Raw genomic sequence first — 72,089 nt, 5'->3', positions numbered from 1 at the left:
AGCTAGCTTATAATCTAGAGATTCGCTTCTAACTTAGGTATTTCCTACTACCTAGTAGTGTTTCCATGTTACTCGAAGTTGATTGAGTTAGAGTCCAGTCATAGGCACAAATTTTAGAGATATCTATTTATTTTATTGGTTGATGTCCCATGCATGAAAGTATATTAGATAATATAATAAAGTGGGATTAATAAGAAGAAGTTTTAGTGGTTCCTGATTCACCCCTGCCCCTTATCAATCACTCTTTCATCATTACATTTCCAACAATTGATATCAAAGAAATGTTCTCTTGTCAGAAGTTTAGAAGCTTGAGAGTAAGGATTAGAGGCAATGGAAGTGTACAAAATAGAGAAATCCATTGAGAATGAAAAGTTTGATCTACATGTGGCCATGAAACAAATCAAGAAATTAAAGATTCAACTTTCTCAATCCTTGAAAAGATGAAAAGAGTTAGCAGTACAAATGAATGAAAATATATACATAGAAGAAAGAATTGAAGACATGTGTAGAAAAATAAGTTTAGAAGAAGTAGATGCAACTATAGGAGATCCACTTTGAAGGAACCTCATTTTGCAAGAAGAAGTCATAAAATTGAAAAGAGATCATGAGATTCATTTAGTTAGGATATGTGAAGTTATGAAACAAAAGAAAAAAGTTGAAAATGATAAAAAGATAGAAGATTAAGAACAAATATTACTTAGTACAAGACTAGAAGAGAAGGTCAATGAAATCCACCAACTATCACTACATCAGGAAGATATGACAAATCAACTTAATATTGCAAATCAAGAAATCATCAATTTGAGGACATAAAATGATAGACTCAAGAATGATCTTAGAAAAAAAAAGGAAACCAATGAAAGAATGATGAGGTCACAAGAAAGCATAAATTAGTTGACTGAACTATCTTAGAAAAGACACAAAAGAAAAACATGATTAGGTTACACTGAACTAGGAGAATCACCACAACAAGGAGCTCAAAAGAACAAAAGGCCTACATGTAATTGTTGTGGAAAGATATGACACTCATCAAATAAATGTTGGAGTAATAGAAAGTCAAAATTCAATGGAAATTGCTATAGTAACAATAACCCTGGTCATAGAGCAAGTGAATGTAAACACAAACCAAAGTTTGAAGGAAAGTGCTTTACATGCAACAAGAAAGGTCTTAAATCCTTAGAATGAAAAAAAAAGAAATGGAACATTGGACCAAGACCAAGAGCATTTATTAGCAAGGATTACAATACATGGTATAGATGTTATCTATGTGGAGAATATGGACACGTTGGAGCAAACTATGTGAGGACCCACTTCAAGAAAGGGAATCCTACCAAAAGATGTTATGTATGCAAAGAACTCGATCATTTGGCAAGGAACTACATGAACCAATCTACTATAAATACTAATGAAGAAAATAAAGGTAAGATTAAGATTGATGAGATCAAGACTCAAAGGAATCAACAATGGGTAAGAAAATCTCCAGAAAGCTCAAGTCAAAACTCTGAAGTTGTTGACACCAAAGTCAATGAGTTGGGTGATTCAGCCACCTCCAAGTAAGCATACAAGGAGACCACTAGAGATGTGAACAAAATAACATCCTACATCAATTTTGATCAAGTAAAGAAAGAAAGTCTAGATCAGCATATCAGATGCACAAGAGAAAAATGGAAGAATTATATTCTAATTGAATCAAATCTTAGTTATAAGTGAGCAAGGTTGAGTTCTATGACTCAACATAGTCATATGAGTTAACTGAGAGAAGTCAAGTTGGCAGCTAGTTATAACTGAGCTTCATGATGTATTCAATTTTGAAGACTTAACTAGGTTTATTTCACCTACCATAGTACAAAGCATTTATAAGGCCCTAAAATTTGAAATTATGATAAAAGGAGAAATCAAAGGTTTATTCATTCACCACAAATTTAGAGACCAAACTATTGAGAGAATTCTTTGAACCCTGAGCAATCTAGAGAGAATTCTTTGATGAGCTAAGTTTGTAGACAAGTTTACTATCAAGAGTTCTTAATCAAACCATGCATTATGGAAACTTCATCAAGTACAAAGGTCAAGAAGGGTTCTAAAATCTTAGCCAGGAACACAATCTATGAAGCACCCAAATTCAAATTATACCTTGTAATTACTAAAGAGAAAGATCCCAAAGGAGAACACTTGATGGTTCCTCTAAAGATACTTCTAATTCATGATGTAAGCATTTTTTTACCATTTTTCAATCCAAGAGTTGGGTAATTTTGAGCTATATTAGGCATACAATGTGTTGTTTGAGAATGGAGTGTTGAAACTCAGACACAAGCATTTGGAAGTTAAGGGTTTGGCCCAAATCCTTCATATGCAAAGGAAATTTCAAATAAAATGGATTAGGTTTATATTGAGCTAAGTCCATGACATGACCCTATAGCTTGAGTAACTAGTCACAATCACTAAGAAGATGGTTCATCGAGTTACTAGTTACTCAATGCTAGAAAATTCCCAAAAAACCAAAACCCTAGCTGAATGGGATGATAGAGGCATGAAGATAAATAATGTAACTAATATGGAAATAAAGTTTGGAATACATGTAATAGCCCACAAGATCTACAGTTCAAGATGACCCAATAATGTTCCTTGTGAAGTAGTTGACCTAGCATAAAAAGTGGTGAAGAAAAACTTTCCATTTTATCTTGCCAAGTTGTAGCATAGTTAGCTGAATAAGAACATGAATGAAAGTTTGGCTCTCTTCTAATGTGTTTATTTTTCTATCTTATTTCCATTTAAATGAAATGTTGTGTGGAGCAAGGATAGACCTATGCTATATCAAATCAATGGTTTCATTAGTGAAATGGGTGAGAATTTTGATGGCATCATAGATGCATGCTTTGAAAACTTCAAGGAGAATATGTAAAATAGGTTTAGAATCCCTAAGAAATTGGTTGATGATTATGAGCAAGACATATGTTTCCTAGTTAACTATATGAAAAAGTTTACGTTCAAGCAGTTAGACCTAGGATTGCATGGGTGATGTCATTGGGTTATGAAGTTAACATTGATAAAATAAGAGACATCATTGAGACCCTTATCAATGAACTAGTAGATCCCAAGGATACTTATTTTGGAACCTATGAAGAAGCCAAAACCAAAATCTCACTTGAGATTCAAATTCCTCAAATTTTGAAAAGAGGAAAGAAAAGGATGGAAAACTTTGAGAAGAAATTTGGTAAATCTGACATCCCTCTCATGCTTACCGAGGGTAAGGGTGATGATGTAGAAGAGGAAGGAAAAGAGGAAGGTGATCATGAAGAAGAAGAGGTAGAGGAACCTCCAATGAAGAAAGAAAAGAAACCATCAAGAAAATCAACAAGGTCCTCTACTCCTATGAGTATTACCATAAAGCTTGGGAAGCCAAGAAGGAAACTGAGGCTTGATGATGATGATGATGATGAAGATAACACTCTAATCATCTCACTAAAGAAGCCCCCACAAAATTTTGAAAAAAGGTTGAAATTAGTAAAGGAAGGAAGTGGCATGGCTGATTTCAAATACTTAAAATATGAATGTAGAAGCAAAGTAGAGCAAAAATAGATTGAAGATGCATTGGAAATATGACCCCACTGAACTAAAATGACAAGCTCCTGAAGCCCTACTAAAGGTTTTTTCTCACCACTAGACTAATGTAGTCAAAATAGAGAAATACATTATAAAAAAAAAATCTTAAGAAACTAATGCCAAATCTCTCTAAGAAGGAAATAAAGGAGGCAATGTCAAAGCATCAAAATAGACAGAATCCTAGATTCAAAACATTTCATATTTTGTCCAATAAAATTGAGGATTAGTTCACATCCAATATGTGGAAATACATTTTTGATCTAAAAGAAGAGGAAAATCTACTAGAGGTTCAAACTATTGAAGAGTCTAATCCTAAGAAAATTGTAGGAGAGATCATGGCATCTCTCCCAACCACTCCATCAACTTTTGACCTAATCAAGGGAACACCCGAGTTGCAATCTAAAGAGTTGAACATAGTTCAACCAAGTAGTGAAGATAAGGAAGAAAAAGGGAAAGAAATCATAGCTTCATTAGCTATCAAGGTCAAAGGAAAAGAAAAGAAAATTGATGATATTGACCTAGATGAAGAAATTATGATTCTACATTGGGACCTATCCAATCTCTCTAATGAACAAATGGATATAATGGGTGAAATTTGGAAGAAAAGAGCCAAGTAGTAGAAACTAAGAGTAGAAAGAGACAAAAGAAAATCCTTAAGGACATTAAAGACATATTCTTAGATATCATTGAATAATTATTTTAAATTGTACATAAGTTCAATGAAGATTTAGATGGTCAAGACAAACTTCTTGAAAAGGCAAAAATGAAGTTTGAAAATAAAGTTCTAGAAAATGTAGTGAAGAAAATTGCCATTGACCAAGTAGATTTATCCACTCTTATTGCTACATTGGAGAATGTTGTAAATAATGTTGTATCCCTATTTTTAAAATTGATTGATATAACAAATTTTAACAAGGAAATCAAGGATAAACTGGCTAAGATTGATATGGAATTGAAGGCTAGTGTTAGTCAGCTAGCACTTAACCCGAGTTTCAGCTCAACTCATTTTGAAAACTCGGATTATTTATAGATCTTCAAGTAGAACTATTAAAAGAAGAGGCCAAAATAAGGGCAACCTTGATAGACATTTAGACTATGATTCTTCCCCATATGGATATTATGTAGAAGACAATTGAACATGCAAAAAAACTAGTCAAAGACAAAAACCTTTTAGTGGCAGAGCATATGATGGAGTTATCAGTCAAGCTTCAAATAGATCTACACATCTTAAAGACATTGTAAGATAATTGGGAAAAGACTATGTCTTTAATTCTGAAGGTGCATAATGACTTTCTCCCTCATTTTGGCATAACCTTATAAAATTTGGCATTTGTAAAAAAAAAGGGGGGGAAATATGTATATACACAAATAAAGGGAAAATATGTATATAAAAGAACAAATATGTATAGCATAAGAATTGTATAGAAGATATGTAAAAAGAAAACAAATAAAACAAAAACCATTTTTGAAAAATCAAAACTTGAGTTTTCAGTTCAACCCAAGTAGCAACATGACAAGTGTTTTTGTCACTAATGCCAAAGGGGGAGATGTTTGATCCTATGGTAAGACATATTGTCAATTAGTGTGAGAATACTTATTCATCATGGGAAATTAGTATAGCCTAAGCTACCAAACAAAAGAATGTTAACCGAGCTCATGTATGAATCGAGCTAATAGTGGCAACTAAGCTCTAGTGTAAACCAAGTTAGTTGAGCATTCTAGTTTCAGAATAAGAACTGAGAAAGTAGAGCAGTGTGAACTAAGCCAACTGAGTTTGTAGAGTAAATAATGTGAACCAAGCATCCAAAGCCAACTGAGTTCTAAAGTAAATCGAGTTGATAGTGTTACCCAAGTATCTGCATATCACCTGAGTAAGCCATTGAACCTAAGTATTAGCATTAAGCTGACTTGGAAATTTTTTTTGAAACTATTGAATTGCTATTATAGTCTCCCTAATGTAGAGTTACTATTTGGATTAATATGTATGGAAGATATCTTGTTTCATCTAAATAATCATGGAAATATATTATTCGTTATCATAAGAGAATATGGACAATGGAAGAGCAGATTGATTAGGAGGATACCGAGAATTACAAAGGAAAGGTAGAGACTCATGTATCATAGTCAGGTCATCAATATATTATTGTAAGGATATCCATCAACAAATAAAGTTGCACAGTAGAGATCAACTTGTTGATTCATCCTAACAAGTGTATTAGTTTCAAATCCTCTAACCAGTTGGGCCTAACAATCCTTACAGAATCTCCTAACTGAGTGTATACTTCATTGTAATGTATCTATCCTTTCACAAGGTGGACCTAGCATTCCTACTTACTCTTAACTGAGTAGATCACCAGAAGTGATCAATTGTTTTACCTTCTCCTTGGAGGGTTTTTGGGTCACCAAATATTGTGTCAAAGTGTTATTATGTTATTTCTTTTATTATTTTATATTCTATACATTGCAAGTAGATTAGATAATCTAATAAAGTGGGATTAAGAAGAAGAAGTTTTTGTGGTTCCTGATTCACCCCCCACCCCCCTCAATCACTTGGTCATGATTACATTTCCAAAAATAATGTGTTAAAAAAAATACATTCATTTTCAAGAATATTATAATGCCAACAATAGTAGTATTAAGGAAGATTTCTAAATTTTATCAAAAAATAGAGAATATTATCGAGAGAATATATCCTTGGAAAAGTAGGATATGTTATATAAAAAACATTGGAAAGAAGAGTAAATACTCTAGTCAACAATAATTAATAATATGGAGTAGGCCAAATTGTTAGGGAAAATATCAAATTAGTGATTAAGAAGTACATTCATCAAATAAGATATATAATAATCAATCACTAAGTCTACACTGTTATAGGTAATTAGTTTGCATTTTCTTGGTACTTCACAAGTAGCCACTAGAAGCTCTCTTTTTTTAATGCAAAAAAACATAGAATATACACATCAACAATCAACATTCCCATTATATCCATGTCATGCGCTATTAAATAAAGGAAGAAACATGACTGAATGAATTAGGTTATGAGTGATTTTATTGATCTAACCCTTATTGTTAGAAAGGAAAATGAGACCCATGCACTCCTATGTGTCATCCATTGGAGCCTCTTACTAATGAAGCCATATATGGTGACACAAAAGGTGGCATGTTCAATGGTGAAAATGACATAAAGAGATGTGTTCTCATGGATGGCCATTCAATGTGCACCCATCTGGTGTGGGCCCAGGATGATGACTTCAAACCTTTTGTCAAACTGAGTTTAATGGACACAAACGACACTCATTAATGGAGAAAAATATGGTTACTAGAAAAGAAAAGGTTAAATTGTATGGTTTCGAAGAAAGGATTGGAACATTACTAATGCAAATGCATCTTGGGTGTAAGAGCAATCTTGCATCACTCAAAAATATTTTTATTTTTAGTCTTTTTCTATTTTAATAAGGACTAGTAGATAGGGGGGTTATAATTTTTGGAAACTTGCTATTTTTAGTAAGTTTTTCATGTGAGCTTGGAATGTGCTCATTTTCTACATGAAGGTTCATTTTAGAATTATAAGCCTACGATAAATATTTCATTGCTCCAGCTAAGTATCAAAAAAGTTATTATAGATTTTTGGTGGAAAATTCTAGAGAAAAATCTTTGAACTTAGTTTTGAAGACCTTAGAAGCCCCAAATGAGGTCCAAAAACTTGATGAAGGGGTGCTTGTGTAGCTTTGAGCATGTAGATCAGGAGTTGGCATTTATGAAAAGTGGCTATAATAGCTAATCAAAGAAATGGTTCAAGATTTATGGCCTTCCAAAGTTGGGCTACCTAAAATTACTAAAATAAATTTCAAAGATGTATTTGGTCGACTCTATATGTATTATTAGGGTCTATCAGCCTGAGGCATTAAGTTTGAATGTCTAGAACCTTCCCAAGTAGCATAAAATTGCCCATTTAAGAAAGGCCAGAACATTGTCTAAAATGCATCTAGGTGGTAGTTCGTAGTTTAATCTTGTAGATTTTTATAGTGATGACACTCGTGTGGGTTAGCATATTGTATTTGTGAATTCTGTAATTCTGCATTTTTGGTGATAATAAGAAGTCTATTTTTTTCTCGCATTTTCTATTGTTTCTTTGTTTCTATTATGTGTTTATGGTATTAAGGGAAGCACCCTTCATCAAGTGGTATCGAAGCCAAGTTCTTGAGTGTGTAGACAGATCACTGATTATGAAGCAGTTCACACTAGGACCATGGTTTGGGCTAAGCATGTAGACAAATCATCAATTGTGAGGTAGATTGCACTAGGGTTTCAGTGAAAGTGCAAAAATGCCTCCATGAGGAGAGCATGGAAGAAGAGCTATAAGTGTTACAACTGAGGGTTTTAGAGCCCTCTAAAGAAAAATGCAAGCATTGGAAGAACAAATACGTAAAGGAATAAATCTTGTTGTAAGAGATGAAAGCAAGGATGAGGATGAAGAAGAAGAAAATGTCGAACTTGAGGCAGTTCTAAACCCAGAGGAAGAGAGGTTTTTTAAGGCCATTTCCAAGATTAGAAAAAGACCTAAGTTTGAGGTTCCCATATTTTCAGGAAATCTTAACCTAGAGGAGTTGATCTATTGGATCAATGAACTGGAGGATTACTTTGAGTATGAAGATATTGAGGATCCTAATAGGGTCAAGTTTGTGAAGACAAAATTGAAGTGACATGTAAAGATATGGTGGTAGGAGGTTTAGTTGGAGTGAAATAGAAAGGGAAAGGAAAAAATCACTAGATGAGATCAAATGATTACTAAACTAAACTAACAATTCATTCTCATGGATTATGAGCTTGATATGTTGAAGAAAATGCAAGGGTTGAAATAAGTGGGAAAATCTATTCAAGAATATACCAAAGAGTTCAACTAAGTTCTCATTAGAACCAGTCATGCAGAAGCTGATAAGGAGAAAGTAGCCTGTTATCTTAATTTTTTAAGGCCAAGTATTTAGGATGACCTTTTTTGAGCCAAGAAGGTAGACCTGTTGCTTATTTTAGTGAGAAGTTAACTGATGCAAAAATAAAATATTTTGTTTTTGACCAGGAATTTTATGCTATAGTTTAAGCATTGAAAAAGTGGAGACACTATCTTCTTCCTAAGGAGTTTGTTTTGTATATTGATCATCAAGCTTTTCAATATTTGAATAGTCAAGAAAAATTAAACCAAAGGCATTTCAAGTGGGTTGAGCTTTTGCATAGTTATACATTTGTTTTGAAACACAGGAGTGGGAAGTCTAATAGAGTAGCAAATGCTCTTAGTAGAAGACAACTTTTTCTAATAGAAATGCAGATAGAGGTGGTTGGGTTTAAGGAACTTAGTACTTTTTATCTAGATGATCCTAATTTTGGTGAAGCGTGGTAGGCTTGTATAGAAGTTGTTACACTTGATAGGAAAAAGTGGTTGGATTTCATGATCCAAGATAGTATGTTGTTCAAGGGAAGCTAGTTGTGCATTCCTAAAAGTTCACTGAGAGAGAATAACATCAAGGAGAAGCATAGTAGAGGATTAGGTAGACATTTTGGCAGAGATAAAACCATAGCTTTGGTTACTAAAAATTATTATTAGCCACAGTTGCAACAAGATGTCAAGAAGTTTGTATAGAGCTGTAGACTATGTCAGATGGTGAAAGGAGTGAAGTAGAATATAGGATTGTATCAGCCATTAACTATCCCAAAGAAGTCATGGGAGGATGTCAACATTGATTTTGTTCTTGGATTACCTAGGACTCAGTGAGGGCATGATTCTATTTTTGTGGTGGATGACAAGTTTTCAAAAATGGCACATTTTATTCCTTGCAAGAAGACTAGTGATGTTGTTCATGTGGTAGAGTTGTTTTTCAGAGAAGTGGTGAGACTACATGGACTGCCAAAGAGTATAGTTTCTTATCAAAATACCAAATTTATTGGGTATTTTTGGTGTATATTGTGGAAGAAATTGAAGATGGAGTTGAAGTTTAGTCCATCACATCATCCATAGACTGATGGAAAGACAAAACTTGTGAATTGTAGTTTGGGCAATTCACTGAGATGTTTAGTTGGAGAAAGCCAAAGGGTGGGGATTTGATTTTATGAAAGGAGGAATTTGTATATAATAATTCTATCAATAGGAGTACTAGTAAATCACCATTCCAAATTGTATATGGGAGTAGTCCCAAAAATGCTTCTAAATTGTGGCAGTTGGATAAAGTAGAGATATGTAGTATTGAAGCAGAAGAATTTGCTAAACATTTGAAGAACATCCATAAGGAGGTGAGGAAGCACATCATAAAAATGAATACATAGTAAAAGGCTAAGGAAGATGTGAAAAATAAGGTATAAGGAATTTCATATTGGAGATGAAGTAATGGATCATTTGAGAAAGGAGCATTTTCCAGTGGGTATGTATAATATGCTAAAGATAAAGAAGTTTAGACCATGCAAGATAGTGAAAAGGCATGATTCTAAAAATTCTTATGAAGTGGAGTTGCCTACTGATTTGAATATTTCATTAGTATTTAATATTTCAGATTTGATAGAGTATTATGGAGGTGATGGAGATGAAGTTGTAGAAGCATAGTGGAGTATTCTAGCAGCTAGTTTGGCTACAAAAGAGATTGAGAAGATACTGGACAATCATGTTGAAAAAAGTATAGGGAATAGAACTTATTAGGAATACATAGTAAAATAGAAAGGGAGGCTAGTAGAGGATTCATCATGGCTAAGAAGGGAGGAGGTTAATCATCTTGGTTTTCCTCTAAACACTTGAGACGTGACAGAGTCACTTCTCAAATTACCTTGGATGTCTAATGTAGGAGCATTCTATGTGTAAGAACAATCTTGCATCACTCAAAAAAAAAAAATTTATTCTTTTATATTTTAATAAGGACTGGTAAACAAGGGGTTACTATTTCTGGGAACTTGCAATTTTAAGTAAGTTTGTCATACGAGATCAGAATGTTCTCATTTTCTACATGAAGGTTCATTTTAGAATTATAAGCCTACCATAAAAATCTCATAGCTTTAGCTTAAGTATCAAAGAAGTTAGTGTGGATTTTTAGTGGAAAATTTTGGAGAAAAATCTTTGAACTCGGTTTTGAAGGCCTTAGAGGCCTTGGATGAGGTCTGAAAACTTGATAGAAGGGCACTTGTAGTTCTAAAAAGTGGTTATAATAGCCAAGGATAACCAGCCAAGAATGACTTGTGATCATGTGCTCTTCCTTGTTTTTCTCATTCACATCCCCAACCTTGATGTTATTGTTAGCCATTGTGAAGTGGCACTAAGCTCAAGATAGACTGTTTCGTGCTTTTGCTACCTTGGAAATGGTTAGTAAGTATAGAAAAGAAATGTTGTGATTATAGAGACTTCACAACATCATGACTTAAGAGACAAGATATCATAAAAAAAAAGATCTAACATTAGCTTCAATAGGAATGGGGACCCCCTACTTTTTTTGACTCTTGAACTCATAGTGCAGGAGTCAGGAGAAGAAAATTTAGTTAGGAACCTTAGAGTCAAAAAACAAAACAAAACAAAAAATAATTGAAAAACACAAAAAATTAGAAAAGTAAAACAAAACAAAATCTCGTGCATGCACATCAAGGTGCAGTGCGCTTTGCAAAAAGAGAGAGGGTTATAAAACCCTCCCTCTCCTTCTTTCCTTGCTCATTTTTCTCAAGAGAAAGGAGGTAGAGGTAAATTCACTTCCCCCCCTCTTTTTTTTATGCTACACGCCCATGAGGCGTGCGCGCTGTCGCGCACCCTGCTTGAGAGCAGTGTGCCACTATGGTGCTACAAGCAATGCCCTTTTGGGTGTGCCTGTGAAGCTCCCACAAGGGGTGTTGTGCATCCATTTTAGGTGTGCAAGCAATGCCTTTGTGGTGCCAGTGCCACACCCCCTTTGGGCATGTGCGTTGCGCTCATGCTCGAGTGGCACAGTGTGTCACACGCCCCTTTTGGGTGCACTCGCACTAGCAGTGTGTGCATGTATGTTGCATTCCCTTTTGGGGCACACACATAGATGCCCACACCACCATGTGAGTGGTACATGCATGCGTGTCACACGCCCTTTCAGGGTGCATGCACGGTGCCCTTGCTAAATAAAAAATAAAAAATATTTATAAATATTTATAAAAATAAAAATAAAAAAACAAATAAATAAGTTCCCAAGGGGGACTTTTTTTTCTTCGATATCCAATAATTAATCATGTTTTCTTTCTCGTGACATGTAGGTAAAATAATCAGATGGCATCCACATCCGGATTAGCAGCAAGACCAGTTGTTTACAAGTTCCAAGGTGTAACCCCAAAATTGCGGTTACATGATGAGTACTCTAAGATCAAAGACACAGACCTCAAACACATGAACTTGGGAGAGTTCTTGAGAGTTTGTAACAATCCAACCAAAAGATCATCCTTGAGATCCACCCTAATCCGTTCTAGATTAGTAAATGTAGCATCACATCCCAGGACCGTGTAGTCAACTAAATTGATTATGACCCTATCTCAGCATTTTGTTCCTAATGAAAGGGTGGTAAAGAGTGTCACTGAGGAAGTGGTCTTGGATCTATGACTGGAAAATATTGAGAGGGTTTTTCATCTACCCAAAGCTGATCAGTTCATTAGGCTTTCATATGAAGCAGCTGAGAGGTGGCATAAGGATCATTATCAGGAGGCCATAGACATCATATATTCCTCATACTTCATTGAGAAACCAGCTCAGGGGAAGACAATCAACAAAGTGGATATGACTTAAGGATTCATGAAGGATGACATTGGATATTCAATCATTCTCTTGAGTAGAGTTATGGGATTTCTTGCAGTGGGTCATCTCGCTCCATTCATGGTCAACTTTACTGAAACCATCAGACACGCAAAGATGCCACTGGATTGGGCCACCAGACTTAGTGAGAACTTGTGTGACCAATTGCAAATAGTAAAGGACAAGAAGAAGTTCTATATGAGTTCTTATGTGGTGTATCTACTTGCAGCAAGGGCAACTGACTATCACAGGTTGTACAAGAAGGGCAGTATGCAAGACCCTAATGAATGGTCATATATAATCTATCCTCAGCTGGTGAAGAAGAAGCTTTCATTGCAGAGAAAGGATTATAGAATTGTGAATGATGCCTTCATCTTTTCCATAATTCGATTCATTGAAGGAGATTATGGGAAGAGGTTGTTCGATGAAGCCAAGATGTAGATCACAGCTCTCAATGCATATTTCATCCAGTTTTAGACATTCACATACATTCAGGTTGGTGGTGCATCCATCGATCCAAAGAAACTCCCAAGGTACCCAAGTGAAAAGTTGGTTCTGATGGAAATTTCCTAGCAAATTGAGTCAGCTTATGAGATGATCAAAAGACAATGAAGGCCTTGTTGGGATTGGCCTCTTGTAATAGGAGCATACCAGGTAAAGAGAAAGTAAGATATCCCAACTTTCAAGTGGGAATAGGAGAATTATCCTCTTGAAGAATATAACTCTCCTCGGGCATTCTTCAACAATGTTGGTAAAGTGGAAAACCTAGAAGGAAAAGAGTTCTACCATGAGGATGCCATTGAAGATCATTGGATGAATGCCACAAATGACTATGATGTTCGTATCAGAGACTATTGTAGAATGACTTTGTATTTAGTAGAAAAGGCTCTCCATTTGACCATCCCAGATGAGATAAAGCTACAGGGCTCCCAAGAGCTACTGGATCCCCTATTCAATATAGATAAAGTTAGCAAGAGGCCCATTCTAAATGCAGAAATTGACAGAGAGGAAGGAGATTATATTAATCATCAAGTGAGATGTGTCATTAGAATGACAAAGAGTTGGATCAAGAAACCCTTTCCACTTGATTCAATCTTGGATACAGTGATATTCCATGCACATGCTCACCCAAAAAGGGGAAAGAGAAAGAAAGTCACAATTCCTATCTTTGCGCTTCAATCTCCTATCAGGCCAGAAATAGTCTACCAGCTAGATCATCCAGTGGGATACTACCACCCTTTAGAGAAGAAGGGAAAGAGGAAGAGAGCCTCTCCTCAGAGGTTTCAGACAAAGCATGTTGAAGAACTGGTCCCTTCCCAATGATAGAAAGCCAGTCCCCTAGAACCCCAAGATGGTGGAGCTCCTCATATTTAGGTTGAATTTCCATTGCCTCCTATTTTTTTGAGTCAACAAGAACAAGGAGAACTTCTAGATACATCCATTCATCCAGTGCATGAAGAGCCTACCTCTCCTATGGTTCCATAAAAATAAAAGAGGATAAAGGTTAGAATGAACAAGAGGCAAAGAGTTCGTAAAAGATTAGTGCCTAATCCCTCTATTCTTGAAACCATTCTCGAGGAAGAATTAGATGAAGGGGAAATAGAGTCAAATGAAGAGGAGGAGCAAGTGCCTCTACAAAGGAGAACTCAGCTGGCCAAAGCCACAAAATTGGAAAGAAGGAAGAGTGTCACAAACACCCCACCACCCACCCGAGCTGAAATGATTGAACTCTCTTCTTCAAAAGATGAAGTACAATGATGGGTGAATGAGGAAAGGGAACTAGGTGATGATGTCCTCTCCATCCTAGATTTTGGTTTCATGCTAGTGGGTACAAAATTGGTTGGAGACAAGATCAGAGATACCCCTACAGGTGAACTTCAATAGCAAGATTAGACATAGATGCCACCTGAGACACGAGATCCTCATCTCACTCCCCCATCTTCACCTTAGGTTATGATAGTAGATAAGGTTTTAGTAATGCCTCCACCTCTAAGTTTAGAAGAATATGTTTAGAAGGAATTTTCATTACAAGGGCAACCAAAACCAAGGGTTACTAATGAGCCATCAAAAGAGGCACAGATAGTAGAATCTATACAACAACCTTCTCAGACAGTTGAGGATCAAACTATAGGATCTACAGAAACTGAGACTATAGAAGAAGAACCCTCACAATAGGAGACTCCAAGCAAGAGTGATAGAGGGAAGGAGGTAGTTGAACACATCCCTTCATCATCTAGAACCAAGGTTATACGAAGACATATACCAAGATGGTTTCAGAAGGAGATAATGAGAAGTGCCAAGCATCAATTCCATGCTTTAGAGGATGATATTTGTGACATTATAGAGATTTTGAACAAGCCTAACTCTCCATTACATGATGCAATGCCATTTGCATTCATTACTACTACATGGAACTAGGACATATTTGCACAAGTGGCTCACCATCTGAAAGGTACAGATGAAGAAGCTATTAGCCTTCAGGACTATGAAGTGAAAGATACTATGTTAGGAAAGCCTACACAGGATACATCTCGACAGATGATGACTATAGGAGTCAAGGACGTTCTCACCCATATGGAATAGGATAATATTGAAATCAGAACACTTAGAAGGAAAGTTGAGATCTTAGTAGGGATATCTGGCTAAAGATATTGGTCCTCTTGATTCTGAATGCCTTGAGGAGACTTTGAATACCATTCTTAGAGAAGGGGAAGGTGTATGACTTGGTCCATTTTTGAGAGCTTGTCAGGATTGGTGAGACAGCCTTAAGGATAAGGGTGTCACTATAATCATAGGAAGTTTGAAGTTATTGCATGCTACACAAGAGAATGTTGACAAGATCGTGGAAATTTTGAGGCTAGACTTCAGCATAACAGATGAGATATAGGTATGGAGCAAGGATTTACAAACTCTACAAGTCATAAAATGGAAAAGGTACCACATTTTGATTGATGTATATACTGGAGAGGAGTTAGACATGATAGATGATTGGATAGAAAAGATTGCAAATGGAATTAAAGTGATGGAAACATTGCATGATGAGATACACAAGCTCAAGGACCAAGCTGAAGAGTGAATTTTGGAAGCAAAAAAGTTATACAGTGATGCATGCCTAGAAATTTTTGAAGATGAAGAGTGAGAGAAGATTTTTCCAGTTGAGGTAGTTGTGGAAAATTTTAGAAAGACTTTAGAGGAAACATCCAGTGATGAAGACATCAGACAAGCCTTCAGGATAGAGGAAGCACCATTAGAGTTAGACACCGAACTCAGAGATTTTATAGAAACTTGAATTGAGGTGGACAACTACAAATAGAAGGTCAAAGACAAGTATGAGGCTTTTTATCTTCTAGATGCTACTAAGATTACTAAGATTATAGAGAAATTCAAAGGCAACCATCCAAACATATCTTTACGATAAAGATGAGCAAAACCCAAATGCTAGAATTTCAATTTGGACACTAAGTAAAATTTTGAGATTTTTGACCTAGTCGAGCTCCACAGGTCTGTAGCACTATAGCTCCACAATTCAGAGGTGCATCGACAGTTGACTGCCAGTTCCAAAAATAGCACTTTCCATGCATCAGGAATGCATTCTGACAGTAGTTTAAGTCTAACATGTGCCCAGTAAAGGGGCAGCTTCTATTTTTGGTGTCTCCATGCACTTCTACCTTGACTGATGGCTTCTTCCTACTTTCTCTCTCATGCTTTCTCTATTTTTGACATGTAAAAGACTCATGCATCCAATTAATGAATAAAATATGGATGGAGTCCCTCTAAGCACCAATTAGATTATCAATTTGTATATATTTAGTTTGTTTAAATGTTTTAAAAGCATTTTATTGCATCAAGATATCTCTCACTCTCAAAACAAATTGAGGAGATGATTTCTTATAAATAGCCCATTCTAAAATGTAACAGGGGCAGTTGTTATTATGCAATAAAATCATGCTTTTGGTGCTAGCATTCGAAGTGTAGTTATTCTTGCCTAAATGTGTCATTATTTTGTGGATTTTATTCATGAGATTGTGATTGAGCCAAAGGTTTATTGTATTGTTTTTGGTTGTGCGATCTTTTAGTTCTAGTGTTTGCTATAGATATATGAATTCCGTTGACATAACGAGCTTGAGAAGAGATCACCCAATTGTGTCTGCATAGCTTTTTGTCTCACATGAGCGCACTTTTTGTGGCCTTGCAATTTGATGAAGAGTGAAATATCATTCAATTTGTTAAAGATTCTCACTGACGATTGCATCAGTGGATTCTAGGAGACATTGCTCCTATTTTCATTGGTTTCTTATTGATTTCATCAAAGGTTTAACTCAAAGCATGTTGTGTTCTATGGCTTATGTCCATTTAGGAATTTTAATTTCAAGTCATTTGATTTCATGTTATTTTTTTCCAGTTTCATTATTTGCTTTGCTAAACCTTTGTTAGAGTAGGACCTCATACTAGCTACATTATTAGAGTTGCATTCATTAAAAAATAGGAAAATACAAAAACATTTTCCTTTTGGTGTGATATTTTTGAGATACCGAGCAGATTTTACTTCAATTCCTAGATAAAAGAGTTTTTAGAACCAGCAAAGGCCTCCTTATGAACACTCACATTTATCTTCTACTTGGTGGATTTTGGTACGTCGCAAGACAAACACTGAACCTTGGAGCGGATATTTAAAAGATTTTCTTTTCAAGAGAAGAATTACATTATGGATTCCTGTCATTGACCTCGTGCAAAATGAACGCCCAACAAGACTTAACAATATTTTGCAAATCTCTTTATTGAGTGAATACTTCATTGTATATTTTGTAAATCCTTTAACAAGATGGACCTATAGTTGTGCGAGAGAGGGACCCAAGTTTAGCATTTTACACTGAGCACATTCGGCCTATCATTTAGCAAGATGGGACAACCTTAACACTCCCTTACATATGGTTTCTTATGCATTGAATCCAAAATGGTACATGCCTAGGCATGGGAGAGTAACACCATACTCTTCAAAGTCACTTTATTAGGTTTTCATAAAGTTTTGAAGTTATCCAAAACACATTAATTTGGGCATGGAGAAAAATTTTTTTAAAAAATTAAATGGCTTACAAGGTCGAAAGAATTCAAAGAAGCCAAATTGAATATATTATCCATGGTATGGAAAAGTTGTTGAAGTTGTCAAAAACTCTAATGCTTTGTGGATATTTTGTTTTATGGGAAAGTTGGTGTATTTTCTAAAACTATCGATGACATTAATGCTACCACTAATTGGGATGTTATCACAAAGTTTTGTTTTTGCCAAACTACGAGTGAAATGAAGCTTTCTCTTATCTGCTACTTAGCTCATTTCACAAAAAACCCAATGGAAAATAACATAACAAAGTAGTTATTATAACTACCCACATTATTGCCTCCTAAAAATATCCTTGCACGATGAATGCAAAACATTCAATGGCTTTCCAAACATTCAAGCAAATATTTGTGGATGAAAAATGGATTTCTCAATTATAACTATTGTCTCTAGAGTCCTAGACATGAACCACCAAGCTAGGAGGATTGGTTCACTATGAATAAGATCTATGGGGCCTCACAGATCTGGAATGGGAAATTAAGGCAAACTGCCTTTTGGTGCCCCACACATCCCTGGAAAGAAAGTTAAAGGTATTTAGGTTGCAATGTGGAAAAAGTGATAACAGTCAACCTCAAATGGTCACCATTGTTGGAATTATTTAGAATAACTAAGAGGGGGTTAATCAGTTATCCAAGGTCCAAATGTAAAAATAAAACTTTGCAACAGTTCAAGAGTTATGGCCTTCCAAAGTTGGGCTGCCTGGAATTCCTAAAATAAATATCAAAGATGTATTTGGGTGACTCCATATGTATTGTTAGGGTCTGTTGGCCCTAGGTATTAAGTTTGAATGTATAGAACCTTCCCAAGTGGCATAAAATTGCCTATTTAAGAAAGTCCTAAACATTGTCTAGAACAACTCTAAGTGGTAGTTCGCAGTTTAGTCTTGCAAATTATTATAATGAAGATGCCCATATGGGTTAGCATATTGTATTTTTGAATTTTGTAATTCCACATTTGTAGCAATAATAAGAAGTCCATATTTGGTTATTTCATTTGTTGTTGTTTCTTTGTCTTTATTATGTGTTTATGGTATTAAGGGAAGCACCCTTCATCAATTGCTCCATGGTTTATATTCAAAGATAGCTCTATATCCAAGCACTTACTCGTAAGTTGTGTTGATGCAACCGTAGTATTTTCAAACTAGTTTTGGCATTCATTTTGAGCAATAGGGAATTCCATAATTTAATAAGAAAGTAACAGCTCCAAGTTCAAAACCTCATCTAGTCTTCTGCTCCCGCATTATATGTTTTAAGTAGTGCAGTTGTAATCAAGCATATTAGGTGAAAAAGTCACGTTAGTGTTAACATTTCATGATGCATTTCTTACAAAAATTTAAAGCATGAAGCTTTTGGATGTTCTAAGTTAGTTAGAGTGAAGTAAGATGATGTAATGTAATAGAGTCGTAGCTATTTAGGTGCAAAAGATGATATGCTTGGATAAAAAATAAACTAAAACATAAATATTACCAAGGGGGATACATAGAAAGTTTTCAATTTGGTATACCATATGAAACTCATCTTCGTATATTTTTTCACACATAAATATGTATTAATACACCAACTTTTCAATATCACCATAACCAACAATTCAAAATATTGGAAATTGTACTAGTGATACATATGGCCAACAACATTTGTGCATTTTCCATGATGCTACAACTGTGCATAAGAGGATGTTCATTCCAATCTAATGATTTACGCAACTCATATTTATGTGTGAAAAAATATATGCTAGTTTGACATGGTTATCCTAAAAAATAAAATTATGGCCTTCACATAAAGGATCTTGATGAATATAACCTCAACAGCTCCATTCTAGTTGATATAATGTATGATTTTATGTTATTAAAAACTAAAAAGTTCAATCAATTGAAAGATGACATATATAATCACATTCATAAATGTAAAATGTGCCATGCAAGTAATGAAAGAAAGACATGAGATAAGAACGTGCAAGGTGATAAATATATCTAGTAGACAATAAAAATTGTGAATGAATTAATGATAAGAATGATGACCTCTAATTTATTGATGTTCTCGATGACTACCAAAGCATCCCTACAAATGAATAGCTTGAATGGAACACTAGTCCTAGATAGGGTTTAGAACCATTAAAAAACATGATTCACCACATAAAATTCCTATATTCCCCTAATCACACAAATTAGAAGCAAGAAATAATATTGAAAACAAGGTTGCATAGCACGCTTATTACAAATTGGCTATGGAAAACATGTTAATTAAATAAAAGGATGAATGACAAGCAATGTTGTATTGTCAATTGACTTACACAGTCAACTTTTCAATACTACCATAAAAAATAATTCAAAATATTGGTAACTATACTAGTGATACATATAACCAACAAAATGTGTCAATTTTCTGATGCTACAACTATGCATAAGAGGATTTTTAGTCTAATCTATTGATTTACATAGTTCATGTTTATGTGTGAAAAATAATGATGTTTGACTTCCAAATATATTTGGAACTGTACATTCATATAATGTGTTTTTATGCCTATGCATGATATTATATGGTTGGTTTTTCTATTCTCCATGTGCCATTCATTTTCTTCTCTCTATTAAGGTTAATGTGACTACTTTATTGCCTATTATTATTTCAAGACATATTATCTTGCCCTGCCATAACAAATGTTATGCTTTTTGTATGCCTAGTGTGACTTCCAAATATATCTCTCATATAAAATATGTCTTATTTATAAATTCATAATGTGCATATGCATATGCACAAACACATACATGCATGCATGTGCATGACCACACACATATGTATTATAACAAATAGGTCAATAGCATGCATGTTATGACAAGTGGGCATGTAAAACCTATTGCCTTGTCCATTCTCACCTTCAGGATCATTTAAAACTCATCTTAGAATATATGAAAATTCCACGACATCAATAAATATGGTTATCACATATGTGATAAATTTAGAATGTCCCGGTGTGCATTCAAATACAAATTTTCAAGTAGGAATACATCAATTGTATGTAAAGATGGCAAGGTACATGGTTGTCCTAGAAGATAAAATTATGGCTTGCACATAGAGGATCTTGAGGAGTATAACCTCAAAATCTCCATTCTAGTTGATACAAAGTATGATTCTATGCTATTAATAGCTAATAGGTTCAATCAAATGAAAGATAACATATATAATCATGTTCATAAATGTGAATGTGTCATGCAAGTAATGAAAGAAAGACATAAGATAAGAAAGAGCAGGGAGATATACATATCTAATAGACAATAAAAATTGTATATTAATTGACGATAAGAATGATGACCTCTAATATATTGAAGTTCCCAATGACTACCAAAGAATCCATGCAAATGAAAAACTTGAATGGACCACTAGTCTTAGACAATGTTTAGAACTAGTAAACAACACGAGGCACCACATAGGATTCCTATATTTCCTTAATCACCAAAATTAGAAGCAAGAAAGAATATTGAAGATTAGAGTGCATAGCATGCTTTTTCAAAGTGGCCATGGAAATCATGTCAATTAAAAAAAAGAATGAGTGAAAAGAAGTGTTGTACTGTCAATTGTCTTACATAGTCAACTTTTCAATGCTACCATAACTAACAATTAAAAATATTGGTAATTATACTAGTGATACATATGACCAACAATATTTGTCAATTTTCCATGATGCTATAATTATGCATAAGAGGATTTTTATTCCAATCTAATGATTTACACAACTCATATTTGTGTGTGAAAAAATATATTTATGTTTATGTATTGGGACTCAAAATTGAAGCCCTGATTTTGAGTACCATTTAAAAATCAAGCCCTATAAGCATTTTTTGATGCATGTGTACCCGACTATCCTTTTGAGGCCTAAGAGGTGTTCAATGTTTCTAACACCTTGAATTTAGTATATCCACTTGCCCCAAAATGATAAGTTTCCATTCCAAGTCATTCTGTGAAGTTTCATTTTGAGCAATGTTCAAATCTGCATTTTTGCCTATGTCAAATAGTGACAGGAGGCCTTGTTTACAATTGAATATCTCACACCTAGTAATGTTTCATGACATGCTACTTTGGGAGTGTTTAGTTTCCATACCAGGGAGCCTATGTTTCAGATTTTGAGTCATTTCAAATCCATTTGAATAGGTTTTGAATCCCTCAAAGTTGGTCATTTATTGTTGTCATGCTGATGCAAATTGTTTAGAATTCTGGGAGGCCTTGTTTGACTTGGTATAACTTTGACCTAGTTGACCAAAATGAGGAAATTCCTTTTGTATTATATTATAGAGGTCAGAGACATGTTATGTTTCAATTTTGAGCTTGTGATGAATCTATTTGATTAGTTTTTGAATGCAATACCAAATGCAATTTGTAACTTTTTACTGGTGTCAGTAAATGCAGATTGGTCGGTACCCTTGTTCGTGATGTCATATCTCTAAATCCGTGATAGGTGAGATCAAAAAAATTGTACCACTACATTCTACTCCAAAAATACTTCAAGTTTGCCATGTTTCAAATCATGATGAATCCATCTACACACTTTCCCAAGTCCACTCCATTCGCAAAAAATGCTTTTCTATCGATGTTTCCATTTCTGCATATCTAAGTAGCCTACTTTGACCGCTTGCCAAACACACCTAGTTATTCATCATGATCCCTACTCCTAGATCTATTTTATCCTTATGACAATGAACCAATGCCCCAGTTCCTATTCCCCCAAGTGTCAATTTGCCCAATTTTTAAAGCCAAATCTGAACATGATTTATTGTTTTCTAACATGTTTTATTGCAAGCAATTCTAAGAGGGCAACTTCGATGGTAAATATCTTTTGACTAAGAAATTTTCATGAGACGAGATTTGACAAGGTGCAAGAATGCAGCACATAGAATCAATATGATTGATTTCAGAACCCGGTTAGATGTTTTGGTTAGTTTTTAAGGCCAACCAAAGAACCCCTTGGCACTAAATTGACAGTCTATAGAAAAAGAGTTAAAATGAATTTTAATTGGAAGTTTAGTGATGGATTTTTATTTGAATATATATTAGATGTTCATCATATCAATTTGACATATCAATTATTTGAAAACAAAAAAAAATTTAGCCGAGCCCACTTTGGGGCCTGACTAACTGCATCGGGTTGATAGATATGTGTTATTGTGCATATTTTGAGAGATTGAAACAATTGTAACTCACTGAATATTAGATATACATATATACCTTTTTCAAATCAAGTGGTATGTGTACATGTAATAAATGCAAGACACACATAGTTGTTGACATGGATGGGAAAGGTGTTGTGCTCATAGGCTTGAGGCATTCTACCCATTCATGGGGGTCAAATAGTGAGTTTTTTCCCTACATAAAATAAATGGTTCATGTTTCCACAAATAGTAAAATGCATGCCATTTTTGTCCATGAAAAAGTAAACAATGTATGAATATATCAAAGATAAATATGGATGAATTATGTTGCTATTTTGGAATGATTTCCCTCTGGTAGGGCTTGTCCGTTCTAGGCAAGCATGATTGGTTTGGCAGATGGAAGATGGGGTTTTCAATTGCTTGAATAGCCTCTAGTACTAATTTTTGGTACAAGTGAGGAAGAAAATTCACCTAGTGGGAAAGCACACAGAAGTTAGCCAACAAAGATGGAATCAAAGTTGCAGGATATGTGCATAAAAGATTAGTTAAAATGGCTTAAAAAAACTTTGATGTAGATGTGATTCACAAGGGTGATTACAGACTCTGCATGTGCCAATTTCAGAGATTTTGGAACAAGCTATGGATTCCATTAGACCATAAATTTTATTAGGGGGGTTTTGATGAATTCTTTTTTGCATTGAAACTACTCTAGTAGATGTGTGTGGAAAGTTTGACAAGATCCCTCAATGAAATGTGGTATCAGCGAATGCAAGGTTTGTGGAATATACAAAAAATTGAATTTTTAAAGACAAATAGAGATCAAAGCTCCCAATAATAGTAGCAAACTAACACCATCCAAGGAAATTTGGTTAAGGGCACCTCCGTACCTAAGTAACCTACGCCAAGAGAACACGGTATTTGCATGATTATCTTTTTTGATGATTTGGATAGGTGTAAGAGATTGTTATCTTGAAGATAGGTTGGGATGGTCTGTGGATTGACTAGGGAGAATATGATTGATGCCAGCATTGTTTGAATGTGTAACAGCTAGAGATTAAACAAACTTTGCATTTGCCCCTCTATTTTTGAGTCATTGTTGAAATGAGAATTAGCATTTAGGAGAATGGGGCTTAAGTGTGAGTATAAGTGATGCACATTAGAAAGATCTAAATCATCACCATTGTAAGCAATTGCCAAACTCATTCACTCCACAATATTTCTCTTTGATATTTAGTTATTGGGAGCTCATGCTATGCGAGTAGAATGCTTCTTAAATGTACTGAATATAGATGAAAGTAAATGATAAGAGCATCTTTTTATCACCTCTACAACAACATATTTGTACTAGAGTGCATTTCTCCTCATGGTGATACTCTGACAACTAATTTACCATCATTGAGGGAAGTATTCGATGACTTCCAAGAGGTTATTCTAGGAAATTATGTGAGCTTGCACATGTTCGCAAGGCTTCTTCTTAGTGCCAAGAGTGAAGGTGAAATAGATAGTTTTTTTGCCCAAGGTGTTGGAAGTGTTCAGAGGATATATGGGAAAGCATAAAGAAGGTCTTCTAATAGATGTATTAAACCCCGTTGCAATGTGCATAAGAATACAACATGAGCAAGTAGCCACCAATGTTTGAGAATGGAAGACTATGCAAGTGCAAAAGTAGGGTCATCTCATAGCTTGTGAACGAGGTAGAGAAAACACTAAAAATCCAATATCCCATATTGTTCATGCTGGGAGATTTTAAATGTTTAAGTAATATTTTACACATAAATCCAAATGTCTTTAAGACATTTTTCTTTTGAAAGGCAAAAGCTGAGGAGGGGTCTGCCATGGTCATGTGGGTGACATAATCAATAGCCTTGATTTAAGGCATCAGAAAAGTTTCCAAATTTTGGTGGTTGCCATGTTCTCACTGGAAAATGGGAAGTTATCCTAGTGGAGAGATGGCAACCTCATGGAAAACCTTAAAATCTGGTAGAGGTTGTGGGACCCAGCGGTGATTAAGAATGGCCTATCACCATTTGACATGTGGCATCATGTGAATGGTGAGAGAGGCATTAGGAGATATAATGAATAAAATAATATTTTAATTCAAATTTTTTGGACTTCAATCTCAAAAATTAAAAGAATTTTTTTTAAATGATGATTTTCTATAGTTCAGACTATAGAAATGTTTACTCATTTTGTAGTCTTAGGCCATTTTTTCAAATGGCTACCAGAGGGGCAAGATTGAACCAAAATATGGACTCCATATACCATTGGAATCAGGAGGAGATGAATTTTCCAAATATGGGATCTGAATTTGCATAGGTATTTAGCAGTACAATCTATCAGCAAATTTGTATTTTTCAAGACATTCTCAGCAAAATGGGCAGAATTCATCATTGAGCATCAAAATTGGTTAGAAGGAAGATATGAAAGTCTTTTGAAGCCCAAATGTATAGAAAAATGATTCTAAAATGTTTATCTTGCCTCTAGAGGTCACTTAACTAATTCTTGCCTTTGCCTTGATCTCAGATATGACATCAAAATCAATTATGTTTTCCATCAAGTGCTAAAGATATTTTATGCTTTTGGGAGGAAAATTGAGTGAGGATTTGATTTAATAGTTGTTGGGAGAGATTAGAGAGATATTTTTAACTTCTTGAGGAATTTTTCCAAGTGGACACATGGTGGTTACAGAGCAGATCCAAAAATTCATTCCTTCTATATCTTTCTTTCTCTCATTCATTGTAGGGGTTGGCAATTTATAGTATGAGACCACATTGTTGTAGGCCATTTCTTCAAATGGCTACCAGAGGGGCAAGATTGAACCAAAATATGGACTCCAATATACCATTGAAATTAAGAGGAGATGAATTTTCTAAATATGGGATCTAAAATTGCATAGGTATTCAGTAGTACAGTCTATAAGCAAATTTGTATTTTTCGGGGCATTCTCAGCAAAATGGGCAGAATTCATCATTGAGCATCAAAATTGGTTAGAAGGAAGATATGAATGTCTTTTGAATCCTAAATCTGGAGAAAAATGATTCTAAAAGGTTTATCTTGCCTCTAGAGGTCATTTAACTAATTTTTTCCTTTGCCTTGATCTCAAGTCTGGCATCAAAATCAATTATGTTTTCCATCAAGTGTTGAAGATATTTTATGCTTTTGGGAGGAAAATTGAGTGAGGATTTGATTTACTAGTTGTTGGGAGAGATTAGAGAGATGTTTTTAACTTCTTGAGGAAGTTTTCCAAGTGGACACATGGGAGTTGTAGAGTAGATCCAAAAATCCATTCCTTCTATATCTTTCTTTCTCTAATTTAGTAGGGGTTGGCAATTTTCAGTATGAGACCACATTGTTGGATCCATAACTGTGATTCCACCAAATTCTTTAGTAGATATTTCTCTTGTATGAACAATCATAATGAAGATAATATAGCTAGTTCTAATTTGTTAGGCATTTCTATTTTTTATTTTCGTGCATATAAATGTATAGCTTCAAGGAAATGAATACAATTGAGCAAGAATCTTTTTAGTTTCATTCTTATTCTTGTCTCCTTCCTCTATTGTCTAAAATGTTTTGTGTTTAAGAAAAAAGAGCTTAAACTCATTTGCAATCCATTAAGCTTGTATGTCTAGATAGGTTTTCTATTGGAACAAAGAGTTGAGTAAATGCTTATTTACCTTGACAAGGTTGCAGGTTTCACTAGGAGGATATTTAGTAAGTAATGAGAATTGAAGATAGATGTCTATTTACAAGGTGAATGGATAGATCATATACCTAAATATATGAGTATTTTTTAGGTATCCATGTGTATGTCTTGACTTAGCTTATGCCCAATGGATAAGGCACTAATCAGCTACAAGATCAACTTGTTCTAACTACTACATATTTGGAGTTCTTGCTGAAATCAACATCATTAATCAAATGTTTTTCCCTTTAAATGTTGAAGGACTAAAGTGTGATGCCCTCACTTAGCTAAGCAATTTCTTTGGCCATGTTATTAGCTATTCCATATCTAAGATCTATGCATAAGTGTTATAAGATTAAGGGATTTATTTTCTTTGTCAAGATTCAAGTGTATGTTTTAGCACTAGTACCATATAAGTGAATCTAAGGTACACTCGCCTAGGTTTTGCAAAGCCTAAAGTAGAAGAAGGGTCTAGCCTTATAGTTGGCCTAGTGTTTGAAAGGGTATGTTGAAGATGGGAAGTAGTTGACCCTAGATGTATCTTGTTCTCATTGGGGTAATTTGAAACCATAGCATTTCAAAACACCAACATAATGATTTACACAACTCATATTTATGTGTGAAAAATATATGCTAGTTTGACTTCCAAATATATTTGGAAGTGCTCATTCATATTATGTGTTTGTATGTCCATGCATGATATTAAATGGTTAGTTTTTCTTTTCTCCTTGTTCCATTCCATTTTCTTCTCTCTATTAAGGTTAATGTAACTACTTTATTGCCTATTATTATTTCAAGACATATTATCCCATGTTGCAATGATGAATGCCATGCTTTTTGTATGCCTAGTGTAAATTTCAAATATATCTCTCATATAAAATGTGTCTTCTCTATCAATTCATAATGTGCACATGCACATGCATGTGTGCACACACACGCGCATGACACACCCACACATGTGTATTATAACAATCAGGTCAATATCATGTGTGTTATGATGAGTGGGTAGGTAAAACCTATTGACCTTTCCATTCTCACCTTTAGGACTATATGAAACTCATCTTGGTATAGATGCAGATTCCATAATATCAATAACTATGTTGATCACAATATAATATGTGTGTATGCCCATGCTTGATATTATATGGTTTATTTGTCTTTTCTCTATGTGTCATACCATTTTCTTCCCTTTATTAGGGTTAATGTGACTACTTTACTACCTATTGTTATTTCAAGACATATTATCCCATGTTGTAATAACAAATATCACACTTTTTGTATGCCTAGTGTGACTTCCAAATATATCTCTCATATAAAATATGTATTTTCTATCAATTTATAAGCATATGCACACACACACATACATGCATGCACATGCATGACCACACACGTGTATTATAACATACAAGTCAATAGCATGTGTTTTATGATAAGTGGGCATGAAAAATATGTTTCCTTATCCATTCTCATCTTCGAGACCATATGAAACTCATCTTGGAATAGATGCAAATTCTAAAACATCAATAACTACATTGATCATATATGTGATAAATATACAACGTCCCACTGTGCATTCAAATAAAAATTGTCAAGTGGGAATACATCAATCATATGGGAAGATGCCTAGGCATATAGTTATCCTACAAAATAAAATTATGGCATGCACATAAAGGAACTTGAGGAGTATAACCTCAGTAGCTCCATTCTAGCTGATACAATGTATGATTCTATGTTATTAACAACCAACAAGTTCAATCAAATGAAAAATAACATATACAACCATGTTCATAAATGCAAAATGTGCCATGCAAGTAATGAAAGAATTGAAAGACATGAGATAATAATGTATAGGATGATATAAATATCTAATATAAAATAAAACTTGTGAATGAATTGATAATAAGAATGATGACATCTAACTTACTAATGTTCCTGATAATTGCCAAAGCATGTCTGCAAATGATCAACCTTAATGGATCACTAGTCCTTGACAAGGTTTAGAAGTAGTAAAAAACATGAGGCACCACATAGGATTCCTATGTTCCCCTAATTACCAAATTGAAAGAAGGAAATGGTATTGAAAATAAGGTTGCATAGCATGCTTGTCAAAATGTCCATCAAAGTCATGTGAATTAAACAAAAGGATGAACAAAAAGCGGTGTTGTATTTTCAATTGACTTATACAATCAACTTTTCAATAACACCATAACCAACAAGTCAAAATATTGGAAATTATACTAGTGATACATATGACCAAAAATATTTGTGCATTTTTCATGATGCTACAACTATGCATAAGAGGATGTTCATTCCAATCTAATGATTTACAAAACTCATATGTATGTGTGAAAAATGTATGCTAGTTTGACATCAAAATATATCTATCATATGAAATGTGTCTTCTCTAGTAGTGCACACACACACACACATATTTATACATATTTCTATATATTTGTATATGTACATTCATATAATATGTGTGCCATACCATTTTCTTCCCTTTATTAGGGTTAATGTGACTACTTTATTTCCTATTGTTATTTCAAGACGTATTATCCCATGTTGTAATAACAAATTCCACACTTTTTGTATGCCTAGTGTGACTTTCAAATATATCTCTCATATAAAATATGTATTTTCTATCAATTTATAAGCATATGCACACACACATACATCCATGCACGTGCACAACCACACACATGTTTATTATAACATACAAGTCAATAGCATGTGTTTTATGATGAGTGGGCATGAAAAATATGTCACCCTATCCATTCTCATCTTCAAGACCATATGAAACTCATCTTGGAATAGATGAAAATTCCAAAACATCAATAACTATGTTGATCATATATGTGATAAATATAGAATGTCCCAATGTGCATTCAAATACAAATTATCAAGTGGGAATACATCAATTGTATATAAAGATGTCAAGACACATAGTTGTCCTAGAAGATAAAATTATAGCCTGCACATAAATGATCTTGTAGAGTATAACCTTGAAAACTCTAATCTAGTTTATACAATGTATGATTCTATGTTAATAATAGCTAACAAGTTCAATCAAATGAAAGATAACATATATAACCATGTTCATAAATTTGAAATGTTCCATGCAAGTAATGAAATAAATACATGAGATAATAATGTACAAGGTGATATATATCTAATAGACAATAAAAATTGTGAATGAGTTGATGATAAGAATGATGACTTCTAATTTATTGATGTTCCCAATGACTGCCAAAGCATTCCTGCAAATGAATGACCACTAGTCCTAGATAGGGTTTAGAACTAGTAAACAACACAAGGCATTTTATCACCTAGTTTAGTAGTGTAAAATGAACACAAATCTATAAAAAGCATTCTTAATACTAAAAACAAGTAAACACTTAAGATAGGACCAAACAAGACAAAATTGAGGAAAGTAGACCAAGAATGGTAAACTCCTCAAATGCTTCTCATGATGATGAAGCTATGTCCCTGATGCAAGGGGATGTATGCTCACTTTGTGCTCGAGCTTCCAATGGATGGGGGTTTTTACCAAAAGTGTATATGGATGAGGGTTTTAACAATGGAGTCATGGAGGTATTTCAGCATTGTAATGGTATTTTGGTAGTTTATGAGCTCTCAAAATAGAATTATAACTTTTCATGGAAGGTGGATTGATTTTAGTGAAGGGAGGAGGTTCAATTTATAGGTCAAGGGTTGAAGGAATAGATGGCCAAGATGTCAAGATGATGAGATGGTGAGGGAGGGTTAGGATGCACTCAAAAGGGAGCACAAGGATTGTGCTTGTTTAGCACCAATAGAGAGGTGAGGATGAGTGTGAGAGGATAGGATAAGGGGTGGTCAAAGGCTTGATGATGGTGGTTGAGTATGTAAGAGTCATGTAAGATTCATTAAGAGAGGTGTAAGAGATATTTTGGGGATGTAAGAGGTGTGGTTGAGTTTGTCGAGTTTGGCTTGGGTTAGCAAGTCTTAACCCATGTTTATGATTGTGTACATGATTAGAAGGGGATTAGGATTAGGTTAGAAGGGAGGTTAGGGGCTAAGTGATTTAGCTTTGATGGGATGGGTTAGTTAGGTGGCTAAGTGAGGTTAGTATGGGTGAATGGGTTGGATTAGGGGTTAGGATAGGGTTTAGGAAGGCTTTTGGATTTTAGATATTTTATTAAATGTTTTATTCAATAAAATGGGAGTACGGATTTAAATTGAATAGATTTAATGATTTATCCAATTTAATAGAGGAATAGGGATTTAATTAATAAATTGATTTTGGGTGATCATTTGATTCTATCAATTGGACCATAGTTAATTTAATTAATTAATTAACTAGGGGATGACGATAAATTATTTAAATAGTAAATATTTAATCAATAATGTCCTAGGAGATGACTAAATATGATTACTTATTGATGTAATCAGATTTAGGTGTCTACAGGCACCACATAGGATTCCTATATTCCCTTAATCACCAAAATTGGAAGCAAGAAAGAGTATTGAAAACAAGGGTACATAGCATGTTTGTTACAATGTGGTCATGGAAATCATGTCAATTAAACAAAAGGATGAACATGAACAAGTGGTTGTGTAATATCAATTGAATTACATAGTCAAATTCTCAATACCACCATAACAAAAAATTCAAAATATTGGAAATTATACTAGTGATACATATGACCAACAATAAATGTGTATTTTCCATGATGTTGCAACTGTGCATAAGCAAATGTTCATTACAATCTAAATATTTACACAACTCATATTTAGGTGTGAAAAATTATACGCTAGTTTGACATCCAAATATATCTATCATATGAAATGTGTCTTCTCTACCATTACATGCACACACACACACATTTGTATATATTTGTACATGTACATTCATTTAATGTGTGTGCATTTCCATGCATGATATTATATGGTTTGTATTTTCTCCATCTGTCATTCCATTGTCTTCTCTCTATTAGGGTTAATATGACTACTTTATTGCCTATTATTATTTCAAGACATATTATCCCATGTTGCAACAACAAATGCCACACTTTGTGTATGCCTAGTGTGACTTCCAAATATATCTCTCATATAAAATGTGTCTTTTCTATCAATTCATAATGTGCATATGCACACATGCATATTATAACATACAAGTCAATAGCATGCATGTAATGGTGAGTGGGTACAGAAAACATGTCACCTTGTCCATTCTCACCTTCAAGACCATAGAAAACTCATCTTAACATAGATGAAAATCCCACGACATCAATAACTACATTGATCACATATGTAATAAATATATAATGTCCTAGTGTACATTCAAATACAAATTCTCAAGTGGGAATACATCAGATGTATACGAAGATGCCAAGGCACATGGTTGTCCTAGAAGATAAAATTATGGCCTACACATAAAGGATCTTGAGTATAACCTCAACAACTCCATTTTAGTTGATACAATGTATGATTCTATGTTATTAATAGTTAATAGGTTTAATCAAATGAAAGATAATATATATAATCATGTTCATAAATGTGAAATGTGCCATGCAAGTAATGAAAGAAAGACACGAGATAATTATCTAATAGAAAATAAAATTTGTGAATGAATTGATGATAAATATGAAGACCTCTAATTTATTGATGTTCCAAATGACTATTAAAGCATCCTTGCAAATAAACAACCTGAATGGACTGCTAGTCCTAGATAGGATTTAGAACCAGTAAACAACACAAGCCACCACATAGGATTCCTATATTCCCTTAATCACCAAAATTGGAAACAAGAAGGAGTGTTGAAAACAAGGGTGCACAACATGCTTGTTACAAAGTGGCCATGGAAATCATGTCAATTAAGAAAAAGGATGAATGACAAGAGGTTGTGTATAGTCAATTGACTTGCACAGTCAACTTTTCAATACCACCATAACCAACAATTCAAAATATCAGAAATTATACTAGTGATACATATGACCAAAAATATTTGTGCATTTTCCATGATGATACAACTATGAATAAGAGGATGTTCATTCCAATCTAATGATTTACACAACTCATATTTATGTGTGAAAAAATATATGCTAGTTTGACATCCAAATATATCTATCAAATAATGTGTCTTCTCTAGTAGTTCACACACACACACACACACACACACACACACACACACACACACATATTTGTATATGTACATTCATATAATGTGTGTATATGACCATGTATGATATTATATGGTTGTTTTGTACCTAGTGTAGAACCAATGTTTATGATTTTCAATTTATGGTTTTGAACCTCTTTGAACTAAGGTTCAAAGTAGATCAAAATGGTTCAATAATTTTAAGTGTTTTAAAGTATAGATCAATTGACTTAGAAAAGTTCAGAATCCATATTCAATTTGATACCATAATCTAGTTTCAACTTTAAGGTTCAATTTAAAAGTTAGGATTCAAACTTGGTTTTAGAAGCTCAGAATTTCAAGATCGAAGGCTCACTATCTACGAATTCCAAATGACTATTTTGAGGTGTAGGTTCTTGAGATCATGGTTCACAATACCAAATCTAACTAAGAGATCTTCAATTGCAAAGCTCCTTCATTCTTAGCAAAGAATGGGATATGAATGAAATTGATGTTGCAAAAAATTATGGAATATTGCCTTAGATGGTTTGTTACCTTTTCAACCTATAATCAGGCTCCTATTTACATAGCTCTATTTTTAGTGAGAGAAGGTATTGTTAGTAATGAATGTTCAACATGGATTCATGGGATGCCAGGTATCAATTTGAATGGAACCAAAAAGGAGAAACCAAATGTTAAACTATACTTTAACTTTAATGGTTGGAGCTAATTCTAAGAATCTATCTGATTCTAATCTCAAACTTCTACATACACAAACTCTTGCTCTGAATACATGCACTACTCTAGTTTCTATAGAATCAAAACTAATATTTGAAGTAAGAAATTATATCCTCAAGCTGACACTCAGATAGTTAATGGTCTTTAGACATTTTGAACAAACTTGATAGCCATCGTGAGTTATTTGCACAGAGCCCAGATGCACCAATATGTATGTGAAATATTTGATAGAATGTTGATGAAAGATATTAGACATGATGCTCACAAATGGAGAGCATGAGCTTGGGTATTCTTGAGAAGAGGCACGAGTATAAATATGCATGGGATCACACAGAATATGCCATCGAACTATTTGGCAGTATGCCCTAAAGGTGGGAAAGCCACACCCAAGTGAAAATAGTTTATAGAATGGCCCATGGTCTTGTCAAGCCTCCAAACATGATCATCCCAATTGCTGAAGTTGATTTTTGAAGATGGGACCTATAGCATTCAAGATATCTCGAGCCTGATGTATTAGTAATGGCAAGCCTCAAGCCTTAATTATTTTCATTGAACCAAAATTAACATGTATCCAATTGTCTTTGAGGCTTGATGGGAACATGAGAGTTGGAGCTACAATAGTGATGCCCCCTTAATTAACATCTACACATCCTGAGCCTCACCTTACATCATCAAGAATGTGAAAGGAAGAAAGAGGATCTCATGGGTTGATGTGATGAAGTCCAGATAAGTGCAACAAATTCACTATTGAAATGCAAATTAAGGAATTGAAATCATGGATGGGATGCATTGAAGTTGAACTGTACATGCCCGTGTACATTGTTTTTAAAGAGAATAGAGAGAAACCAAATGGAGATCCAAGGTGGATTGGTAGAGATTTTTGTAGTGGAGCTTCATAGGTTTTAATCCTGAGTGATCCAAGAGGACAAGTGTTGGCTTCATCAACTTTGAAGAATGAAGTGATGAAATGTTTCATTAAAGAAATATGTATGGAATTTTGATTCAAATTTTCCATATGACATATATGTTTAAGGTATGAGAATGAGAGAATAATAAAGATTGACTTTAGGGGCCCTAATACAAAAAGTAGTTACAAATTCATATGAATATAAAAGATACTCTTGTTTGGAAATCGGGTAAAAGATATAAGCCCACGATACATTGTCACATATCCTATTACGATGATAACCTAATATTTAATTAGGAATCTAACATTTTGTTTGTGGGAGAGTGAAAAGGTTAAAAGTTAAAAGAGAAATCATAAAGAGTTTCAAGATTTAGTTAGAAGAATTGACCAAAAGGGGAATAAATATGCATCATAAAGAAGAATCAGGGGTTCCACTTTTCTTTCTAAAAGGACAGACTTGGTATTATAGTAGAGGGATTTTTTTGGTTCTTCTTTTTTTCTAAGAGAGCAGTCTTTGGGGCTATTGAAGAATAGAGTCTTCATTAATTTTTCTGAACTGTATGTTAGAAAAAGAGGGAAAATTTTGATTTTAAATATAATGTAGATTTTGATGCAAATGTGTAATATGATCTTTGTTATCTTTTACACTTTAGAGAAGGGAGATTTGGAAGATAATTGTACATCAAAACTTGGGGTTTGAATAATTATCTTCCCACTAATTGTGATCTTTGTATGACTTTCAGTTTTCTCTGAATGCATTAAAATTTTGTGGTTTCCTAAATACATTTTGGATTTCAAGATATCTTTGAAGCTCTAATTCTTCATTTTCTCAAGAGGATGGAAGATACATTCTTTGCTTGGTTCTTTTTGTAATTTAGCATTCAAAAAAATGAACTTTGTGTCATTTATTGTTATTTTCCTTTCTGTTACTTAGTCATTTTGCATCTATGTTGTGTTTATAGATAGATTTTTGTAAACCTTTTGTGCTTTCAGGTTAAAAAAACTCATATTAGTAGTGTAGTTGATTCATTGTATATCCTACATGGGGAGCTATACCTAATAAAATTTAGACGAAGGTTATTAATCCAATAATAACCTATCCAACTGTTAGTTCTAATTTAGTCTTCTTATCTAGGCATTTAGAGTTAATCTGTATGTATTTTCTTGGAAGACAATCTGTTCACTAACAAGTTGGTATGTCTTTTCTCCATGTTCCATGCCATTTTCTTCTCTCTATTAGGGTTAATGTGACTACTTTATTGTCTATCATTATTTCAAGATGTATTATGTCGTGCTGCAATAACAAATGCCACATGTTTTATATGCCTAGTATGAATTCTAAATATATCTCTTACGTAAAATGTGTCTTCTCTATCAATTCATAATGTGCATATACATGTGTGCACACATTCATGCATGCACATGCATGACCACACACATGCATATTATAACGTACATGTAAATAGCATGTGTGTAATGATGAATGGGTATAGAAAACCTATCGCCTTGTCCATTATCACCTTTAGGACCATATAAAACTCATCTTGTCATAGATGTAAATTCCATAACATCAATAACTACATTGATCACTTGTGTGATAGATATAGAATGTCCTAGTGTGCATTCAAATATAAATTTTCAAGTGGGAATACATCAATCATATATGAAGATACCAAGTCACATGGTTATACTAGAAGATAAAACTATGGCCTACACATAAAGGATATTGAGGAGTATAACCTCAACAACTCCATTCTAGTTGATATAATGTATGACTCTATGTTATTAATAGCTAACATGTTCAATCAAATGAAAGATAACATATATAATCATGTTCATAAATGTGAAATTTGTCATGCAAGTAAAAAAAGCAAGACACGAGATAAGAACATGCAAGGCAATATACATCTAATAGACAATAAAATAGTGAACGAATTGATGATAAAAATGATGATCTCTAATTTATTGATGTTCATGATGACTACCAAGGAATCTATGTAAATCAACATCCTAAATGGACCACTAGTCCTAGATAGGGTTTAGAACTAGTAAACAATACTAGGCACCACATAGAATTCCTATATTCCACTAATCACACAAGATTTGTGTAAACTACAAGCATGTGAAGGGAACATGGTAACAAAAAACATACAAAATATGTGCCAATTATCTTTTTTTGTAAGTAGAAAATTTTATGAATATAGTAGTGACAACGTTTTAGCATGTGTAGTCAAGCATGCAAAATATTTCAATGGAATTTTCTCATAGGGGTTTGATAGTCCATTGAAGTTCCAATTTTTTCCTCTTTTGATATGAGATGAAGCCACTAAGAGAAATGTATCACAAATTAATAAAAGGTTATGTGTATATTCAAGAAAAATATGGACCCTATCCTACTAGTAATGGCCATAATAAAATAAATAACACTTCAAGATCATACTTATCAATAAGGCTATCAACATCAATATCCTTCTCTTGAGGAAGAAGTAATAGTTTTTGAGCCCATACATAAATTAGAGGACTTGCTAAAAAAAACATAAGGAAGGAAATCAAACATTGTGGCTAAAATTACTCCATTCAATGGAGGATAAGAAAGAGGACCCCAAGGATAGCTCTATCCTTCAGGAAGAACATGTCGATATGCATGAGGTTTCCCTTCAACCTATGCATATTATTACAATAGAGAAAGAAGGATATTATGATGATAATTTTTGGGATGAGCTACAAAAGTTGTTCTTATCCATACACACCAAGAAATATATTCCTTCATTGAAAGATGATGAGTTGTAGTAGCAACATGTGGAGAGTGACACCATACCAATAGATCCAAAGGAGGTGGTCCACAAGAATCACAAAGATGTGGAGATCATATCTTCATAAGAAAAGGAGGAGACACTTTTAGACCAGTAGGATAACATCATTGCATAGAACACTAGTGAGGTCAAGGCTGATTTCTTAGAACTCATACCATCAAGAGGGTGCCTCATAAGGAATCTATCTATACAAAAAAACAATAACTTTCCCCTAATCATTGCTTATTTTAAATTATGAGGGTGAGTTTACCAAGGAGGAAAAAGTGTTTCTTGCTCAAAATCAAGGTGTCCTAGCGCTAGAGAATTTCTTTTTTAACAACATTGGGAAGGTGTTATAACATGCAGTGTTATATCTTTCATACTTTTTGGTATGTTTTTCTTCCCACACACATGAAATGAACCAAAAACTAGTAAGAAAGGCCAACTAGTTTAACAAACCAATTAATGTCTTTTTATAACTTCTTTTGTTGTAGATACTTGTACATGGTAGGTTAGATTTTTAAGCTTTCCAAGAAGTGCATGTGCACATTGTTTCCCTCTTACAGTTGTTAGGTGATTTTTCCTTTTTGCTAAGGTAATAGATTCTATGAAGTGAGAGTGGGTTAACACGTTCAAATGGTGGCTAACCACCATGTTATTTAGTTTCTCTATTTTAGAGGGTACACTTTTTATCACTTGCAAAATAGAAAAATCTTCCATGTTAAGTCCATTTCACTATTTTACAAGGTCAAAAAAGTGTGTCCTATAAAATAGAAAAATGTCATTAATGCAACATTTTACCATGTTGATGATGTCTTGGCCCACTGTAACTTCACAAAATCTATAACCTAAGAAAAAAGGAAAAAGATCCAAACAACTCTGGGAGGGAAAAACTTTGTACATGCACTTCTTGGAAATTTGAAAAAACATACCCTAGTATGTACAGGCATTTACAACAAAAGAAATTAACGAAAGCTACTAAGTGGCTTGTCAAAGTAGTTGCCATTCTTGTAAGTTTTTGGTCATGGTTGTAAGGAAGCTGACCTTATCTAGAGATTCAACCTCAAAGCACATGTCTCACACTTGGAGGTTTTTCCATCTTACACAAGGTCTTTGGGGGATAACGCATTGTGCATGGGTGAAGAATTTTGTGTCAAGAGTTTTTGGCACACATGGTGGGACATAAATTCAGCTACATAAGTCCACTAGTATCCATTTAAATATTTATTCATTGAGGATTTCAGTCTTTTCTCACTGGCATCAGCCTTCCAAGGCATTTCATCAAAGTCCATAGTGACTCTAAGTGAAAATATCTATTGGCTTCAAGAAGACCAAGTACTGGTATGTAAATACCATTCTTGACCTTTTGTAATTTTGAACATTTTTTGTGAATTTGTAGCTTTTATGAAGTTCTAATCATGGACCAATTTCATAGAAATAAATACCATTCCCTGCTATATAATGAAAATGTTATTCCTAAGCCGTCAAACTATGAATATCAATCTCAACCTCAAGATGGCTATTGCCAATATGCTCAAAATCCTTACCATCCTCCTTCCCCTACTTCACGAGTCCCAAAATTCCCATATAAAAGGCTTGAAGATATGATGTTGGGATTCTAGAGCCAGATTAACTTGAAGCTATATGAAAGGAGTGTACAAATAGACATGAGGCTTCATGAACAAAGTGAGTTGTTGTTAGTACAAAAGAGGTAGCTTGATGAGATTGAGAGGAAGCATGAAATAGATTGTGAACTAGAAGAATATGAAGTTCTCCATGACATAGATGATAAGAAAGAGGACCCTAAGGATAGCTCTATGATCGAGGAAGATCATAGCAATATGCATGAGGTTTTCTATCAACCTATTCATATTACTACAATAGAGAAACAAGAACACGATGAAGATGATTTTGGGATCAGTGGAAAAGTTTTACTTATCCATAAACACCAAGAAATATGTTCCTCCATCAAAAGATCAAGAGTTGCAATAGCGGCGTATGGAGAGCCATGCCATACCAGTAGATCCAAAGCAGGTGGTTCATGAGAGTCACAGAAAAGATGTGGAGATCATATCTTTACAAGAAAAGGAGGAGCCACTTTCAAAGTAACACGACTCTATCATTACACAACACACTCAAGAGGTCAATGTTGATTATTTTGACCTAGTACCATCAAGAGGATTCCCTATAAGGTATCTAGTTTTGTAACAAAACAACAAGTTTTCCTTGGTCATGCTTGTTTCAAAGTATGAGGGTGAGTTTAGCATGGAGAAGAAAGTGTGTCTTTCTCAAATTCAAGGTGTTCCAGTGTTGGAGAGATTCCTTTATCTCATCATTGGGAAAGTTTTTCTAGATGAAATAGTATATCTTTCATACTCTTTGATATGTTTAACTACCTGAAGACATGAAAGGAACAAAAAATTGTATGGAAGGGGAACTACTTTAAAAATCTAGTTAATGGTTTTGTTTAATTTCTTTTGTTGTAGATAAGTGTACATTGTAGGGTCGATGTTTCAGCTTTCCAAGAAGTGTACGTGCATAGCGTTTCCCTCATGAGTTGTTAAGATCTTTTTCTTTTCTCCTAGGGTGATAGACTCTTTGAACTTATAATGATTTAACATGTCACAACAAATATGCTTTCAACCCTTTCAAAATAGATAAACCTTCCATGTTAATCATGTTTCACTATTTTGCAATGGAAGAAAAGTGTTCGCTACAAAATAGAAAAATGTGTGCATTGTAAAGGTTGCCCACTATGGGGATGTTTTACCCTACTATGTATAAGCACTAATAACAACAGAGATTAAATAAATATTTTAACTAGCTTGTTAAGGGAGTTTCCCTTCCTTACAAGTTTTCTAATTTTTTATGAAGTTTTAATCATGGAAACACTCCATAGAAATGACTACTATTCCCTCCCCACATAAAGAAAATGCTATTCCTTAGCCCTAATATTATCTATACTAATCTCTGCCACATAATAGCTATAGCCACTATGCTCAAAATCCTTTCCATCCTCCTTCACCTACTCCACTAGTCCCAAAATCCCCATATAAAAAGGCTTGAAGTTATGATGTTGTAATTCCAAAGAAAATTCAACTTGAAGTTTCATGAGGTTGGATATGAAGTTTGATGAAAAAATTAAGCAATTGTTGCTTGGGGATAGGTGGCTTGATGAGATTGAGAGGAAGCAAGAGACAATCCAACAAGGGGAAGAGATGGGATATCAGGCCTTTCTCCAAGAAGAAGTAGAGGGGGACAAAAAATAGAGATATTTTGAGGAGAAACTTGTAAGGCAAGTTGTTGCTATAGCAAAAGAAGACAAAATCAGGCTCAAGCTAGATCATCTTTAGACCAAAGAAGAAGAGGCAACCTCTTTTCCCAAATTTTTCATTCCAAGTCACAAGAAGCCCCCTCCATTATAAGAGCCTACTTCTATAACTTTTCCACTACATGTATGAAAGAGATGGTCCTTTTAACCTTCTATACCTATTCTCAAAAAGATCCATCTAGCCTAATGCAAAAAATGACATGGTACATGGGTACAAACCCACAAAAAATAATGTGATGTTAATGAAACATTCATTCACTAAAAAATGTTGGAGCTTCACACCCTATAAAAATAGATACCTTGGTTTTAAGAAACTTTAGAGTTGGAAACCCTAGAAATAGAGCTCAAAAACTAAGAAAGCCTTCTAGTCTATTTTTTTTGAGGTTTTTCATTCAAATGTGTTAAGTTGTTCAATATTTTGATGAAATACTATTAATAACATATCTCTAAAAAAATAAAATTGATAGCATAGTACAAATTAAAATAAAAAATAATAATATTAACAATTTTCTTATATTGTTAATCAACCATATTTAGTCAAAAGTATATAGCTAGCAGCATTCTTACCCATTAGTATGTACAACAAAGGAAAATCCCCAAAAGAAAATGAGACATTGTATCAACACCATAGTATCCTCAAGCCAATTTACTTTTATGATATAATGCTCTCATGAAACTACGTTGGAACTAATATTTGAGGTAGAAACTTATAAATTTCCTAGAAATGGAGACATTGCAATTGTAAAACACTTTTTAATGATGACATAATTCATGGTAAGCAATAAAATTCAATGTGGATGGAAGTAATGATTATCAGCCACGTAGCTACATTGTCTACATATTGAAAATAGTAAATTTCTAAACATTCCTACTAGATAATGACATGGCCATAGATAAATAGACATTGTGATCTATAACACAATGTGATTTTAAAAAGATATCCAGTAGTGACAAAAACCAAAATTGAAGCATGAAGCAAAATATGACACTAGACTAGAATGTTGTTTATGAATCATTTGTTGATAGAAAAATGTTAGAGCTTCAAACCATGGATAAAACATACACCATGTCTTTAAGAAAAATTTGAGTTTAAATCCCTAGTGATAAATGGAAAAAAACCCTAGTCTCAAAAGGATCCATCTATCCTGACTCAAAAACTGATATGGTACATGTGTAAAAGCCAAAAAAAAAAAAATGTGTTGCTAATGAAACATTCATTCACAAAGAATTTTTTTGGAGCCTCAAACCCTATTAAAAATTGATACCTTGCTTTTAAGAATCTTTAGAGTTTGAAACCCTAGAAATAAATTTTAACAACTAAGAAACCCTTCTTTTGAAAGGGAAGCTATCTGTTCTTTTGAAAACATGACATGGTACATGAACAATAGGAAAATATGACATCAAAAAATAATACACCTTTTACATTCTTTCACATAGAAATGTTGAATCTATAGGACTTGTACTCTCAATATAGCTATGAAATTAAAAAAAACAAAGCAATGACATGGTACATGGGAAATAGGAAAACACAGTAGCATAAAAGTATATGCTTTTTAGAAATATTCATTCATAGAGAAATGTTGGATCAAAGCTTATGTGGAACTAAAAAATTGGTTTTAAGAAGCTCTAGAGTTTGAAACCCTAGAGACATAGCTCATCAACAATTTTTTATAATCTTCTTAATTCATAGTTTTAAAATTATGGAAAACTTAAAATCATTATTGAGTGCATATACGTTACCTAGTAATCCTATGTGCCTTGTTGGCCTACTAACTTTTGTTGTCCACTAATACTTGTTGTTTCTCTCTCTCCAAATCCCCCTTGAAACAAAGGGAGCTTGAAACAAAGTGGGCAACACAACATATAACATGATGAAAAATAATTAATTTCTTTCAACATCACATTCTTGATCATCTGCAATGAAATTGTAGAAACTACACATCTAGTTTTGGAGTTGGTTATGTTTGTGTCCCATGAGCCACCACATGTTTTCTCCTAACATATCATTGAAAGAACAAAATAAATTTCTTTCCAACACGTCATGGTTATTTCAACTAGTTTTTAAATTTTCTTTCTGGCACATTTTTGATCAGCTAGAGTCTTCTTAACTACACAGTCTATAGTGTAATTACAGACGACCATCTAACGTACATTATTAGGGCTTCCAGTTTCCTCTATCCACATCCAATCATGTCACACATGACCTATCTTATCATGCCACATCATGAGGGTATGGCCTATATCATTCTAACTATGCTTAATGTCATTTTTTGCATTTGAATAGCTTTTTCTTCTTACTAATATATCCACATGAATATGGTGGCATATGTCACTATCTAGGTACAAGAAATATATATCTAAGATCATAATTGAAAAAGTATACAAATAGGTTAAATACCTTATGTGTTATTGGAAATAAGGAATAAACCTTAAGTATTAGTATTACTTTTTTTAATGCATTCCAATTTATAATTATAAAATATAGAATCAAGTTCTAAATGTTATTACAAACAATTATCAAAAGTATATCATTTTATATATTACTATTATTTATCTAGCTAATTGGAAGTATATGATGTTACCAATGAGGGGCTTGTCTAAGTCCAAGCAATTAGATCTTTGTCCCAAGATAGGGTAGGGGTCAACAATCCATAATCTTTTTCTATATACACTTGGACCTATAAACTTTGAGTGAATCCATTACACATTTATCATCTAGGTAACTTGGATAACATTTATACCTTTCGATCCTAAATTTAGATAATAACATCTACTCTATCCTTTTATTTATTTGAAATAATAATATCACCATATATAAGAATTAATGTTACTTCCTATATGGCCAATAAGAAAAGGAAGTGATATTACCAAGAGAGGCCTTGTCTAAGTCCAAGCAATTGGATCTTTGTCCCAAGATAGGATAGGGGTCAGTGAGCCATAATCCTTTGAGACATGGGCTTAGACCTATAAACTTTGAGGGAATCCATTGCACATTTGGCATCTAGGCAACTTGGATAGCATCAACTCCTTCCATATTTTGAGATTTATATGAGTGTTAAAAGATAGATTAATTCTATTAGAGAATTATCTTTAAGTAATTTATCATGAATCATATTTTCTTTGAAACTTATATATAGACATGTCTACTAATGATCACTTGTGGTTTCAAGATTCTATTGAAGAAGTAAATTTTATAAATCATCTTCTTAAATCTAGTGAACTATAAGTCATTAATAAAGAATGTATGTGCTATGTGTCTACATCATGCATGCTTTTTGTTTTCATGCATTCATGTGTGATGCAAGAGCATCCTCGGTCTAAGAGAAATCTTGCATCACCCAAAAATATATCCTTTTTGTTTCTTGAATAAGGGTTATTTCAGTACAAAATTATTATTTCTGGAGGCTTGCTACTTAGTAAGTCAGGCATACAAGCTTGAAATGTCCTAATTTCAAAGGTGGATGTTCATCTTAGATATATCAGCCTACTAGTTGAGGCTCAATACCATATCATGAGTATTCATGGATTTATTATGGATTTTTGGTTTGGCATAAAACTTTAGGCTCACCATTAAGGCCTAAATAATCCCAGATAAGGTCAAAAAACTTGATGGGTGGGTGGTTGTGTAAATTTGAGGATGTAGATTTGGAGCTTAAGATTCAGAAAAGTGGTTATAATAGCCAATCAGAGCAATGGTTCAAGAGTTATGGCCATCAGAAGTTGGGCCGACCAAAATTTCAAAAAGAAATGTTAAAAATGTCTTTAGCCAAATCTATATGTATTTTTAGAGCCTATCGGCCTTAGATAATAAGTTTAAGTATCTAGAACCTTCCTGAGTGGCATAAAACTACGTATTTAAGAAATGCCTTAACATTGTCTAGGATAGCTCTGGGTGATAGTTCACAGCTTTGTCTTGCAGATTATTGTAATGAAGGTGCCCATGTGGGTTAACATATTTTAATTCCATATTTGTAGCAATAATAAGAAGTTCATGTTTTGTTCTCACAATTTTTTGTTGTTTCATTGTTTATGTTATGTGTTTATGGTATTAAGGGAAGCACCCTTCATCAAGTGGTATTAAAGCTAGAGTTCTTGAGTGTGTGGAGTGATCACTAACTATGAGACAATTCACACCAAGACCATGGTTTGGGCTAAGTGTGTAGATAGATCACCATTTGTGAGGTTATTTTCACTAGAGTTTTAGTAGAAGTGCAAAGATGTCTCCACAAAGAGTTTGGTGAGAGAGTCATACGTGTTACACTTAAGGGGTTTAGAGCCCCCTAGAGTAAAATACAAGCATTAAAAGAAAAAATTTGTAGAGGAATGAATCTTGTTGTAGGAGATGATGAAAGTGAGGATGAAAGAGAAGAAGGAAACATCAATCAAGTGGTAGAACATAAAGTTTTGAACCTAGAAGAGGAAAATCTTTTCAAAGCCATTTCTAAGATTGGAAAAAGACATAACTTTGATGTTCCCACATTTGTGGGAAACCTTAACCCAAAGGAATTGATTGATTGAATCAATGAATTGGAGAAGTACTTTGAATATAAAGATATTAAAGATTTGGATAGGGTCAAGTTTGCAAAGGCCAAATTGAAGGGTCACACAAAGATCTGGTGGTAGGAGATCTAGTTGGAGTGAAAAAAAAGAGGGAAGGAAAAAATCACCATATGGGACCAAATGATAGCTAAATGAAGAAACAAATCATTCCCATGGATTATGATCTTGATCTGTTAAAGAAAATGCAAGGGTTGAAGCAAGTGGGAAGATCTGTTCAAAATTATACTGAGTTCTCATTAGAACCATCCATGTGGAAGCTAATGAACAAAAATTTCTCATTATATTAATGGGTTAAGGCCAAGCGTTTAGGAGGAGCTGAGTCTAGTTCAAATGACCAGTATTGAGGAGGCATACTAGTTTTCCTTAAGAGTTGCAAAGAAGTTGAGCAAAAATTTTGATAAAAAAAATAGTGTTAGAGGTCATGGTGGAAGATTGAGTAGATGATCTTATGAAGGTCAAAATGATGATTAGAAGAACAAGGATGATGTTAGAAGTAGTACTCAAAATCATAGGGGAAACAAATCCAACCATTTCCATGATTAGATAAATAGAGATTAGAGAGGAAGAGGAAGAGGGAAAGGATCTGGAAGAGGATGTTTATGTTGAAAATGTTTTCCTTGTGGAAAAGAAGGGCATAGAGAATTTGAATGTTCCCATCACCAAGGAAGGACATATTGAATAATAGAATGTCAAGTTAGAGTTGCACATGTTGACAAAGATGCCAAATCATCCCATTCCAAAGATGTTGAAAGAGAAGAAGTTCTAGTTAATAAAAGAGTCGTGTTGAGTGGTGAGAATGAAACTAATCAAAGAAGAAGCTTGTTTCACACAAGGTGTAAATGTGAAGATAAGTGTTGTGATGTGATCATTAATGGTGGAAGTAGTGACAATCTAGTGCCAGAAAAGATGGTCACAAAGTTGAAGCTAAAGAGACAGAAACACCCACATCCATGTTGTATTGTCTGGGTGCAAGATGACCACAAGGTCATGGTCAGTGAGCAATGCTCAATGAAGTTCAAGATTGGAAGCAACTAGGATGAGGTTTTGTGTGATATCATACCTATGGACATATGTCATATGTTGTTGGGTAGGTCATGGTAATTTTATAGGCATCTTGTACATGATGAGTGAGAAAATACCCACACTCTAACAAATAATGGAGTGAAACATAAGTTGAAGCCATTGAAAGAGAAAGAAGAAAAGGTATTAGTGTTTCCAGAATATGTTTTTTTAATGGAAAGGATTTTCTCCAAGGTATGAAGCATGATAATATGTGTTTTTATGTAATCCCAAGAGATGGTAAAGTAGAAGTAGACGAGGTACCAGCAAAATTTGAAGATTTTTTGGCAGAGTTTCCTCATATTGTATCAGATAAAGTATCTATTGGATTACCCCCAGTAAGGAAGATCAGTCACCAGATGGATTTGATTCCAAGAGCCAATTTCCAAAATAAGGTAATGCACAGAATGACACTAGCAAAAAAAGAGGATTTGAATAGAAAAGTTCATGAGGTGTTACAAAAGAAGTTAATTCTTGAGAGTTTGAGTCCATGTGTTGTACCATCAGTATTAGCACCAAAGAAGAATAGAGAATGAAGGATGTGCATAGATTCTTGTGCTATCAGCAAGATCACAATCAAGTATAGATTTACATTGCAAAGAATGGATGATAGTATAGACTATTTGATTGGAGCTGTGTATTTCACAAAGATAGATCTAAAGAGTAGGTACCATCAAATTCACATCAAAGAAGGAGATGAGTGGAAGACTATCTTCAAGACAAGGGAAGGATTGTATGAGTGGTTAGACATGCCTTTTGGGATAACTAATGCATTGAGTACTTTCATGTGACATGTGAATGAGGTATCGAAGGAGTTTCTAGGTAAGTTTTTCATTGTTTACCTAGATGATATATTGATCTTTAGTAAGACATTGGAAGAGCATTTGATTCATATTTTAAAGGTGTTGATAAGTTGAGGGAAGAAAAGTTGTTAATAAACCTAAAGAAGTGTAGTTTTGTGAAGAAGGAATTGGTGTACTTGGGATTTTTAATCTTAGCACAAGGTCTAAAAATGGACTTGGAGAAAGTGAAGGCTATCCTTGAATGGCCTACTCCAAGGAGTGTTACAAAGGTAAAATCTTTTCATAGACTGGCTAGTTTTTATAGAAAGTTCATGAGAAGTTTTAGCAGTATTTGTGGACCCTTGATTGAAACAATGAGAGGGGATGGGAAAGAATTTAAGTGGATTGTAGGAGAATATAAGAGTTTTAATCTATTGAAATAGAAAGTTACTAAGAAGCATGTCTTAGCACTTCCAAATTTTAACAAGGTGTTTCAAGTAGATTGTGATGCTAGTGGTACTGCAATAGGAGTTGTTTTGAGCCAAGAAGGTAGACCTGTTGCTTATTTCAATGAGAATTTGAATGATGCCAAAAGAAAATATTATGTTTATGATCATGAATTTTATGCTATAGTTTAGGCATTGAAGAAGTGGAGATGATATCCCTTTTCTAATGAGTTTGTTTTGTATACTAATCATCAAGCTTTGCAATATTTGAATAGTGAAGGAAAATTAAACCAAAGGCATTTGAAGTGGGTTGAGAGTTTTTGAAGAGTTATACTTTTTTTTGAAACACAAGAGTGGGAAGTCTAGTAGAGTTGTAGATGCTTTTTGTTGGGCCCATTTGTCGTTGCACCAAAAGCCATGACTGTTAGTGAACATGGAACACCACATAATTAACCACCTGTGGGCAGGGGAGTGCATCGCATCACCCAACAATCTCCCCCTCGATGCGCATACCAGGTGCTTATGCGGGTCGGGAAGGCACCGGGGAGATTTGAACCCATGACCAAGCCAAAACCAGGCTCTGATACCAATTGTTGGGCCCATTTTCCATTGCACCAAAAGCCATGACTGTTAGTGAACATGGAACACCACATAATTAACCACCTGTGGGCAGGGTAGTGCGTCGCATCACCCAACACTTTTAGTAGAAGAAAACTTTTTCTGATAGAGATGTAGACTAAGGTGGTTGGGTTCAAGGAACTCAAGAATTTGTATCTAGAGGATCCTGATTTTGGTGAAGTTTGGAAAGCTTGTACAAAAACTATTACTCTTGAAAAGACAAAGTGGTTGGATTTCATAATCCAAGATGGTATGATTTTCAAAGGAATTTAGTTATGTATTCCCAAAAGTTCAATGACAAAGAATCTCATCAAGAAGAAGCATAGTGGAGGATTGAATGGACACTTTGGGAGAGATAAGACCATTGCTTTAGTTGCTAAGAATTATTGCTAGTCACAGTTGTAGCAAGATGTGAAAAAGTTTGTGTAGGGTTGCAAAGTTTGTTAGATGGAAAAAGGAATGAAGCAAAATACAAGGTTATATCATCCATTACCTATACCAGAGAAGCCACAGGAGGGTGTCAGCATGGACTTCATTCTTGGATTAGAAAGGACTTAGAGAAAGCATGATTCTATTTTCATGGTGGTTAATAGGTTTTCAAAGATGGAACATTTCATTCCCTATAATAATACTAGTGATGTTGTTCATGTGGCAGATTTTTTCTTCAAAGAAGTGGTGAGACTACATGGTCTGCCAAAGAGTATAGTTTCAAATTGAGATATCAAATTTGTTGGGTATTTCTAGTATACATTGTGGAAGAAATTGAAGATAATTTTGAAGTTTAGTTCATCACATCATCCACAGACTGATGAAAAAATAGAGGTGGTGAATAGGAGTTTGGATAATTTGTTGAGATGCTTGGTTAGCGATAAGCCAAAAGGCTAGGATTTAACCATGTGCAAAATTTACATATAATAATTTTCTTAACAAGAGTACTATTAAATCACCATTCTAGAGTGTATATGGGTGGAGCCCTAGAAATTCTTATGAATTGAGGCAATTAGATAAAGGAGAAATAAGTAGTGTTGAAGTAAAAGAATTTGTTGAATATTTGAAGAATATTCATGAGGAGGTGAGGAGGCACATTAAAAAGATGAATATACAATAAAAGGATAAGGAAGACATGAGAAGAAGGTATAAGGAATTCTAGATTGGAGATGAAGTCATGATTTATTTGATAAATGAGTATTTTCCAATGAGTACATATAATAATACAAAGATGAAGAAGTTTGGACTATGCAAGATAGTGAAAATACATGATTCTAGAAATGCGTATGAAGTGGAGTTACCTATTGAATTGAATATTTCACAAATATTTAACATTTTAGATTTGATAGAGTATTATGAAGGAGGTGATGGAAATGAAGTTGCAAAAGCACAGTGGAGTATTCCAACAGCTAGTTTAGCTACAAAGGAGATTGAGGAGATACTGGATAGTCATGTTGGCAAAAGTACAAGGAATAGAACTTATGAAGAATACCTAGTCAAATGGAAAGGGAGACCAATAGAAGATTCATCATGGCTAGCAAGTGAGAAGGTTAACCATCTTGGTTTTCCTCTAAGTACATGAGACATGACGAGGTTTCTTCTCAAATTATCCCATGTGTTTGATGCAGGTGCATCCTAGGTGTAAGAGCAATCTTTCATCACCCAAAAATATTTCCTTTTTGTTTCTCAAATAAGGGTTGTCTCAGTATAGAGTTTTTGTTTCTAGAGGCTTTCTACTTAGTAAGTCAGCCATGTGAGCTTAGAATGTCCTAATTTCATAGGTGGATGTTCATCTTAGATATATCATCCTACCAATTGAGGCTCAGTGCGATATCATGAGTGTTCATGGATTTATTATGAATTTTTAGTTTGGAATTTTGGTATAAAAATTTAGGCTCAACTTTGAAGGCCTAAATGTGCTTGGATGAGGCCCAAAAACTTTATGGATGGGTGCTTGCATGGATTCAAGCCTGTAGATCAGAAGTTGAGGATTATGAAAAGTGGTTATAATAGCCAATTGGAGCAACGGTTCGAGAGTTATGGCCTTCCAAAGTTGGGCTGACCTAAACTTGCAAAATAAATGTCAAAAATGTATTTGGTTGGCTCTATATGTATTTTTAGGTATGTTAGCCATAGATATTAATTTTTAGTGTCTAGAACTTTTTCGAGCAGCATAAAACTACCTATTTAAGAAATGCCCAAACATTGTCTAGGATAACTCTACATGATAGTTTGCAGCTTTTTCTTGCAAATTACTATAATGAAGGTGTCCATGTGGGTTAGCATATTGTAATTCTATATTTGTGATGATAATAAGAAGTCCATATTCTATTCTCGCAAATTACTATTGTTTCATTATTTTTCTTATGTGTTTATGGTATTAAGGGAGCACCCTTCATCAATGTGTTTGCTTCATGTTTTCATGTATTAATGTGTAGTGATTCCTTTTATAGGTCATAATAATTTCCAATTAGGGATATTTGTATTATGAGATCATTAAAAATATTATCAACTTTGAATTATAGTCAATTTGAATTTAACTTCTTGTGCAAAATTATCATCACTTCCTATCATTACTAAGGTCATTCTTAGATGGTAGATTTATTGTGTAAAGGTTGTGTGAAATAGACTACATGTAATGTCCCTTAAGGCCTAACCTTGGTATTGGGATAATTTTCCATGTGCCTAAAATTACTCTGCGTTTCCCTTCCACAAATTCTCTATCTTCAAATACCCAAGTATAGAGTAAGAGATGAAATTTTTATGTTTAAACAAATATAATTTTAATTCCTTATAATTTAGAATTCTAAAACATATATATATTGTGTATTACAAACATAATTGTTATTGTCATATTTATAATTCCAATAATATATCATGAGATTTTTTATTTAGCTATCTCTATGTATTTAAGTATTAGTCATATTAATGGCATAATAAAGTATAATAGATAAGAGAAAAATACTTTAGCATTTATACCTCTAAGGATGATTACTATTTCACACTTTATATATAGCCTAGAATTTATATTAAGATGGCATCAATCCCTCCTATTATTTTATATTTTTCAGTTTAACATTCTTGACCGACATCCTCATGTTTCTATTTAGTAATTTTGCCTTTCTATAAATAGAATTTGACTTAGTCTTTGTTTTACCCATCTTCTCACATGGTTGTCAACATTTTATATGAACACAAATGCTTGAACTTATTTCTATTTTATATGTTAGTGGATGGAATACTAAGGAGTCACCATTAAATATGTTTCTTTCTTATATTATTATGGAATATCACATTCTAATACATCTTCACCCATGTCACTCTATATATATTCGCTAGTTTTCCCTTTATTTATGTTTTCTCTACCTAATCTCTACGTGCTTTTATCAACCTATATTGTCCACATTTATATGTGGCAATGACATTGTCAAATGACATGTCCTTTGACTACTTGATGATATTGTATGTTCAATAATAATTATTTTTTATTTTTCTATTTATAAAATGGTTGATGTTGTCACTTGGTAACTAATTATATATTAGTCATGTTATGCAATTATAGTAATGATTATTTTGGATGTGTTTTATAATTAAATAAATATAAGTCATATTATTATCATTTATGTTTTAATATTAAAGTGTATATTTAGTCTAATATCTAAATCATATGTATTGAGCAGTTATCACAATATTTAACATATTATAATTTTCTATTTATTAGCATTTTTATTATATTGGTAAATGTAATTACTTATTTATATTGATAGATATTATTAATTAAGATTATTCATATTTTTACTATTCTTTATTATTTTAGTAGTAATCATTTATTTATTTCAATTCAATTATGACTCTATATTAAATATAATTAATAGAGGGGTATATTACACTATCTCTTTGTAATTTTCCCCACTCCTTTATCTCTTCTTCTTCTTCTTCCTCCTCTATGAAGAGTATAACTTTCCTCATACTCTCACTAAAGTGGGGGCTAAATATACTATCTTAAAATGGAAGAACTTATTTTGAGACCTTTTATCCCTCCTTAGTGAGGTTTTGGTCTTTTTATATTCTTTCAATCTTTCTCAAGTCTCTAGGTCATCACCCATTTCTATGTGTAGCCCTCATAGGTGTTATTCTATCACCTTTTTGGCCATATCTTTCAACACATTCATCATTGTCTTCTTCTTTCTACACCATCCTTAAGATTATCCCTCCTCTAGATAACCTTGGTATAGGTTAACCTATATCCAATTTATTTTTGATCTCAGGATTGGAATTCTGTCAAGTGTTTAAATTGTTTCATTCAAGGGTCTACTCGACTCTCTTTTTCTGTCCCCAAAAATGACTATTTAAAGAGGGTTGGACATTTCATTTTTACATCAAGGAAATCATTCATAGTGAGGAGACACAATACTAAGCACACAAGCAAGATTATTTTTTCATTCTTTAAAATTTACCAAGATCAAACACTCTTGCATACCTTCCTTCTCACTATTAGGAATATAGAGATATAAATAATAGTTACATGTAAATATAACCAATATTACAAAAGGATAAAGCACACATATATGAATAGAAGACACAAATATTAAATTTGGTTCACCTAATCCCTTGGATATGTCCATTAAATAGTGAGTCTAATATTATTATCCAGTAACTTCAACCTATTACAATCTTTAGTATCCCTTATAGCTCAATACTTTTGCAAGAAGCTATATATTTACATGAGGAAAAATCCTAACCCTCAACACATATTACATCACTTATTTTGACTTAATAATTTTTACCTAAACATACTTGATGAGTCAACCTTGGTAAATGGTTGATGAGTCAACTTGAAAATGCTTGATGAGTTAACCAAAAAAAAATCAGCTAATGAAAAAGGTATAGTAATTAAATAATCAACCACCACAAATCAACACTCCCTTTCCCTCTTTTAATCACTTAGAATCTCCTTTTCACACTGAAATTGAATTTTCTTAAGATCTACATCTAATTTCTTGTAGTCACTACCTCTTCTAGAACCCCAAGGGAATCCCAAATGTTTCTAGACCTAGGGATAAGGGATGATGTGTATGGTATGTTCTCTTAATTTTGCATCCTTCATTAATAATCCCTATTTCAGTTGGACACAAGGGGATAAATGGGTGTATTCTTCTTCTCCTCCCTCTCTTTTTTCTTGAAGTTATTATCTTTTTTAAGACACTTCTCTTAAAGGTGGATGACTTATCAACAAGATATCATCCTTTTGAGGGTCTCTCCTCATAATTAATATATCCTTCCATAATTATCTATTTTATTTTCTTACAAGAGTCAACACTCTTTGCTAAGTCTATGGCATACATTATTTATTAAGGATATCTCATTTTTGTTAGAAGTGATTATCCTAAATTCTCTTCCTTATGATATCTATGGCTACATAACCATCATAAGGATGGGGCATACTACACCCTCTTTGTACTATGTTTTACTTTTTATGCAACTTTTACTTTTTACATTGCAATATTCCACTCCCTAATGGGTATAAGTGACCATTTTCCATCCTTGGTAAACACATTTTTACACACACACACTTATCTCTATGGATAATGGATCCTTGTCTGTCCATAGAGAGCACAAACATATTTATATATCACGGTGATACCAAGAAATTAATTCATGAGTGTAAAGATACATGCATACATACACATGCATGCAAAAGATGTTTATGGTCACAAAATATTGACTACCAAGAACACAAACCAACTAGACTATTCAATCCTTCCTTTTTGTTTTTCCTTTTTTGTTTCATAGTAAGACACACAAATCTTACTAGACAAGATGATCACGTCTTTCTCCCTCTCTCTTTTATTTTTATGCTAGTAGGATACAATCATGGGGATTATCATCTTTTATGATGCCTTTGTCTTTCCTATGTGATATTATGTTCCTATTTGTATCCTTCTAGATGTGATATTGGTGAGTGAGATATTTTATGCAGTTGAGGTCTGTCTTTCTAAATGATTTGGGTTTTGTACTAATCTCATTAATTTTGAATCATTTAATTTCATCTTTGTTTGTATTTGTTTCTTTTTCCTTTATTTTTGTGCACATGGGAATGGCATTAGGATCCTAGGGGGCTTATGTCCTTGATCTTAGTTATGTTTAAAAAAATCTTTCCTCCTCCTCCTCCTCCTCCTCCTCCTTCTTCTTCTTCTTCCTTTATCGAGACTATAACTTGCCTCATACTCCCACTAACTAAAGTGGGGGCTAAATGTATTGTCTTAAAATATAAATATTTATTTTGAGACCTTTTATCCCTCCTTAGTGAGTTTTTGGTCTTTTTCTCTTCTTCCAATCTTTCTCAAGTCTCTAGATCATCACCCATTTCTATGTATGGCCCTCGTGGGTATTATTTTATCAAATTTTAGGTCATATCTTTGAATACATTCATCATTTTCTTTTTCTTTATGTACCATCCCTAATGTTATCTCTCGTTATGATGACATTGGTCTAGGTTGAGCTCTACCTAGGCCATCTTTTATCTTAGGGTTAGGATTGCCTTGGGTGTTTAAATTATTTCATTTAAGGCTCCACTTGACTCTCTTTATTTTTTTGCCCAAAAATTACTATCTAAAGAGACACTGGGAATTTTAGTTTCACATCAAGGACATCATTCATAATAAGGAGACATAATATTCAGCATAGAAGAAAGATTCATATTTCCTTCTTCAATAATTCATCAAGATCAAACACTCTTACGTACATTTATTCTCACTATTATGATTAGAGAAACATAAATAATATTTACATGAAAATATAACCAATATCACAAAAGGAATAAAGCACACATAAATGAATAGAAGGCACAAATATTTAACATGGTTCACCCAATCACTGGGCTACATCCACCAAACAATGAGTCCAATATTAGTATCCACTAACTTCAACCTATTATAATCTTCAATCTCCTTTATAGCTCATTGTTGATGCAAGAAACTATATATTTACATTAGGAAAAACCCTAATCCTAAGAAAATATTACATCACTTATATCATCTTAACAAGTTAACCCTAAATGTACTTGAGGAGTCAATCTTGGGAAATGGTTGATGAGTCAACTTGAAAATGCTTGATAAGTTAACCCAATTTTGTTTTCGACTTGTGAAAAGTGCACAATACTCTCTTGATTAGTCAAAACAAATTAACACTCACATCAAACTCCTTCCTCAAGGTAGTATTGGAGTTTGGCTTCCACGGAGGAGATCTTCCATTTTTCCATTCAAGTTGTTCAAATATTTATTTAAGAGAAATGCAAGCATTCACATTCATGAGGTTTTAATTTATATAGTTTCCTTTTGGTTTCTTTGTATTAAGTCAAGGCTATTACATTACATACTTGATCGCATACTTAATACTATTGTATCTAAATTGATAATTATATTTTCTATTGTTATATTTATTTCTACTACATGATATTTTTTTTATTACTATTTACATTTTAATTTCAAGGTTGATTCCTCAATCTATGCCTTTACCAAGATAATCCCTCCCCCAATAAACACAACCATTTTTCTCTTATATACAAGTTTACAATCAGGATTTTTGATACATATTTTCATCCATAGAATACTGGGGACCATGTGTAGGTCATCCTAAACAACCTATACCTAGAAATTCAAGCTATACCAATATAGGTCATGGAAGTCAACCTATACCTAGGAAACATTAGAGATTGGCCTAGTTCATATTTTTAAGGTTTTCTATTGGACAACATAGAGCTATTTCTACTTCGCAAATTATAGGGGGTTCAAAATCAGCATTCTTATCCATATATATATTCTCCCCTCATCAGGTATTTATTTTCATAACTCTTACCTTCATTTTTTAGATATGATCTTTCATTTTCTTGGTTACCACTTATGATTCTTTCAATCTCTATCCATCTATTAAATTCACTCTCATCAATTTACCTTCACCTTAAAAAAATAAGGTGAAAGGACATTTCATAAAAGAGGAATTTCTTGCATACTTCCTTGATATAATTTTGGTTTGGTGTTGGAATCCCTTTATCTCACTTGTGTTGTGCTAATTTGATTTGGGTTATGTTAAGAGTTATGTTTGGAAGATCATATGTCTCTTGTATTGAATGACTTGCGGACATCTTCACCTATTGAGTTCATCTCATCTAGTTCAAATTAATAAATTTATTGCTTCAATTTTTAACCTAAATAAATATAGATATTATCTTTCACATTGTATTAAATTTAAACTATTTGTTCAATATCTACTAGATAGATGTCTTATTTATTTAACAATAGATCTTTATACTTTTTATTGATATAAAAATTGTGCATTAGCATTCTCTTTTCCTATTATTTTCCTTCACATCACATGATCTTAGTGCTCTACCTTATTGGGGGCTCTGTATTTTGCATGATTCTATGCTTTCATTCACAAATCATATTTGTGAGAAACATACTAATCCCTTTCCTTATCTTTCCTCTTGGGACGAATGGATTATTTCTTTAATATAATATCTTTCATAAGGATTTATTTTACATTGTGGATTTATGTTTTTTATAACATGACGTAATTTTATTTTGTATGAGCTCTCTCTCTCTCTCTCTCTCTCTCTCAGAATATTTCAATCCTTAATCTTAATCTTTTTCTTTCTCCAAAGAACATATATATTATAAATAATCTCTCACTTGGAGTACATAATGTGTTCTCCTTTTAAAAGTATCCCCTTCATCTAGAAATAGGGAATGTGCATACTTAATTATCTTTCCTCAGTTTTCATGTCTTCATATTTTGGGGGAAAGGGTTCTTTCTTCAATTCCACATCCCTTACAAAGGATCTCATATCTCCTTGATGGTTTATATTTTTATATTATGGTATTCTTTTTTTATTGGATTTATTTGTTATACATGAGGATTTTTCATCTTTGTTTAAAATATTTTCCTTTCTGGGAAGTGTGCATCTATTTATAAGAGATCTGTAACTTACAGTGTCTAATCTGTTATCCTTTCACTTTCTTTTATGACTCTAAAAGGAGAAATTTTTCTTTTGCTCAATCTCTTATTTCATTTTTACGATCCACTTTCCTTGGTGGAGTGGTTCTTATTTATCATATTCCATTCTTTCTTACATGGAATTTTTTTTTTTATGCATGTTTATCTATAATGCAAGAGGTGTATATCCTTGATCAAACACACTTCCTTGTTTGGAATTGTATGCTTTCCATAAACAACTATCCTTAATTTGGGGCTTAAATTTTGTATCATTTATTAAAAATCTCTTTTTACCTTGCGATAGGGGAGAAAAAGATGAATTATTGTTCCCATCCCCCTTTCTTTGTCAAAGATATTGTTATTATTCAAGAAATCCTCTTAGAGGTAGATATTTTAGAACAAATATCACTTCCTCCTAAGGATCCATTTATATTTTCTAAAAGATATATTTTCACACATTTGTCTCTTCCTTTGCCTCCAAAGAGTCCCTACTCTTTATCTAAGGTTGCATGCATATTGGTGCCTAAAGGATATATCCTTTGTGTTGAAGGTGGGTATCCTTGTGCAACTTTCCCTTAAGATGTCATCATAACTCTATGGTATCATCTTAAAGAGATGGACATCTATACGGTTTCCTTGTATATTATCCTAAAATATTTTCATGCCCTTACAATCATTTAGTGGATTTCTAAGGTGACAATGTTATCTTGGGTAATCCTTTTGTACCCTTTCATATTATTTAAATTGATTCCAAAGTCCTTTTTATGTCCTTTCATAATAATTAGAAAATTTCTAAGGAGACAATACTTTATTGGGATTATTCTACTATGCCCTGGCATATTATTTAATTGAGAATATCCTATTTGCACTATTTTGGTAGGTTTTCTTGAGACTAACTAGCAAAACACAACTTGCTAGACCATCAACTCCATCTTTGTACTAATCCTTCTATATCTTAGGATGAGTGGATCCATTTATTTACTAGTAAAATGGAAGTGCCTTAATAAAATGTAGGTCTCCACTTTATGGGGTCACTAATCCATTCAAATATGTGTGTGAGGGAAAGAGGGGAATTTCCAAGTATGATCCCACTTATAATTAAAATTAGGGTAGCTACAACCCAAGGAAAGAAGGGAGCTAATACTAAATTTAGATTACAAGGGAGGATACAATACAAGGAAATGTACTCTCTTTGTCCCTTAATAGGATAATGTCAATGTGAAATTGAGCTAATTTCTTAAGTAGTGTAAATCTAGATGTTATGTAAACACAATTAGCCCAATTAAGATGCAAATCTAGGGTAAAGATATGAAAGGAAATTAAATATAAATGACTCACCTTTATATGCATAGAGGAAGATGTATTTTCACTCCGAAATTTGTAGATCTAAACTATATTTGAATATATGTCTACAGATCTTGGAACGAAACAACAAAAAGAACAAAACCCATAAATCTCCCTAGAACATGAGACTAAAGGACTAGGTCAACTTGGGAAGGCATCTTACAACCAAGTTAACATAGTCTAGTGTACTATAACTGAGGACTCCAAAAAGCTTGTGAATAGTAGGTTCTAGATCTATAATTGTTTTTTCTCCTAACCTGTAAATCAACACAAAAAATAAAGGTCTAGGGGTTGGGGTTTGATGTGGGCTTTCCTTGGTCATGCCCTAGGTCAAGAAGTTAACTGTAATTGAGAAATGTAAATGTAAATGACTGAAAGACAAGATAAATGTTAGGATTCAATTTGCTTATATGTATGTAAATGTAATGTAGATCTTGAATTAGGAATGTAGGGTATCTCCACTCTTTGCAATGGATCTACCATAATCCTATCATGGTGCCATGGATATATAAGTGTATCAATGAAGAAAATGGTGAATGCTTCAGTGTAGATCTCCTCTCTTGATGGTCAATAATACCATAGATCATGAAGAGGAAATGCTCACAAAGGGTCCTTCAATATTAGATTGAAATCTCCTTCTTTAAATGCTTGAAAAACTTGAATACTTGAACTCCTTGAATGCAAAAGGGCATAGATATTTAGTTAAGGGCCCATTTGGGTGTAAGAATTATTGAACATGGCATTCATCTATGTTGGAATAAGCTCTTTTCTAGTATTTGTGCATTCTTCAAACAAGTTTTGGAATATCATTTGCACCTATTTAGTTGACCTAGAAGAGGAATCGAAATATGCATATTCTATGTTTGGTTGCAACAATTGAAATAGGAATTAGAATAATTTTTGTTTTAAAATTTTAATAATTAAATTATTATTTTTTAGTTTGGTAATATTTTAAATAAATAAGATTTTTAATTTATAAAAACTATTTTTTTATTAATTTTTCCAAAAACCAAATTATTTTAACTAGCCTTTTTTCAAAAAATAAAAATTGACTTTATAAGTGAAAGATATACACAACCTTTGAAATTCATTGAAATTCAAAGGACATATTATATTGTATATTATAAATTTAATTATAAATTAAATCAAATTATTTTAAAGAGTATAAGATCAAATCTCAAATCATTTTATTTTTAAATATATTAAAAAAACAAATAATACAAATAAGTCGAGATCTTTAATATGATATTTAAATGATCTTTCAACATAGTTATAACTATAAGACTAAATACAAGATTTATTTGTAAATATAGTTTTAAGAAAGTTTAGAAAAGATATTGAATTTGATAATTGTCTTTTTTGTCATTTAAAAAAAATACATATTAAACGTTAAATAATGTTGACCTAGTTTATATCTTATGATGAACGGAGAAAATAGTCCAAAAATGCATTTGAGAGGCAAAATACAATCAAACAACAAAGTCGCGGACCTAACAACCCATCAAATTGGGTTTATTAAAAATTGGAATAAGAATAAGCTATTCTTATTCCATCTTTTTAATGAATTCCACTATGCTCATTTTGAGGTCAAATTAGGATAGGTGAATTCTAATATCAATTTTGAATTTTGCAAACAAATGTCAAATTGGTGTACACGAGTATTTAGATTTTCCTATTCTCATCCAATTCTTGCAACCAAACAGGGCCTAAGAGAAAGAGCTTGAAATCTTGGAATTGAATTATGAATATGATATGAAAATGAAGCCTCCAAGTCTACTTATATATGAATTTTTGGGCAAGAAAAAATTATAGGTTGACTGGATAACAATAATTTACTAATTGAACCTCGAGGCCTTTCGGGCCCCAAGCTCTAGAACTGTCGGTGACTACATTGACTTGGGTTGAACTAGGAGGACTATGTTTACTTGGGTCAACCTAATCTAGACTATGTTGACTCATGGTCCTAGAGGTCAAGTCTTAGGTGCCAAAGAAAAAAGGGGTAGGTGTCAGAAAGATAAGGGTGGAAAGAGTAAGAAGATATGAGAAAAAGGAGATCGATCACATGAACATCCATGGTCCAAAGAGGGAACTATTAAGAGGGAGCTAAAAGGTATTAAAAGGAAAGTGTGTCCATTTTAAGATAGTATATTTAGCCCCCACTTTAATTGGATTATGAGTTTCCTTAAACTCACAATAAAGTAGATCAAGAGAAAAAGATAAAATCTTATCATGATTTAGGAGGAAAAGAAATCATCAATCCCTTAATAGATGTAACACCCCGCCAAGGGATCCAAAAGAATTAACCTAGAGTTTTACTAAGTTTACTAAACATTTTTTTTTTTTTTTTTTTAAGTAAGAATGTATATCATACACATCAAACACATAGTAGCGGAAGCAATAACATGTAATCATCAACAAACATACATCACAAGTTACACTCCTTAAGGATCCCAATATGTTGAGTCACATTTAAATTTAATTAATTCTAAGTCTAAAAACTACCACATCCACATGAAAGAATAATAAGAAAGTGCAATGTCCATAATATACATTTGTTTTGAATGCCTCTTGGCAATTTAATTCGGAATGCTCAATCATCCACTGTACATGTCACAGGGTATGAAAGGCTTAAAAGAATATACATATGTAAAGATAAAGATACATCATCCTCAAATCCATGATACAAAGTACAGTAGAATAAATGAAACTAATAACATACCTAATACATCCATACATCCATAATGATAAAACATCTATCATAAAATCTAACCATCCATCCTAATAATCCAAGAACATAGTGAAGGTAAATGCCAACCAAGAAAGCTCCAGCCACGGTGACCACGGACGGATCTCAATGGTAAGAGTAAAAAGCACTACCACCCGATCGCGTGGAACCTAAATGGTCCACTCCCACCGCGCTGAGGAGATAGTCTCAAGTCCCAAACAAGGTATCAAAACACAAAACACAAGTACTCTCTAAGTCTAGGAAATCCTAAAAGTATATTAACTCAAGGGTTCCAACATAGATAGACATCTAGACCTAGAGGCACCACAAAGACAAGTAGGAAACCTGCTATGCAAGCGAGAAAGTGTCATCACAAAAGTCACGTAGAAGTTACCCGAGCAATCCCTTAGGAATCCTGGGTCCCTAGTGATTCCTGCAGCCACTAGTATCCTCTCGTACTGACGAGGCATACTGCAGAATGCAAGGTCGTAACCAAGCATTCTCTCTACCCCATCCTAGCCTATACTAGCACTCAAGGCATGAGAGAGAACATACAATTATCTTATTAGGTTCATTTAAGTGAGTATTTAGGTGAGATGTTTTCACTTGTTAAAACAACTTACAATGGGTTACTCCAGGCAACCTCTTAGGGCCTCAATCCCCATTGCAAGCCACTTCCCGACACTACACATTGATAACCTACCCTAGGCTCATGAAATCACAAATCAAAGAATCATAATAAAATCACCTCAGTCCTATACAAGCAACTAAAAAACATCATAAAAGATAAGCCACAAAAATTACATCAGTTCCTCATGAGCAACAGGTAAGCATCAAATAATAATCATATGATCACAACAGTTCTCTATCAGCAACTGAAGGCATCAATGATAAATCACAATACTGATCAAAGATTCCAAAATGGTCAAGCCAACACATGACATCATCAAGAACATAACAAACACTTCAGTCCTCTCAAGCGACCGAAAGCAATCCAAGTGTAACTGATCGAGACTCAAAAATGGTTATCAAATATAACTGATCGATGACTCAAAAATGGTTATCCAATATAACTGATCGATGACTCAAAAATGGTTAAGTCAGGTATCTTATATACATACACTTCAGCTTCACACCAGGAAACTGGAAAGCAATAGCAAACAGTAGTCACAAACATGTCATAGAGCATATCAACACATCACCAGGGTTGGGTTTAATAGATCGAGATCAAAACAACATAACATCACATTCACATAATCCCCGAGCCTCTGGTAACAACCTAGGCCTAGTCAACACTAGGACAAAACCTAAACACCCCATAATACAGATAACACAACAAATATGGAATAGTCTCACAATTTGATTTAATCTTAATAATATAATGTTAATTCAAATGTACGGGTTTCTATTCTCGTTTCCAGTGTATAATCTAGGTACTTATGATTTACAATATATCCCTGAACCTATTCTTAGGATCAAGCTAAAACCCTAATTTGGTTTTAAAACAATTTTCTAAAATGATCTAAAGACAAGATACTTATCAAAATAAATAAGTAATTTATCAATTTACAATTTTCATTTAACTATATTCATCAATGGTTAATTTTAATTAAACTAATGTTTAATTAAATTAACTGATGATAATCAACTAAGTTCTTATATTATCAACTCTAGAATTATCAATTATTAATAATTAATATAATTACTAATAATATTATTAAATAAAATAAACTTATTTTAAATACATTATTATTTAAATTAATTAAACAATAATAAAACTTATCAATATTATTAAATAATATCAAAGTTTACATTATGAAATGTATTAATAAAATATTATTAAATTATATTTGATTTAATATTAAAATCTATTAATAATATTAAATTTGTTAATAATTATTATTATTTAAAAATAATAATTATAAATTAATATATATAAAAAAATAACTATTAACAACTTTTATAATTTTAAAATAATTAATTGAAAAACTTAAAAAAATAAATAAAACTTAAAATAATCCAAAATTTATATAGGTTGTCGGCCTTTAATTAAGCTGGCACGGCAGGCCTGCTGACGCAGGGCCTGCGGCAGCCTGGCTGACGCAGTCCCTGCGCCAGCAGACTACCGACGGCAGCCACCAAGAAGGTGGGTACGGGGGGGTGTGGGTATTCCCGCCCCCTCCCAAAGCATATATAATTTTTTAAATTTTTTTTTAATTTTTTTTTAATTTTTTAATTATATATATTTTTTTAAGAAAAACAAACCCCCATTGCATGCAAACTGCGATCCACGCGGGGCAGGGAAAACATGAAGCCGCAGGTAAGTGGGGGGTGGGTAAAACCCCTCCCAACATATATATATATATATATATATATATATATATATATATATATATATATATATATATATATATATATATATATATATATATATATATATATATATAGATATATATATATATATATATTTCAAAATATATATATATATATTTCTTTTTAATTAAAAACTTTTAAATACGTTTCCTCCAAGTATTAAATATATACTATTTTTTTTTTTTTTTTTAAAGATCCTTGTTTAATACATAAACAATCTAATCACTAAACATGTATAATTAAACATTTTATTATATTTTATTTTTAATTCAAATTTTATTTTATTTTATAAACTTTTATAAATATAACCTGAATTTTCAATTAAGATTTTCTTTTCTTTCCTTTCAAAAGCTCTCCCTAGTTTAATTTGTAAAATTCTATCATCTAGAGCGAGGGTTTCAAATTGATTTATTCTTCCAATTCTATTATATAGATGAAATACAATATAGTATCATAAGGTTCATAACAAGAGAGCGAAAGGATCAAACAGTGAAATCCAGACAATTCGGATTTATAATCCACAAGCACGAAGAAGACAGGATTATCAAATTGCATAATTCAACTTGTAATCAAACACAAGACCCTACCTCAACCTGATGCTATTATGCAATCTCCAAAAACTGTAAGAGAATTAGCTCCTCTTCGATAACCTTTCTTCTGAAAATCTTCTTTAGAATTCACCTTCTGAAATTTGCTTCCAAAAGTGTCTCCCGAATTTTCTATCTCCCCAAATTCCTTTGTCCAAATTCGTGTCCCCAAAAATGAACCCCCAAAGTTGTGATAAGGAGTCTTCTCCTCAAATCGAGGCACTAATTGTGCGTTCACCCGAGAAGACTCTTTGCTCAACTGAGTTAACTCCAAAATTAACTTTTATTAATCTTTTATTTTATTTTGCATTCATCTTTTCATGCACATTAAGTTGAATTATTAAACAACTTTATTTAATATTCCACTTGACTTCTATTTTTTTAATCTTTATTACTTTTAATCCCATGCGCACTTTATGAAATTAAAATAACATTATAATTTCCTCTTATTTTATCTTTTTAATTAATTTCTTTATTTTCAACACATGCTCGCATCATGCAATCTTACAACTTTTAATAATTAATATATTTTCACTTTTTAATTTATTTTAGAACTTAATTGATAAAATATTTAATTAACTTAAATAACAATAATATTTAACATTTATTTAAAAATGAACTCTAAATATATTATTATTAAATTAAATAAATATTATAATGCTCTAAATTATCCTTAAACTTTTATCTCCAAATCTAATTCTTTTTATTTAAGTAATTTCTCAATTAATTAAATATAATCAAATATTAAAATATCATAATAATCTTCTATTAAATTAAATCATTAATTAATCATTTTAATTAATTTCTTTTATATTTAAACTCATGCTTAGATCATGTGATCTAGAAACCTTTAATAATTTAATATCTTTTCCACTTTTAATTTATTTAAGAAACTTTAATTGATAAAATATTTATTAATTCAATTAATAATAATATTTAGCATTTATTTAAAAATGAACTCTAAATATATATTATTATTAAATTAAATTAATATTATCACATTCTAAAATTATACTTAAAATTTTTATTTCCAAATTTAATTCTTTTTATTTAATTAATTTCTCAATTAATTAAATATAATCAAATATTAAAATATCATAATAATCTTCTATTAAATTAAATCATTAATTAATCATTTTAATTAAACTTAATTAATAGAAAATACATCAAGGACTCATAAAGCAACATATGAAAACCCATCATAGAAGAACACATACTAAATCAAACAAAAAGGGTTATAATCACGAAATAACATCATTTGATGCATTCGGAGGGTACTTACCTTAGATACTTGTCCTAATTATCAATTAGGACAATTGGCTAAAGGGTTTAGGATTTGGACTTAAGAGTTTATCTCCCCTCTCTTACCATTGAGATAATGCGATAGGGTATGCTCATCCTGGCAATTCAGGGAAGTCGATACCCAGTACCTGCAACCTGCATAAAACTCACGCATGTACAGACACAATATTCTAAGCTAAACAGACACTGGCAGGAAGTGGTGCATCGTGTAGATCCCGACTAACAAGTGACTACGACTCCCTTCCTTAACCACATCAGAAACACCATACATAAAGAAACCAAACACACACACCATACACATGCAATATGGGGTAAGTATCCATAAGAAAGCACATGTGATAATAAACCATCTAACTAATCATCATCGATAATTGAAAACATTGAATAATAATCATACATGCATGAAATATAGAGTACCAAGTAATCTCATCAGATAATAAATTGAGTGTAAAACAACATCTGATAATCTGAAAGTAATGCTACTAAACATCAAGTATAAAACTGGCCTAAAAGAGTTTGGCAATTAAAACAAAAATGCGAACTAGGGGCAGGCACCACATCTACCCCCCCTTGACTTAGGCTTACTCCTGGAAGCCTACAAGGATGGTAAAGTTAAGAACTCACTGTACGAGTCCTATTGAACCCTCTCCCCCTATATGAGGATATGGCTCTACTGAGAACATTGCAGCATAGTTAGAGCAATATGATTCTGGTTTAATAGTAAACCGAAAACCATATTGATCCGACATTCATTTTAACAAATACTAAAATAGATTCCCTAAAATATTCTAAACAAGGATCAACATCCCAAATTCATTGGAAAATATACAAGTTATGATGTATAGATAAAAGATACATGTTTTGAAAATAGTAATTTCAGTTTTCAGTTTTGCCTATGATTTTGGTTTAAGTATAATTTCAGTTTGAAGTCTAAGTGTTGAAGTATGAAAAATATGCAACTAACAATTTGAGTTTTGTTTTAGTTTGACTAGTTCAAGTTTTCAGTTTGAAAGAGATACACATAATAGTTTAAAGTTTTCATTTTTGCTCAACTAGTTAACACTAGTGGCGTTCCAATATACCCAGAGCTCCCAATGTAGAAACTGCGCTCTGATACCAGATGTAACGCCCCGCCAAGGGATCCAAAAGAATTAACCTAGAGTTTTACTAAGTTTACTAAACATTTTTATTTTATTTTTTTAAGTAAGAATGTATATCATACACATCAAACACATAGTAGCGGAAGCAATAACATGTAATCATCAACAAACATACATCACAAGTTACACTCCTTAAGGATCCCAAGACGTTGAGTCACATTTAAATTTAATTAATTCTAAGTCTAACAACTACCACATCCACATGAAAGAATAATAAGAAAGTGCAATGTCCATAATATACATTTGTTCTGAATGCCTCTTGGCAATTTAATTCGGAATGCTCAATCATCCACTGTACATGTCACAGGGTATGAAAGGCTTAAAAGAATATACATATGTAAAGATAAAGATACATCATCCTCAAATCCATGATACAAAGTACAGTAGAATAAATGAAACTAATAACATACCTAATACATCCATACATCCATAATGATAAAACATCTATCATAAAATCTAACCATCCATCCTAATAATCCAAGAACATAGTGAAGGTAAATGCCAACCAAGAAAGCTCCAGCCACAGTGACCACGGACGGATCTCAATGGTAAGAGTAAAAGGCACTACCACCCGACCGCGTGGAACCTAAATGGTCCACTCCCACCGCGTTGAGGAGATAGTCTCAAGTCCCAAACAAGGTATCAAAACACAAAACACAAGTACTCTCTAAGTCTAGGAAATCCTAAAAGTATATTAACTCAAGGGTTCCAACATAGATAGACATCTAGACCCAGAGGCACCACATCGATGTGGTGCCTGCCCCTAGCTCGCATTTTTGTTTTAATTGCCAAACTCTTTTAGGCCAGTTTTATACTTGATGTTTAGTAGCATTACTTTCAGATTATCAGATGTTGTTTTACACTCAATTTATTATATGATGAGATTACTTGGTACTCTATATTTCATGCATGTATGATGATTATTCAATGTTTTCAATTATCGATGATGATTAGTTAGATGGTTTATTATCACATGTGCTTTCTTATGGATACTTACCCCATACTGCATGTGTATGGTGTTTCTGATGTGGTTAAGGAAGGGAGTCGTAGTCACCTGCTAGTCGGGATCTACACGATGCACCACTTCTTGCCAGTGTCTATTTAGCTTAGAATATTGTGTCTGTACATGCGTGGATTTTATGTAGGTTGTAGGTACCGGGTATCGACTTCCCTGAATTGCCAGGATGAGCATACCCTATCGCATTATCTCAATGGTAAGAGAGGGGAGATAAACTCTTAAGTCCAAATCCTAAACCCTTTAGCCAATTGTCCTAATTGATAATTAGGACAAGTATCTGAGTTAAGTACCCTCCGAATGCATCAAATGATGTTATTTCATGATTATAACCCTTTTTGTTTGATTTAGTATGTGTTCTTCTATGATGGGTTTTCATATGTTGCTTTATGAGTCCTTGATGTATTTTCTATTAATTAAGTTTAATTAAAATGATTAATTAATGATTTAATTTAATAGAAGATTATTATGATATTTTAATATTTGATTATATTTAATTAATTGAGAAATTAATTAAATAAAAAGAATTAAATTTGGAAATAAAAATTTTAAGTATAATTTTAGAATGTGATAATATTTATTTAATTTAATAATAATATATATTTAGAGTTTATTTTTAAATAAATGCTAAATATTATTATTAATTGAATTAATAAATATTTTATCAATTAAAGTTTCTTAAATAAATTAAAAGTGGAAAAGATATTAAATTATTAAAGGTTTCTAGATCACATGATCTAAGCATGAGTTTAAATATAAAAGAAATTAATTAAAATGATTAATTAATGATTTAATTTAATAGAAGATTATTATGATATTTTAATATTTGATTATATTTAATTAATTGAGAAATTAATTAAATAAAAAGAATTAGATTTGGAGATAAAAGTTTAAGGATAATTTAGAACATTATAATATTTATTTAATTTAATAATAATATATTTAGAGTTCATTTTTAAATAAATGCTAAATATTATTGTTATTTAAGTTAATTAAATACTTTATCAATTAAGTTCTAAAATAAATTAAAAAGTGAAAATATATTAATTATTAAAAGTTGTAAGATTGCATGATGCGAGCATGTGTTGAAAATAAAGAAATTAATTAAAAAGATAAAATAAAAGGAAATTATAATGTTATTTTAATTTCATAAAGTGCGCATGGGATTAAAAGTAATAAAGATTAAAAAAATAGAAGTCAAGTGGAATATTAAATAAAGTTGTTTAATAATTCAACTTAATGTGCATGAAAAGATGAATGCAAAATAAAATAAAAGATTAATAAAAGTTAATTTTGGAGTTAACTCAGTTGAGCAAAGAGTCTTCTCGGGTGAACGCACAATTAGTGCCTCGATTTGAGGAGAAGACTCCTTATCACAACTTTGGGGGTTCATTTTTGGGGACACGAATTTCGACAAAGGAATTTGGGGAGACAGAAAATTTGGGAGACACTTTTGGAAGCAAATTTCAGAAGGTGAATTCTAAAGAAGATTTTCAGAAGAAAGGTTATCGAAGAGGAGCGAATTCTCTTACAGTTTTTGGAGATTGCATAATAGCATTAGGTTGAGGTAGGGTCTTGTGTTTGATTACAGGTTGAATTATGCAATTTGATAATCCTGTCTTCTTCGTGCTTGTGGATTATAAATCCGAATTGTCTAGATTTCACTGTTTGATCCTTTTGCTCTCTTGTTATGAACCTTATGATACTATATTGTATTTCATCTATATAATAGAATTGGAAGAATAAATCAATTTGAAACCCTCGCTCTAGATGATAGAATTTTATAAATTAAACTAGGGAGAGCTTTTGAAAGGAAAGAAAAGAAAATCTTAATTGGAAATTCAGGTTATATTTATAAAAGTTTATAAAATAAAATAAAATTTGAATTAAAAATAAAATATAATAAAATGTTTAATTATACATGTTTAGTGATTAGATTGTTTATGTATTAAACAAGGATCTTTTTTTAAAAATAAAAAAAATAGTATATATTTAATACTTGGAGGAAACGTATTTAAAAGTTTTTAATTAAAAAGAAATATATATATATATATATATATTGAAAAATATATATATATGTTGGGAGGGGTTTGACCCACCCCCCACTTACCTGCGGCTTCATGTTTTCCCTGCCCCGCGTGGATTGCAGTTTGCATGCGATGGGGGTTTGTTTTTCTTAAAAATATATATATAATTAAAAAAAAAATTAAAAATTAAAAATTATATATGCTTTGGGAGGGGGCGGGAATACCCACACCCCTCCGTACCCACCTTCTTGGTGGCTGCCACCGACAGTCTGCTGGCGCAGGGACTGCGTCAGCAGGCCTGCCGTGCCGGCTTAATTAAAGGCTGGTGGCCTATATAAATTTTGGATTATTTTAAGTTTTATTTTTTTTATAAAGTTTTTCAATTAATTATTTTAAAATTATAAAATTTGTTAATAGTTTTTTTTTTTATATATTAATTTATAATTATTATTTTTAAATAATAATAATTATTAACAAATTTAATATTATTAATAGATTTTAATATTAAATCAAATATAATTTAATAATATTTTATTAATACATTTCATAATGTAAACTTTGATATTATTTAATAATATTGATAAGTTTTATTATTGTTTAATTAATTTAAATAATAATGTATTTAAAATAAGTTTATTTTATTTAATAAAATTATTAGTAATTATATTAATTATTAATAATTGATAATTCTAGAGTTGATAATATAAGAACTTAGTTGATTATCATCAGTTAATTTAATTAAACATTAGTTTAATTAAAATTAACCATTGATGAATATAGTTAAATGAAAATTGTAAATTGATAAATTACTTATTTATTTTGATAAGTATCTTGTCTTTAGATCATTTTAGAAAATTGTTTTAAAACCAAATTAGGGTTTTAGCTTGATCCTAAGAATAGGTTCAGGGATATATTGTAAATCATAAGTACCTAGATTATACACTGGAAACGAGAATAGAAACTTGTACATTTGAATTAACATTATATTATTAAGATTAAATCAAATTGTGAGACTATTCCATATTTGTTGTGTTATCTATATTATGGGGTGTTTAGGTTTTGTCCTAGTGTTGACCAGTCCTAGGTTGTTACCAGAGGCTCGGGGATTATGTGAATGTGATGTTATGTTGTTTTGATCTCGATCTTTTAAACCCAACCCTGGTGATGTGTTGATATGCTCTATGACATGTTTGTGACTACTGTTTGCTATTGCTTTCCAGTTTCCTGGTGTGAAGCTGAAGTGTATGTATATAAGATACCTGACTTAACCATTTTTGAGTCATCAATCAGTTATATTGGATAACCATTTTTGAGTCATCGATCAGTTATATTTGATAACCATTTTTGAGTCTCGATCAGTTACACTTGGATTGCTTTCGGTCACTTGAGAGGACTGAAGTGTTTGTTATGTTCTTGATGATGTCATGTGTTGACTTGACCATTTTGGAATCTTTGATCAGTATTGTGATTTATCATTGATGCCTTCAGTTGCTAATAGAGAACTGTTGTGATCATATGATTATTATTTGATGCTTACTTGTTGCTCATGAGGAACTGATGTAATTTTTGTGGCTTATCTTTTATGATGTTTTTCAGTTGCTTGTATAGGACTGAGGTGATTTTATTATGATTCTTTAATTTGTGATTTCATGAGCCTAGGGTAGGTTATCTATGTGTAGTGTCAGGAAGTGGCTTGCAATGGGGATCGGGGCCCTAAGAGGCTGCCTGGAGTAACCCATTGTAAGTTGTTTTAACAAGTGAAAATATCTCACCTAAATACTGACTTAAATGAACCTAATAAGATAATTTTATGTTCTCTCCCATGCCTTGAGTGCTAGTACAGGCTAGGATGGGGTAGAGAGAACGCTTGGTTACGACCTTGCATTCCGCAGTATGCCTCGTCAGTACGAGAGGATACTAGTGGCCGCAGGAATCACTAGGGACCCGAGATTCCTAAGGGATTGCTTGGGTAACTTCTACGTGACTTTTGCGATGACACTTTTCCACTTGCATAGCAGGTTTTCTACTTGTCTTTGTGGTGACTCTGGGTCTAGATGTCTATCTATGTTGGAACCCTTGAGTTAATATACTTTTAGGATTTCCTAGACTTAGAGAGTACTTGTGTTTTGTGTTTTGATACCTTGTTTGGGACTTGAGACTATCTCCTCAGTGTGGTGGGAGTGGACCATTTAGGTTCCACGCGGTTGGGTGGTAGTGCTTTTTACTCTTACCATTGAGATCCGTTCATGGTCACCGTGGCTGGAGCTTTCTTGGTTGGCATTTACCTTCACTATGTTCTTGGATTATTAGGATGGATGGTTAGATTTTATGATAGATGTTTTATCATTATGGATGTATGGATGTATTAGGTATGTTATTAGTTTCATTTATTCTACTGTACTTTGTATCATGGATTTGAGGATGATGTATCTTTATCTTTACATATGTATATTCTTTTAAGCCTTTCATACCCTGTGACATGTACAGTGGATGATTGAGCATTCTGAATTAAATTGCCAAGAGGCATTCAGAACAAATGTATATTATGGACATTGCACTTTCTTATTATTCTTTCATGTGGATGTGGTAGTTGTTAGACTTAGAATTAATTAAATTTAAATGTGACTCAACGTCTTGGGATCCTTAAGGAGTGTAACTTGTGATGTATGTTTGTTGATGATTACATGTTATTGCTTCCGCTACTATGTGTTTGATGTGTATGATATACATTCTTACTTTTAAAATTTAAAAAAAAAATGTTTAGTAAACTTAGTAAAACTCTAGGTTAATTCGTTTGGATCCCTTGGCAGGGCGTTACAATAGACTTGAGTTTTAGACACATCCAGAATCATAATAAGAGAGACAAGTGCTATAGATAAGGGTGTAGTTACTTTCCCAAAAATATTTGTGTTCCT

Source organism: Cupressus sempervirens, chromosome 10 (assembly GCF_028749045.1).
Source record: "Cupressus sempervirens isolate cs-2001-9-10 chromosome 10, ASM2874904v1, whole genome shotgun sequence".
Taxonomy (NCBI): Eukaryota; Viridiplantae; Streptophyta; class Pinopsida; order Cupressales; family Cupressaceae; genus Cupressus; species Cupressus sempervirens.
Note: the sequence above shows the minus strand (reverse complement) of the source record.